The 56,556-nt window shown below is 35.0% G+C and overlaps 2 long non-coding RNA genes across 2 annotated transcripts; both read right to left on the reverse strand.

Moving 5' to 3' along the window:
- Nucleotides 1–49,908: 49,908 nt before the first annotated feature.
- Nucleotides 49,909–50,917, reverse strand: LOC109620050 (uncharacterized). Its single transcript, XR_010711531.1, has 5 exons — nucleotides 50,837–50,917; nucleotides 50,682–50,744; nucleotides 50,530–50,593; nucleotides 50,202–50,291; nucleotides 49,909–49,989 (listed from the first exon to the last, which is right to left on the reverse strand). It is a non-coding gene; the product is annotated as an uncharacterized lncRNA (long non-coding RNA).
- A 942-nt stretch (nucleotides 50,918–51,859) lies between these two features.
- On the reverse strand, nucleotides 51,860–55,764 carry LOC136274131 (uncharacterized). The gene is made up of 3 exons (XR_010712425.1): nucleotides 55,688–55,764; nucleotides 52,011–52,073; nucleotides 51,860–51,921 (listed from the first exon to the last, which is right to left on the reverse strand). It is a non-coding gene; the product is annotated as an uncharacterized lncRNA (long non-coding RNA).
- Nucleotides 55,765–56,556: the final 792 nt, after the last annotated feature.

The following is a 56,556-nucleotide window of genomic DNA, read 5'->3' on the forward strand; positions in this document are numbered from 1 at the left end:
AACGTTTTCCGGTTGTCTTCGTTATTCACTACAAACAACCCTATTCCAATTTCAGAACATGCTCCATGGCCAACATTGGAATTGTGCAGCCTTACACATCTGCCAAAGAAGCTTTTTTCCCTCAAATGTCCTCTAATGCTACGAGGTAAGTTATTGCTTTAAATTGCATGATATTTATCATTTGATATTTATTTTCATTAATTATTTAGTAAATCCCAACAACCACTTTAAGACACATGCGGGCACAGCATTAAAGAAGATGGGGGAATAAGATGGCGCAAATGCCCAATCGGTTTAGTAGTGAAATGCAATTTTAAATTTATTTTCCCCCATTTAAATCTATTCAAATATATTATAATACAACTTTGCAAAAGCACACTTTCTAACTATAGTCAGTTTTTGATATATTTAACAATAAATATGAAAAAATAATATTGTCGGAAATTTTGGTAGTATCGAACCCGTAAAATATCTCAGACATTACTTTTATGAAAAATACATGCATATTGTGAGTGTTTTAAAAATTTATTTATAAGGCTTTTGAAGCGAGCTGTTAGTTTTTTATCTGGGTCAGAGTTCGACCACTTTCTTTATTTATGGTTAAATTGAAATTAATGTTAAAACGGGCTTGGTCCCTGTGGCAGATACCCAGAAAAATAAGAATGCTGTAAATGCCATAAACTCTAATTGGTATAATGAGAGCAAGGGGACACTGGCAGGGCTATTAGAGAAGTTAAACAATATAGAGAAGTTAGAAAAAGCAACACATAGGCAAAGTCAAAGCCCACCTTTTAATGGTACGAATCGGTAAAATAGGCATCGGGAAAATAACCAGAGAAATAATGGTTGGAGATCCCATAATCCTAACTATAGAGGCCCGAATCATGCTAGAAATACATATAGGGAGAATAGCAATTTTTGGAGAAATCAAAACAGTAATGGGAGCCTAACTAGCAATGGGACTAATAAGGGAAAGTCAGGCTCTGGGAGTGAGCATGGAAACTGTTTTATGTCGACTTCAAGGGTCGGAAATCAGCAGATGTAAGGGAGAGACCCACTTCATTAGATATTAATGGGACGAATGCCCAGGAAAATGGAAGTCTAGTTGATAAGGAAATAGTTGTTGAAAATAAAGTCGATTTAGATATTGGAAGTTCTCTGCCCTTGAATAAAGGAGACAATAATGTAGAAAAGGAGGTGGGAGAAAGTTCAATCACAAAGGATGCCCTTATTAATACAAATGAAGTGGTTCTACATAATACTAGTAAAAATGAGTCAGGGATATTTGTTCCCATACAGATAAATGGCAGAAAATGTAGATTCTTAGTAGATTCCGGGTCTGATGTAACCATCAGTAACACGTACTTGTTATAGAGATGTTTTGAGGGGGAAATTCCTTTGTTAGAATCATTTGGGACAAGGTTAGTCTCCGCCACTGGAGATCCGATCCCATGCTGTGGGAAATACGAAGTCCAATTTAAAATGGGAAAAGATGAAATCACCAATAAAGTAATAGCAGCTGATATTAGATACAGTGGTATTTTAGGTCTAAATTTTATGACAGAGCACTGTTAAGAAAATGTGTTTACGGGTTAAGGGACAAGAGATCCCTTGTTTCAGGTTTAGTTGTAGTGATGATGATAGCACTTGTATTTTGCGTTAATGCCGGACGTGAAGGTACCTCCCAATTCAGAATTTATAGCCCAAGGTAGAATATTAGATTCTGATCCCAAGTGGGAAGAGGCTTTGGTAGAGCCAAGTATAGAATTTATGGGCAAACATGAAGTATTAGTGGCTAGGTTATTAGTGAAGCCCACATCTGGGAAAATCCCATTGAAATTCGTGAATAGGTCAGATAGAGAAATTGAACTGCATAAAAATAGTTTGATGGGAGCAATGGAGGAAGTCTCCATATTTAGAGATGATAGTTTAGGTATAGCAGACATTAGGTTAGTAGACACTCCCAATAAATTACCAGAACATTTAGCACCATTGTATATAGAATCCAGTAGAGAGAGAAGATGAGAAAGTACAGTTAAGGGACCTACTTTTAAAATACCAGGGATGTTTTTCAAAGAATTCTGAAGATATGGGACTTACAAATATGGCTGAGCATAATATAGATACTGGGAATAGTAGGCCCATTAAACAAGCTCCTTGAAAAATTCCTTTGGCCAAAGTCCAAAATGTAAATAAAGAGAATAATGATATGTTAGCTAAGCGAGTGATTGAAGAATCAGATAGTCCTTGGAGTTCCCCAATAGTGTTAGTTAATAAGAAAGAAAATTCAATAAGGTTTTGCATTGATTTTAGAAAGCTCAATGAGATCACTACAAAGGATAGTCATTCTATTCCTAGGATAGAGTTAGCTTTAGATGCCCTTTCGGGATCAAAATATTACTCCACAATAGATTTGAAAAGTGGATATTTGCAAGTTAAGGTAGCAGAGGAGGATAAACCCAAAACTACATTTTCTATTCCAGGGGGAGGTCGTTGGAATTTTAATGTGATGCCCTTTGGTTTATGTAATGCGGGTGCAACTTTCAAAAGGCTGATGGAAAAACTACTATCAAATTTATCATGGGAAACCTGTATGGTGTACCTGGATGATATAATCGTGTTAGCCCCCGATTTTTCCCAACACCTTAACAATTTAGAAGAATTGTTTAAGAGACTTAAGAATGCAAACCTTAAAATTAACCCTAAAAAGTGTAAACTTTTACAGAAGGAAGTGGCATATTTAGGGCATGTTATTAATGAAGAAGGAATAAAGATAGACCCAGAGAAAAAGCGGCGGTCATTGATTGGCCCATACTCAAAAATATTCGGGATGTCCGTAATTTTCTGGGAATTTGTTCCTATTAAAGGAAATATGTACATAAGTTTTCAGTAATAGCTAAGCCCTTAAATAAGTTAACTGAAAAATCTCAAACGTTCGTGTGGGATTCATACTGTCAATAGGCGTTTAATAAGCTGATGAGAGCTTTAACTAGTAGCCTTATACTTTCATACCCTAAAAAGGAGGGATAATATGTTATATATAATGGACGGACAAGAGAGAGGCATTTGCTATTATAGTAAACTATTTAACACGTCAAAACGTAGATATTGTGTGACTAGAAGGGAGTTGTTAGCTATAGTTCGGTCCATCAAGCACTTCCACCATTATCTTTATGGACAAGCATTCAAAATAAGGACTGATCACGGTTCATTACGTTGGTTGTTAAATTTTAAGAATCTAGAAGGTCAAATAGCCCCTTGGATTGAAACATTAGCTTCTTACGAATTTGAAATAGAGCATAGGCCAGGTCGTTTACATGGGAACGCTGACGCTTTGTCCCGTAGACCTTGTATAGAAAATGAGTGTACATATTGTGCTAAGGCCGAAACAAAGTATTTACCAGAACAGTTAACACAGAAGTGTTCAGTCGTTGAAACTAGAAACAGTTCTCCCAAAATGTCAAGTGAGCCCGACAAGGGACAAGTTCAGACAATTGATTTTGATATAGGGAAAATGCAGTGTGAAGACCCAGACTTAAAAAATGTTATTAAATGGGTACAAGAAGGGACTCAACCCAATTGGGGAGACATTTCTCATTTGAGTGAAGCATGGTTTGAATATTTAGAATACAGGGACAACATACTTTATTATGTCTATGATGATTGGGAAAAGAAATATTGTACAGTAATCCCAAGGGTTTTAGTGGGAAAAGTTTTGACACTTCTACACAATAACGTTACAGTTGCACATTTGGGAATAAAGACCCTGTCCAAAGGTAGGGACAGATACTTTTGGTATAAAATGAGAGCAGATACAAGACATTGGTGTGTAACTTGGATATTTACGAATCTAGAAAATCCCTTAATAGAAGAATACGAGCCCCACTACAAAAATATGTGGTTGGCGTTCCCTTAGAGAGGGTAGCAATCGATATTATGAGACCATTGCCAAAGTGTAACAAGGGAAATTTATACATATTAGTTATGGGAGATTATTTCACAAAGTGGGTAGATGGTGTACCAATACGTAATCAAAAAGCATCAACAGTGACCCAGAAATTAATTGAAAGGATAATCAGTATCTTTGGAGCCCCAATGCAAATTCTTAGTGATCAGGGAAGATCGTATGAATCTGATATTTTTCGAGAAATATGTAAAATATTCGGGATCGAGAAAACCCGAACCACCCCTATAGACCCCAATCAGATGGATAAGTCGAACGGGCAAATAGAACAATTGAGAACATGTAAGCATCTTTTGTATCCCAGAATCAACAAGAATAGAATTCCTGGGTCCCCGTCGGTCAAGCAGTATACTAATATACTGTATATGAAATGGATGTTCCAGAATTAAATGTGTGGGGAGGTTGGGAGGAACATTTCTTTGCCCCCACCACCCATTTTTTTTTCTATTTTTCCTGTCGCAAATATATCCAAAATACTACAATCTAAAATCAAACAAATACCTATTAACATATATAAGTTTATCTAAAATGTACGAGACAATATCACTGTACAGTTTTTGTTTCAAAATCATATTCAAGTTTCATACTCTGGTTTACATACTGTATAAAATCACATACCTTATTGCAGAGATATACATGTAAGAAAAACATTTGGTATAAATTTTATGAATATCTTAAAATTTGTAGGCATGAAAGCACTTTCAAGGTCAATTTTTGATATAATAATGATAATAATAAGTCCCATAACTCAAACAAAAAGTATCGACCAAGGCTGGTTTAGGAACTTGACCAAGGTATTAGTGGTATAAATATTTGTATAAATTTCATGTAAATCCGTCAAAATTTGTAGGCATGAGAGCGCTTACAAAAAAGTGTGACAGACGGAAACACGGACGGACGGACGCCCGGCATTTCTATGTCCCCGCTCCGCGTTGCGGCTAGGGACAAAAAGATTGGGACGAATATTTACCGTTACTTATGTTAGCATATAAGGTCTGCCAAGCATGAAGCAACAGGTGTAATCCCATGCGAGATGATGCTCGGTTGGCATGTTTCACTCCCTGGTGATTTAGTATTGGGAAAGGCAGAACCTGAAAATTCATTAAATATGTCAGAATATGCAAACAAGTTGACTCAAACTATAGAACGAATACATAATTTTGTCAGGGGCAAAATAGAAATAGCATCAGTAAAAATGTTAAGGGAGTGCAACTCCAAAATAAACTTCAGTGGTTATACTGAAGGAGATGCAGTTTGGTATTATGCCCACAATGTTAGTAAATTGGGATCGCCAAAACTGCAATGTCATTGGGTAGGCCCTTATACAGTTATCAAGAGAATAAATGAAGTCATATATAAAATATAGAAGGCACCTTGGAGACCCAAGGTGGTTCACTATAATTTGCTGAAACCCTACAAGGGAATAAATAGGCCCAGTTTATAAGGGAATAAAACACGCCCAGTTTATAAATGGAATATATAGATTAATCTAATAGTAGAATTAATCAGTTTTAGTATACCAGTACTTTTAATATTAACAGTTATTTTCTCCTATTACTTTGGGATCACTATTATTATGGGACTCAGTTTCCCAACATATATGTTTAATAGGTCCAGCGTTTTAAATGCGGACTATGCACTGAAGAGAGAGAATTCACTCAGCAACACTGTGAACGGCACATGACTGTGGTCCATTCTGGCTTCGTATTTTGATGCACTGCGTGTTCAAGTATATTTGGGCGAAGGGACCAAAAACATGACTTTATAGAGGACAGACACCCTGCAGCGGGTTAAGAAATCAACACAGACCCTGACGAAGGAGGAAGCGATGGAATTTGAAGATTTCTTGCGTCAGATGGCGTCACGTTTTGCCATTCATGAAGGCACTTCCCATTTCCTTCAGTGACCAGCCCTACCTCCCTGGAAAACATAAGGGCAAGAGGACAATATACACAGAGACCCCTCTTTTAAAGAGAGGCAAGGCGCAGAAGGAGCCACTCCAAATATCAAAGCCGCCTTCAACTGAGGTTTAGAAGCCCAAGACTTTAGCAGCCCTCCCTACAAAGACAGACCCCCCAGCCCGCTCCATCAGCAGAGATCAACCCCCTGGAAGATGCCCTCCTGGCCCTCCCAGTTATCGTTACGCCAACCAAGGCAGAAAGCAGAATCAAGCAAGGACCGGGACACCCCAGTTTCAGACAGGTTATTTGGGGACTCCATTAGCGATTCGGAAGAAGATGAGGATACTCTCAGATCGCCAGATATATCCATCCATGAACCTCCTGTCATATCTACCCCCAAAAGATTAGTAACATCTGAGACAGTGAGAGAATACGACGTGGTGGACAAGGCAGCACAAACCGATACTTATATCGCAATTCCGCATGGGAGTCGAAGTAGGAGGACGGTTATTCGTGACATCTAGGGATACGCTGAAGAAACATCCTACATCCAGATTGGCAATGCTGGTGGACAGCAAACCGACCTATATTCAGGATGGACTGCCGGTTCTTTTCATTGATTGCGACACACAGTTCTTTAAAATCATTCTACATTTCTGCCGCGACGGACATCGAAACATTCACAGCCATCTGACACCCGTGTCCTTAGACAAATCTATACTGAAGCAGATCGAATACTACCGCTTGGACTCTCTGACATACATTATTATTTCAAGCCAATTATCTGTTCTCCTCATGGGCCACAAAGAATTCCTGGAAGAGTGAGATTAAAAAAATGGGACTGTGTGGTGTTGTGATTATTTTTTTCATACGGAACTGTGAACACAGTGACTGTTTGAATATTTATTTAAATTTATTGTTGATATATATTAACAATAAGATGTAACTGTTACTTATATCTATATTCATGACACAGCATATGTTATTTATGTCTATGTATGTATAAAATATATCACGAGTATATATATATATATATATATATATATATATATATATATATATATATATATATATATAACTTACCTTGTATATCTGTAAGTGATAGTCCAATTGTCTTTTAGTCTATGTACATTCGGGATGAATGTTTTCTTCCATTGGGGGGGGGGGGGGGGGGGCTGCTATGTTACGAAATTGCGTCAAACGGTTTTATATGTATCACTTACAGCTCCAATGATTATCAATTAATCATTGTTATTTATTATTATGTTTGAATCTGTTGTCATTCTTTCATCCCATATCAATTGTTCATATGCATACTTTGTATCTTTTTCACGATATTGTCATTAAAAGCATGTTTTATCATCGGCCGGGTCCGAATGGTCTCGATCCTCCATTGTATGTTTGCAATCATTTGTCACGTTTTATCATTGAACATACGTATGTCTTCGCTTGCATCATTGTTATAGTATACAAGAGGCCAATTGGCCTTAACGGTCACCTGAGTAGCATATAACCCATACACAAACTTGTCGAGGGTCTCATATATGCATCTAATCAATAAGAAAAATTATAAATTTGTAATGATGACCACCTCCCTGCCTGAAATCTTTCAAAAAGAACTGTGAAACCTATAATTTTAGCGAAAAAATAAAAGATCTGGTCTACAAAATCATGAATTCAGTTTTCCTCTCAGGTGTGTGGGAGTAAAAAAGATAATTTTTTAACATTATATGCATTAACACTTATACATCCATTTTGGCCCTGTCCTAGAGTCAAAACCCATCCTTGAGAGGACATGAAAATTAAAATTTCAGTAGAGGACTTCCTAGTAAATATAATTATTAGTCAGTTTTTTATACAGATGTGTGAGAATAGAGAAGACAATTTTTACAAATTATATGCATTAATACTATATTGCCCCCCCCCCCCCATGTCCTGAACCCCTGGCCCATGAATTTCACAATTTAGGTAGATGAGTTAGTGGACATCATAACCATGTATTCAGTTTTTTGCCAATATGTGTGGAAGCAGAGAAGAAGATGTTTTTAAAGATTTAATACATTTTTACTATATGGCCATATTAGCCCCACCCTAGAACCCGAACCCCTAAACTAGGGGTCATGAATTTCACAATTTTAGTAGAAGGCCTCATGGACATCATCATCATGCATTTAGTTTTTACCAGTATATAGGGTAGTAGAGAAGAAGATTTTAATACATTTTTACTATATGGCCATATTGGCCACACCCTAGAGCCTGAACCCCTAACCCAGGGGTAATGAATTTAACAATTTTGATAGAGGGCCTCATGGATATTATAATCATGCATTTAGTTTTTAACAAATATATATGGGAGTAGAGAAGAAGATTTTGTAAGATTTAATACATTTTTACTATATGGCCATATTGGCCCCACCCTAGAGCCTGAACCCATGACCCAGGATCCATTAAGGTTTCTCCACCTTTGATGTTTTTATGGTTTAATCCATGAAATTGTTGTTTAAATTTGAAGATCAATATGTTAACAATCAAAACAATCTAAAATATTGATAAGTTGCTTCTATATTTTTCATGCTGTAGGAGCTAACACAGGTACACTATCAGAGCAATTATAGCGACAACAACTCTCCAATCAAACATCACATACATTCCATACTTAATTCCAAAAAATAAAACCAAATCTTACTAGAAATTAATCATTATCATTTATTTTATGTTTTAAACAATTTAAAGTCATGTGAACTTGCCAGTATGTATATAATAACAAAAAAAAATGGATTTTGATTCATGTTTTCAACACTGAAAAAATACAGTACACCAAATCAAAATGTCTATAACTTTTTAAATAATGGTTCAAACCCACTCAAAATTGGTACATTTGTAATTCATTATATATCCTTTCTTAATTAAAAAAGAAAATAGTATCTTGCCAGGTAAAACATTTGAAAAATGGTGTCTATACATGGTTGCCATTATACAGTTTTGACAGTTTTTCATTGAATTCAACGATTCCAACTATCTAAATTGTAGAACATAATTGCCATATCACTCCAAATAACTTCAATTGTGTTAACACACAACAAATAATCAAGAAATGTGGGGAAAACCATGAATTATATAACACTATGATCTTATTTATTCATGTAGTACACGTATGTACAGAGTCCGACAAAACTGTTAGGTTTCATCAAACACATTTAATAACACTATAATACATGTATGCACATGAATGTTTACAAACTGAAATACTCAACAACCTTTTAAATAACTTTTGCTGACTTTGTTATTCTTGCAGCTTTGGGATTTTCTGTCAATGGTTCTGTGTATACATTTCGAATACCATTTTCTGGGTCTCTAGTATGAATTTGTCTCAAATGTGACAAACTGAGGCCATTTACAACCAACTTTCGAAGCATTAAAGCTGACAAAACTTTGCATCTTAATAAAGGCTCTAAAGATTCCTTGCATGTGTAATATGACAAATAAAAAATATTTTCACATAATGTTCTATCTGACAGACACAATATTTTGAGTAATACAGCTTTTCTAATGATGTTACATCAGCCATAGCATTATGGGCCTCATATTCCTCTCCTAGTAGAGTCTGCATCCATGTCTCTTGCTTGTAATTGGACAGGTTAACATCTTTCAAAGATTTTTTTGAAATCTTCAGAGTATCTAAAAACCCAGTTATATTACCACTAAATCTGTCAAGGTTACTATCACATCGCTTGGTAATATTTTGGTCCACTGTTGACTTTACTCTATAGTCGTACTGTCATTCGATTGTCCATCACAAGGGTTGAAACCTTAAAAAAAGCATGTTAGTTGTATAAGGCCATATATGAATTAATCTTAATCTTGAGCACAACTTTAATTAGTAATTTACTTTTTCTCCCTCGTCCAAAACAGACTGCAGCATTTCACAAGCCATGGCTGGTTCCATTTACTTGGCCGATCCTTTCCAATTTTTCTTGCAGTTATGCTTTCTTGGTGTTACATTTTTTCCTTGGCGGCGCTGCAGATACGGCATTTCTTACTTTTCAGTGCATATCAAACACATTTACCTGTTTTGTTGCCTATCAGAGTGGCATGACCTGATAAATGAATTTGACTTGATTGTTCATTTGTACACAATGAAATTCATTATATAATTTTTTATTACTGGTAGAATTTATTTTGTTTGCCCTACTCAATGTTGTAAAAAAAACTTTTAGACTGTTATATGCCCTTCCAGTTCCTCGTTTCTGCCAAGCTCCATCAAAGCTTGCAACAATGCCATCCTCATGTGAATCAGTCCTTACATAAAAAAAAGGTCAACTTAACAATGGGATCGACCCTGCTCATAAAAAAATAAATGTAAAGGTAATTTCAATTCTTTGTTTCTACAACTTAATTATGCAACGACATTGTTGTATAAACTTACAAAGCTACTTCATTTGCCAGATTTCTTTTACATGATGCATTTGCCATGATTTCAAGTTTTTGCCCCACTTCTCTCTCTCTTTCTTTCAAGTTTTTATGGCATATTCCAGGAATATTAAGAACAGCAAGTAGGGTATTTATGTGGCTTTCTCAAAACCCCCCATTGATCATTTCTTAGCAAAATGGAAAATATTGCCATTAGTACAACCATCAAACATAACCTTATTAGAATGACTAAAGCCTTACACACAAAGTTTTGACATATGTAAGACACCCCCGATCAAATAATTTATTCATGCTATAGTATGATATATATATACACATCTTTATTACCTATTGATTGCTCAGATTGTGCCAAAAACCTTTGTCAGAGCATGCATATTTTTTTTATGAATAAACAGATATCAGAACAAATATGTATAGCATATATATCTTTCTCTTCCCATACATTTATCGGCTTATTGATAGAAATTCAGAGGCCTGTGAAAATACATAAATATAATTTTACAGTGGTGGCCCTACCTGCAGCTAGTTTTGTATTCGCATCCCAGGCCAACCCTCCTTTTTCTGTTCTGTGGCGGCTTCCTGTAGCAACGTCATTAATTAGCTCACAATTTTTACATTTATATTAAATATGTGCGAAAGTCCAAATTTCTTTTCACTTATGCAACTGTGAAGTTGTAAAGGAAATTGGCAAAGCTTGCAAGCTCTTAGGCCGTCTGCGAGCATGCCCAACTCCACAATTCGTCTCCCCACACGCCAGTCATAAGTATTTTCATCGGGAAAAAATGAATCTTCATCAACTTCATCACTACACACTATAACCTCTTCCTGGATGCCGTAATAGTCGTGGTCAATGTGCACTGGAATATCACAATCCGTGTCACATGTTTCATCCATATGCTTCTGAGCTGGGGGTAAAGGATCACCATTACTACTGGCTAAGCGCGAGTTTAAACCTTTTCTCAAACCTAGTACCTTTTCTCCGTGCCCTTTCTTGGCAAATGTGCCATTTTTCCTTCGCGAGACGTCTTTCTCTTCAGCGGACATTGTAGTCTCGTTCAACCAGACGCTCGGCTGTCTCCGTCAATCTCCGACGAGCAGAGAGTCTGGTAAAGCGTCACGTTAATGTTTGTAACGTCAAAACGAGGCTTACCAAAATTCTGGTATTGAATTTGATTGGTTGAAAGAAACACACCTCCTGTAACATGTAAACAATGACAGAAGCAAACGATTTTGCCGTTTAAACTGAAAGATATATCTACGACTGGAAAGTTTAAAAACGGTTATAAATGGAAAGAATTTATTTGCAGCGTTACCTTACGGGATAGGGTAAAACCAATAATTAATCTATTTTATAGCTGTCATGAGGTTGTAAACAAACATTCATCGCTTCGTCGAACTTAAGTTCAGCCATGTTTAATGAGTCTATGGAAAGCGAGACTATAGTATAAGACTAAATTGACGTAAGTTCCATAATTTTCACGGCAAGAAAATAAAGTACTGTATATATCACACAAATCTTTAACCGGCACACATTGACAACGATTCAAAATGAAACTAAATCAGCGCCCCCTATCGGTAGCAGTTATCAACGTGACGCTTTACCAGACTCTCTGCTCGTCGGAGATTTACGGAGACAGCCGAGCGTCTGGTTGAACGAGACTACGGACATTGTGAAACCATAACCGATTTTAATTTTAGACACTAAAATTAAAGATGATAACGGTAAAAATATTCCGGAATACTGCTCGTGCGATTGTTGAAAATTGATGACGTCACGCGACAATCGAAAGACCTTAATTTCACAATTTAACGTAGCTCGCGGGTTTGCTGACGTCACAATAGGAATCGAAGTAAAGAGTTGACCGTCATAGTAAACTCATAATTATTTTTAAAAATGACAAATGAGATATTTAGAAGTTTAAAAGAAAATATTTTAGAAAGCTTATATGCGGTTTATGACTGTTTATACAAAGATTTATAATATCAAGTGCTGAAATTTTAAAGATGTCACATACATTGTCATATTTTGTTCTATAAAGATAAAGAATGAGTGTGCGTTAGAACTCTACCATTTAAAGTCATGTTTTAAAATAGAATGTATGCATTAGCCTAACTTCGCTTTTTTTTTTTTACAATTATAACTTCCGTAATCTGTACTACCGATTAAATTCTTAAATTTCTTTTGGCTTGAGATAACTGTTTTATTCGATTACTTACTTATAATGTCAGTAGTTGCCTGGCATTTTATTTTTGCATTGATTGACTCAGAGTTTCGTAAAAACAAAAATAGCAATTTTCTGTATCTTTACAGCCTTACATTAATTGCATTTGATAACATTCACAATAATGTCTAATAAGCATTTACATGTTCTAAAATGTGTTAAACAGCTAGTCTTGTCAATAAATGCATTTCAATTTTGGTGTTCTAAGAAGTAAGGAAATGATGACGTCAGGCTAACGTCGTAATGAAAATATAAGGTTTTGAGAAATCTTTTAAATCTTTAAAGTTTTTTTGCCAAAAATTGGCCGAGAACACATACTGATATTTTTTTATGAATTGATTCAAAATTATCTCCTCGGTTTTTGTGTTGAGTATGATTAATTTCGTCTGAATCGTTTAAAAGTTTGGAGCATAGTTTTGTAATGCGTTTCTCGGTTAAAATGTGCATTTTACTATATATTTCATTGAAATGGCGTTGCTTGATTTTTTTAATGACACTGTATTTGAAACACAATAAAATAATTACCGCGCAGACGAATCTTAAATAAATTTTAGAATTAAAAGTATAAAACCTATGGATCACGTGGACAAATTTTCTAGGTAGGTTTTCTCACAAGCAGGTAAACCCGCGAGCTACCTTAAGTAGAGGGCTTCATGGACATCATAATCATGCATTCAGTTTTTAATAAATATATATTGGAGTAGAAAAGACAATTTTCTAAGATTTAATACATTTCTACTATATGGCCATATTGGCCCCACCCTAGAGCCTGAACCTCTGACCCTGGGGTCATGAATTTCACAATTTAGGTAGAGGGCTTCATAGACATTTTATCATGCATTTAGTTTTTAACAAATATATATGGTAGTAGAGAAGAAGATTTTCTAAGATTTAATACATTTTTACTATATGGCCATATTGGCCCCACCCTAGAGCCAGAACCCCTGACCCAGGGGTCATGAATTTCACAATTTAGGTAGAGGGCTTCATGGACATTATAATCATGCATTTAGTTTTTAACAAATATAAATGGGAGTAGAGAAAAAGATTTTCCAAGATATTTTTACTATATGGCCATATTGGCCCCACCTAGAGCCTCTACCAGAGGCCATGAATTTCACAATTTTGGTAGAGGGCTTCATGGACATCATAACCATGCATTCAGTTTTTTCCTCATATGTGTGGAAGTAGAGAAGAAGATTTTAAAAAAATTTGACTTTTTTTTTTGCATATTTGGCCCCGCCAGTTGCACCACAGGGGTGGTAGAGCCATGTATTTCACAATTTAGATTCTTCTTACCATAGAGATGCTTCACACCAAAAAATGGTAACGATTTACCTGGTAGTTTTCAAGAAGTTAAAAATATAAAATTGTTAACGCACGACAACGGACGAAGACCAATTGCAATAGGTCACGACTCAGGTGACCTAAAAAGCTACTTGTCGTATTTTGTAGATTAGATCCCATATTTTAGTAGAAATAACTCATATTCTATTCAAGAACTTCACCGCGTGCACTTTCCCTTGTCTGTTTATACCGGAAGTGGCTTAGGGTCGTTTCGGTTCAGCTATTGGCTAATTGAGGTTTTTTACGGGTACGTAAGGGTATATAACCCCCCCCCCCCCCCCCCCCCCCCCCATCGTTTGCTGATTGACAGACGCATAATTAATAGTCTCCCGGCAAAAAGCCTATATACACATTCCAGGGACGGCAGATGTCCCAGGCCCGTTGGGTAATTATTGTTATTTAAGATATTATATTATAAAGCTGAGATACCCCTTGTGGGAAACCCAATACCTTATGGGAAGCCCATACGTGAAGTGGGGGGGGGGTCATTTGGGATTAATATATAAATATTAGGAAACGAGAGACCCATCATTGGGAAAATGGGAAAGAGAATATTTGTAGGGCTTTAAATAAGTACAAGTAGCTACTTTAATTATTTGTATAGGTAGGATATTTATTTATGGGATGTGGGAGGATTTTTGACAATGGGGGTTTGTGTGATTTTTCCATCATTACATCATCTGACCAATTTATTGTTTCATATGAATAAATTATTGTTATATTGTTAATCCTGACTTGTTCAGTTATTTATTATCCATAAGGTTAACTTACAGGAGTGGAAAACCCACAAGTTTGCTTACTCCCACCCGGGAAGGGAACGCAAGACATGCATAGAATTTTACCAATATTGTGTTGGTTTGATATTTAATTATTGACTTGATTCACTAACAGATCTTGCTGTCTATGGTCATTACGGACGTCTCGGATGGGAAACGTGGTCGTGTTTGGTCATGCAAGCCCTGCGGGTACAGAGGGGAGACGTTAGCTGTTACGAACCACGTGTATCAGCGACACTTATCTCTTGAGGACTACCCGGTTTCCTGTGGTAGAGATCTCTATATCCTTGGTCATAATGGATGCCTCCGCTGGGAAACGTGGTAGAGTGTGGTCCTGTAAGCCCTGTGGGTACAGAGGAGAGAAGCTATCTGTGACCAACCATGTATACCAGCGACATTTATCTCTTGAGGATTACCCTTTCTCCTGTCGGCTGTGCAATTCACCGCTTTTCAGAGGACCAAGTTCGTCAAACATGGAAAATTGTACTTGGTGCACAAGATGCGGGTTGCGGATGGCCCAGAGCCTCCAGTAAGTTCGTATCTTCAGGTTCGAGACAACACCACCATGCTGGAGAAGATGATGGTGGTGCTGTCCGTGGAGGAGTCGTTGAGGCACGTTTACCCATAGTTCCGTATTCTATTTTTATAATGTTAGAGATGCCTTTGGCGGATAAATTTAATTTACTTGTTTATATCGATTATAAAATACTTGTAAGATATTATTTTTGTGTTTAATAATTAACTTTAAATTGTTTTACTTATTTACTGTACTGTAATATTTTCACGTTAATTGATTCGAGACCGAGATTCTTTTACGGGATGGGGATTTACTATGATTGGATAATCTTTTTAACGGGATGAGATTAACGTATCTTATTGGTTATAATTTAATACCCGAACACTGAGAAACGGATGCTCTCTTTTTGCAGCAGATTTTATGATGTAATTAAAACAGCCTTTGTTACAAAATACAAATGTATGGCCATTTTGAGTATATTACCATGCAATTGGACTGACAAACGCCCCGACAACCTTTCAATGAGCAATGGAACTGGCTCTGCTTGGGCTATAGTGGGATATCTGTTTAAGTTACTGCGATAACATCATTATTTTTTGAGCAAGACCTTAAAGGAACATGTCGATAGAATGAAACAAGTTTTAAGAGAGCTTCATGAAGCCAGTTATATGATATGAAGCCAGAAAAATGTAAACTTTACCAAAAGGAGGTGCATTTTTGGGACACACAGTGAACGAAATTATATTTCCAAATATATCTATATTTGTAAGGCAATTGGTACAGCTTAAGTCTGGTTTCCCACTGGTCTTGTGTTCGAATACTGCATGCGGATACTTTTGTTTTCATGATTATCGATGAATTTAAAAAGCTGATTTAACCTATATTAATTATATTTTAGTAAGTAGATCATACCCAATAGTGTCTGCAGGGATCATTGTCCAGCAAGTTCCAGCGTCTGAACTGAGCGAGTCTGCTACAACTCCAAGTACATGTACTAGATTTGATGATCCCTTCACACAAGGTAACTCAGATACTTAATGAACTAAATATTTATTTTCATAAATTGCAAAAACTATGTAACAATTTCTTGTGAGCATAATTTATGATTGATAATTATGTTTCATTTAATTATATTCTGACATTCATAGGAATAACAAGTAACAGCAGCAGCGCGCACACAGACATGAATACTGAGAGTAAGTTTAAAATAACACAATGTAATGAACGAATGTTTAACAGTATTGTATCAAAAGTTTAACTGCCCTGGCCTGAACTGTACAAGAAAGTCACAAATCTGGTACATGTTTTACAATATGTAGAATATTATCCATCCAAAAACATTAACGATAATGGATTTTACTTGATCAGCTTTTGCTGAAAGTAGAAACAGGGTTATGTTGTGGTGGTTTCCTTTTCAACATCCTTAAATTCTTATACGGAGTCCGCGTACTTATGTAAATTTCATTTCAATTCACTTGAGTTCTTTATCTGAAACGCGTTCATGACGCAAAGGTTTATCTTCATTTTCTTTAAAATTTCAATACAAGAACCAAGCGGCCATTTTTATTCATTTAAGTAGAAATCTACGAAAAATTCTTAATTTTGGGTAGCCCATAGGCTGTCGTAAGTTACGACATATTATAGATGTAGCTTAAAGTTAAGAAAATGGATGAAACAGATTCATCGTACCTTAAATGAAATCTTAAATTTAAGAAGCTTAGTAACACTCATCCCTGATCCTAAACATGACAATGCAGATGCTATTTCTAGATGTTTCAACCCACACTACTGTTCATGTGATATGGAGATCTTTAAATGTTTCCCTTGTAAAAAGGGCCTTTCACGAGCTACATTGTCCATTGAAAGGGAACAAAATAATTCCATTTCAACACCTTTAGACACTGCAAAAAGAGAAGTCACTCGTAAAAAGCAAGAGGAATCTTCTCTGTCAGATTGCACTTTGGAAAAGCCAATATTCTTCTACTCTTCACAGGCTTCAAATCGAAGATCCAGATATTTATCCAGTTCTACAACAGAAATTGAAGAATGAGCGACCTTCAAGAAATGAACAAAATACTTATTCAGTTGCCACTAGACATTATTTAGCTCACTATCAAAGATGTATTCTTGTATAATTCTTGCACAACAACATTAGGTAGTACCATTTAACAACTTATCGTTACCAAAGTTATGATGAAGGACATTCTCAACATGTGTCATGATATTTAGGAATTAAGAAAACAATATTTAGACATACAAAGTCTTTACTGGTTTGAATTGAGGGGAGAAATTTGAAAAGCTCCTTTAAGAAGTATGTTCTTTGTTGCGCCATGGGACTTGTTTTAGCCACAAACTACATTGTTTCATTGCCTATGACAATGTGAAAGAATAGATATATTATTGTTTTCATGGATAATTCTACTAAATGGGTTGAGGCTCTTCCAGTTCCAAACTAGACAGCATAAACTACAGCTCGTGCACCAGAGAACCGCCCAAACGGTTTTTTCCACTAGTGAATCCGTGGCAGGTACCCTGGACCGTTCCAAAGTTCCAACGTTGACATGATCATCTTTTTTCTTCCGGACATGTCATGATGTGAATTCCATAAAATAAATGTCCAACTACTTGAAACATATTCTACAACTGAATTTTTCATGTAGAACTGAACAACTTTGTAAAATTATAATATGTTACTTTCTTTTAGACATATTAGTTACTCTTTAAAACCGAAGAACTTTACAAAAAAGAGATGTTTGTGAAACACTTATGCCCCTCTCCCTTGGAAACATCCACAAAGAAAATGAACGTACTAAACTTCAAATAACTGGATTTTTTTCTAAGTCTGTCGAAAATTGCTCTATCATACCCAAAATCAAACTTGACCTAGATATTATCATGATAAATCTGTATACCAAATTTCATTTTAATATGTTCATCCTCTGCGAAGAAAATGAGCGGAAACTGCAAAAAACTAGAATTTTTCTACGTCCAAGGGCCATAACTCTGTCGAAAATTGCTCGATCGTACCCAATATCGAACTTGACCTAGATATTATCATGATAAAGCTGTATACCAAATTTCATTTCAATATGTTCATCCTCTGCGAAGAAAATGAACGGAAACTGTTGTCGAACTTGACCTAGATATTATCATGATAAAGCTGTATACCAAATTTCATTTCAATATGTTCATCCTCTGCGAAGAAAATGAACGGAAACTGTTGGTGGACCGACCGACCGACCGACAGACAGCAGCAAAGCAATATGCCCTCCCTTCATCAAAGGGGGGCATAAAAATCAAATCATATGTTCATAAACTTATGTTTATTCTTAGATAACTAGTCTGAATACTGTATAATGTCAAGATTAAAATGTATTGCTAAAGATTTTTTTTCCCATATTGTTGTACCACATATGAGGTCCGTGTTGCTCTGCTTTGAATTTGAGTTTTGTTTTATGAATTTTTGAGATGGTTCACTGTTTGTTATTGTCATTTTAGATATGCAGAACTTTTGTGTTCAAAATCAAACGTAACAAAATCAGATTGGATAAAAAGCCACACGTTATTCAGGCGGAGTACACATCTATGTTAAAACAACAATTATTATAAATGTCAATAAATCAGTAAAAAATATTCATACAGGTATTTTGTGGATCAAACTTGATCTTCTTTTTTTAGATTACAGATGATATATATCTGGAGTTATTCAAATTTCCCCTAAATACTCCAACGGCAATGTAAATGACATTGAAGACATATATTCAGTTCTACTAAGTGATATAGTGATTAAACAAATTGCAACCTATTCCCGGAAAATTTATGTGGAACAATTATGCAATAGAATCATACACGAAGAATATTCGAAGCAGTTTATCTCAAATTAAATTTGCTGAATTTAATAATGAATTTCTTGATAGCGAATCAATCTCAAAATCCTTAGGCTCATTGAACAAACTGGATAAATATATCACTGGGCGGGTTTCATCTCGTAACGTTGTTCCTGAATTTTTAAAACCTCAACAAAGTTGACAAAAATCATAATGATTTTCAAAAATATATATTAAAAAATTCCATGATATGAAAAACAAACTACACCAAAGCATTTCCTGGAACCACAAATTACTATGAATGAAATAAAGTCTGCCTTTAAATCTCTGAAAAATGGGAAAGCTTCTCTACATATAAGGTATCAAATGATGTTACAAAATGGAGTGTTTTTACAGTTGAATTCTTTTAAAAAGAAAGTTATTTTGTTTTGTTATATAAATCTGGTAATAGGCTTGATCCTAGCATCAATTACCCAGTGACGTAGCTACATGGAAGAAATATAAGCACGTGCTTACAATTTTTTACTGAGTGTCAATTTTTTTTTCTTTCATACCAAATCAGCCAAAGGTTCTGCGTTTTAACGTCATCTTTTATCTTGAAACATCCCAAAGCTTGTTTTTTTAAAGCTATACACGCTATAATTTGCGTCAATTTTGAATAAAGGGGAAAATGTATGTGTTTGATTACCAATAAAAGTTACCTTTATTCTGTTAATTATAATGCTCAATTCGATTACGTAACAAATATATCAAATATTAAACAATAAAAAATATTTATTTTCCTGCCAGGAAAGTAATGCCTCCTCGTGAATATCAATCTATCACGTGATATCGACAGCTAAATTTAGCCTATCATACCAAAGCTGGTGAACATCTTCATTATTGTGATAGTTTCACAAAGGAAAGGATATTTTCAGTAAAGCATAAATTTGTCAGATATACGAGTACAAACAAAAGAAAAAAATACAAGCCTGTGAGTAGATATGAATACTTCCTTTAAAAAAATGACGTAGACCTGTGTTTTTCCCCTATGTGCTATTTATAGATCCTATAAGTGTTAATGCAGAAGTAAGGGTATCGTAAATGGCAAGCGTATTTTACTCATTATACATGTATGTATTTCAAATTAACAACTGTTAAGCATATTAAAAATCAAGTTGGATATTTAATTAGGCAAACAATAACGACCACCTAGTTCTCCGCGGACATGCGCAATGAGGTCGGTTTGCTCTTCCTTCATCAATATTCATGAAAAAGGTATATTTTTCTGGCAGGAAAATAAACAATTAAAAATCTATATCTTTGTAACGAGATGGAATTCACCCTTGTAATTTACAGATTAAGGATAACTTTTATAAGTAGACAAACACATGCGTTTTCACTGTCATTCAAAATTGACGCAAATTATAGCGTGTATAGCTTTAAATTAAGTTACAAAGTTCATGATTTAAATCCATAGTAGGAATTGACATTTCTGCATTTCGTTTCTAAAATCAACTCGTACTAGTAGCCATATTTCTCTTTCAGCACCGCTCTCCCTACAACTCCAATATAAGGCACAGACCTCTTAACAGTTCAAAGTATTTCGCTGTGGAGGTCTCACCTGTGTGGACGTACATCTTGTCTTGCCGTGTTACTCGGTCGCGATAAAATTATCAAGTTTTACTCACTTTTTTCAACTAAAAGAGTGCTAACATCAAACTGTCCAATGCATTATTTACAAACATAATATGCACCTAAAATACAAATGCATAAAAATCCAAAGACACCGAAAGGAACACTACACGTTGGTCACGAGTTTCATGTGTGCAATCGTGTGTATCAAAATGGAAAGGTTTGTATACCAGCAGGCATGTTCACGAAACTTTCCTAAGATATGATCTAAGTGTGTTCCTAAGATATGACTTCGGAAAAAAGTTAGGAACATCCTAAGATCAACTTAGGACACGTCTTAAGATGTAGCTGGAAAGTTACTTAGGAACATCTTAAGTTAGGATATCCTAACCTTCTACAACCATTCTTATTTTTAACATTTATTCATTCAGATCGAATTTGAGAGACTTGTGTAGGGATGAATCGTTATACATTTTGCCAGAGAAAATTGTACGCTTCGGTAGTTAACACAAAAGGCCTAAAACCAGTAATTTTTATGAATACATTTTCATATTTTTACACTTACCTAAATATAAATCAGTTACCAATAACAATTTAGTTTTTTTTTTAAACGACCCCCCCCCAAAGAATATTAAAATAAAAAATATCACAAGCCCCAAAAAATTCAAATAACTGTTCTTTTTTTTTTTAAATGTATCAGGACAGAATTGGCTTACAAGCAGATAATTATGTAAGCAACACGTGTCTATTGTCATTTGATAATTAACATTTGAGAATCTTGTCATATAAACACGCGATTTTCATAGAATTTGAAACGTTACATGGGGCATGGGGAAACACATGTACTCGTACAAACACAACCAGTTTCTCTTTAATCTGCAATATATAGAAAACACGAACATGTTAAGTAAGAAATAAGTTGTAATATATCTCGAAATATATAAATACAAGTCACTCAACATTACACATTTTTTTGAAGATTATTTTTTTCAGAATAAAGTGATAAAAATTAGGAATGATCACGCATGGCTTATATAACCCTTTACTTAAACCCTTTACTTTAACTCTTTAAAAATGTTTTACTTTTTATAGCAAAGGGCATTTAAATAATTATTATAATCAAAACAATGAATGCAAGTCATTTAGTGTACAGTGTAGATAAAAAAAATAAGTAACTAACTTTCATTCGTCAAACAGAGATACTATTAGCGAAAAAAATTCTTAATTTCTCCAATCCCAGGCAGGCATGTAGCAACGGGGAAGAAGTGAGAGTTCGGGGTCCCCCTCCACATCATTTTGTTAAAATGAAGATATATGATAGAATAATTGACTATGCCCCCCCCCCTTCCTCCCGGATTAGGAATTTGATGTTTGTCGGAAATGCTGGAACAGTGGAAAATATTACTTTATTCTACCGGTCTTAAGGAAAGGCTTCACAACATCCAAAGATCTCAAAAAACGTAATTTTATAGCTTTAGGATGGTCTTAGGACATGGTAGGTGATGTCTTAAAGTTAGGACAAAGTTATGGCGCTTCCTAAATTTAGGAGAGCTTCGAGAAACAGACTTAAGACTAAGACGTATCCTAAGATGTACTTAGGACACACCATAGTCCTAAGATACCTCCGTGAACATGCCTGCAGGTATCTGTGTGACGGTGCCAATTTACGAGCGGTGTTCAGCTTTAACTAAATGAGGAGAAATAGTACTGCTTCTTCTAAACACGATTCACGTAGAGGGCAAAGTAAATTATTGCTATTCTTTGCAGAACAATCCAAAAATGATGCTAGACTAGGCTGATCAAGAACAGAAAGATGCTCTTAACGGGCGACGAAAAATAAAGGGAATGTGTGAGACATGGTGGTCAAGTAGGGCTGATGCTTTGAACACATTGAAATCTGCTCATGCTTTAATATTGTTGACACTCATAATGATCCAGCTGAAGACGGTCATAGAAATGCCAAACAACTGAAACTTGCCATTCAAGATTTTGGATTGATGGTTGCACTTGTTGTAAAGGAACATGTCCTACAATATAGCTAGGCTATTTCTAACCTATTACAGATACCTTCTGTCGACATGATAGAGGCTACCTCATGATCACAAGGTAAGACAGTTGATTCAAGTTTTCGACAAATAAGGCAAGATGATACAGTGTAGCAAGAGTTATACAGTGATATACTCAAGCTAGCAGAAAAGCAAGGTGTCCAATTCAGCAAACAAAGGTCGGCAGGAAGGCAAAATCCCGGCAGGCACTTCAGAAATGTATTGGCAAAGATCATTATGTTATCCGTTGGTGGACCATATTGCAAATAAAATTGTAGAACGGATTGTTGTTCCCGAGGAAAGGTTTCTAGCTCAATACCTTATTCCTTTACGGTTGATGTAATGCTGCACCAGCTGCTTCCTGTAGTGGGCCTTGAATGCTTTGATGATACCAGCGTCCAAAGGTTGGATGTGGGCTGTCGTGTTGGGCGGAAGGAAGTAAATTCTTCAGTTGGAGATCTCCCTAGCTGTGGCTTGCAGCGTTATCCACCAGGGCCCGGTTTTTCGAAAGGTTGTTAAATTTAACACAGTGTTTAGGATAACGACTTGTTAAATTCTAATCAAGTGATTAGCTAACGCAGTGGTTAAATTCTGTTGATCAAAAGCAATTTAACGCAATGGTTAGTTAACACTGTGCTAACTGAGTTAACCACTTGGTAACCCATAATGCATTTGTACTTCCTATGTAAACATGGAGGCTTTAGATGTCTGCTCCAACTTAGAATTTAAGTTAGACTATGTTGAATATACTTTAGATTAAAATATCCCCATAGTTTTCGGTCAATCTATTGCACGATAAGCAGAAGAGTACTATAACTCACAGTAATTAAGACAAAGAATTTAATATTAATTGAATTTTTTTTTACCAATTAAGTGTACATAGCTTAAGTGTGTCCCCAATAACTTGTAGAAAACTCCCACTGCTATAGAACCTTAACGCTATTAGTATTTGATGTGTGACTGATATGGCATGGCTTCTTCTTGTTGGCCTCTGAAGATCATTTTCCAACAATTCTGTTAAAAAATTTAGTCCCCGCCTACCAAATCTATACCGTTTCCGCAATTCTTCATCTGACCAGCATTGAAGGGGGTCAGCAGCTGTCGAAAGCTTCCTTTTTTTGTCTTGAGGTGGCTGGAGTGCCAAGCGAACGGCCATTTTTAAATCACTGCGTTAGTAGTTTAACCATTGCGTTCGAAAAACCGGGCCCTGTAGGATCGCTTTCTTCTTCGCACTGCGCATCTGTCAGTCAAAATCTTTAATTTCAACCACTTCTGAACAGTTCTGCTGTAATCCAAAAATGTCTGAAATTTAAAATTACCTGCTGTCTTTTTGTTATTTGAATGATAAATAATTTATCTGTATGATGTTGTAAATTTTCACTTGGACTTGATCAATTTGTAAATTCTTCTTCCTCCAGAACTGTTGCTCTGCATGTTGGCTCTGCAAGTGTATTGTTGATCATTAATATTTTTCTTTAAATATGAATATATTGTCTGTGTATGTTTTCATATTATTATTATTATATAATATCCATATCTTGACTAATTAGAATATATTTATATCTCTTTATAAATGGCTCATTTGTAGAGCTGTTGTGTCCATCGAAATGAATATTGAGCTTTTTTTCAATATGATATATTTCTTCAACAAACATCGGATAATTGGATGAACTTAAAACATTTCAAAGATTTTAAATCATGAGATATATCGTGAGATAATATATTATTAACCTTCTGTTCTGTGGCACTCCTATCAATCATAAAAACATGAAAAAGAATTTTAAAAAATTGATCTTTCTCTCTTGTCATTCATAATATCAACAAAATCTCCTTTGTAGCACTCGCACTAGTCTTTCTTTCCATCACTCACTTCTTTCACAGCAGCAGTCAAAACTTTCTCCCCTGTACTTATTTGAACAGCATTAAACGTTGCCCTTTTTGAAGTTGCATAAATATCACTACTGTTTAAAAGTTCCTAATTAAAATGACATATACTTAAAATAACCATTTCACTAGTTATAATAGAAGCAGTGCTCTTACTTGGTAATTTTTAATTTACACTCATATAAAAAATATCTAAAACAGCTTTAAAACAGGACCAATATGGTTAACACCAATATATCTAAAAAATAATACAGATTTCTTAATTTTAAAGTATAAGGACAACCTTTTGCACATTCTATAAAATCTAAAAATTTTCTATCAAATCTAAAATCTTCACATGTACATAATAATCTTTATATTCTATCATGTCGTCTTTCTCAGCAATTAAATTGTCAATTTTACTATTGAGTTCTTGAATATGGATTTTTAAAGTATTACACTGAAATCCTTTATCCAATTTCTTATCTGTATTTTGTTGTAGTTCCTTCTTCTGAAAAGAAATTCACTTTTTCTTGTGGTTTTCTTACATTTTCTTTGATTCTTAATCTGGTTTCTTTAATTTTGTAGCTTCGATTTTTTTCTTTCTGTTTAATATTTTCTATTTTTCATTGGCCTGGGATATAACAATTTCTTGTTGACTTGTTAATACTTTCTCAGTGTCATTTTCTGATGATACACAATCATGTGTTTCATGATTCTTTCTGGGTTTTTGACAGAATTTAAGAATCTTTCCTCTTATATTGGTCATATAGTGATTTTTAACTGACTGGCTTATTTAGTCTTAGAAATTCTTCGATGATTTTTAATATTATCTAATGTATTAAAGCTGCTTTTATTAATTCGAATTTGATCTGGAGAGAGTTTCACAGATTTCTATATGAATTCCATTGATGGATTAATTATGTTTCTTTATAAAATATTTGAACTACATTTACATTTGTCAAAGACATTGTGAAAAATGTTATAAATGAAGAATTTTATCGGTCGACATCAACGTCTGAGACTGGAGCACAGGCAAACCACCCGTACTATATAATACTGATGACAGTCTGCCTTCAGATGCTGCAGCTTGACTTACAAAACCAACATGATCACCATTAGCCGCAGATCTGAAGATTGTAGGAACTGGCACGACCCATTTAATGCTTCTGAGTTGGATATTGAGTTTGTTTGTGCCAGCACGACGGCTGTTGACATTGGACCTTTAATTCCAAAGCCCAGGTCCGTTTCAGCGGGATAAATGCCAGTGTAACGAACAATATTAACGCAGAGTACTTTTTTCAACTTGAAAATTGAAACCAAATGTCTGTTTTTGACATCATTCTGCACATTTGTCATCACTATCATAAACAGTTGCTGTGTGAATTATTATATTCACTTATACTCGTAACGTCAGAGGTCCAGAGTCAGGACCTCTTTTGTTGTGAAGATGAAAATACAGCATTAACACACATTATAAATATTAGCTTGACTGAAATAAATTTATAAAATTAATTTGAAAAACGTGTTTTTACACATTTTACAGTTTACCGCAGAAATTTCTACTATCATTACTGAACATATAGAGAGAGAAAGTACAGTTATCTTTTCTTGGGCGAAAAGATTGGGTTTCTGCAGCAGACAGCGGTTTTAATGGGATAAAAACGCTTTTTACCGAGTTTATTAGGAGTATTTGAGTGTGAACGTGTTTTTTGACAACATTTGCAACATTGTGTGCGAGGATTTGCGTAACTTTTGTGAAGTAAGTTGTTTTTTGACATTGTTTACAAATCGTGTCCTACTCTCGATTCTTCCCTTGTATATTATTATATATATGTCATAGAGTATAGAGCGGATACGATGCCCCTGTGCTGCAACTGTAGATTTTTTCTTATATGTAAGGTACATTTTCGAGGTAGAAATGACTCAAAAGTAAGGACACGTTTCGTCAAAGACAGTCCCTTAGTGAATTGAAATCTCTGTTGAGAGGCTGTAAAGCAGAGACGATTTGCCAAAAAAAATTTCAAAATAGAGGTGCTTAAAACAGAACTGATTAAGGTGATGCGAAATGCCAAATTTTATGAACAACATCAAAACTCTCTGTATTGCGTGGTAAAGATGAAAAATTCACTTCCAGTTTGAGGGTGTCTGTGGTGAGCTGAAAGATAGAGCACCAATGCTGTACGATGTACTATTAAAAGAGAAACAATTCAAGATTAAATGTAGCTGCATCAGTTTTGCTTTGGAACAGAAACATACACAGGACAAACTCCCTATCCTTTGTGCTGCATCCCTCTTTGTCGTATAAGAACCGATGGACGTTGTCTTTTAAGTGTTTTGTACAAAGAAGATGAACTGGATTTTTGAATGCATGTTTGATAACTTTATTGATTGTTCTCTCTTCACCTTTGCCCACCTTTATGTCCGGAAGATAATCCCAGTTTTGATTTCAGATGAGTCGAATTTGTAATACGAATCGGTGTCTCCATCCCAGTGTAATAGTGTTGGGCCAAGAAAAGTAGGATTTTGAAGTATGTCGCGTTTTATAATTTTCCTTTTTTTGTATGCAATTGTATTTCCGAATCCGAATCATTGTCCAAGGTTGAATGTTCTATCGATGCCATTGACACTGCCTTAAGGGACAATACAATTTGTCTTTAATTCCTCGAACTGTTCATTTGAATGAACAATAACATTTGGTGCTATTATTACTTCCCTAATATTATTTTCCCCGACACATTGTAAGGGTTGCGAGGATTTCATCGGCGATATTTTATAAGTTCTATATTGTTCCGGTCGTTTTGGGTTCTCTCTACAACACTTTGCCTGTTATTTGTTTGCACTTGGTGCATTTACGGAATTGTTCATCATTTGGTTGCTGGTTTTTATTTGCATCTGGTGAATTGTCTTTGTAATATTGTAGCAGCTGTGCTGAGAAATTGTGGATCAGTCCGGGTGTATGCTTCATTGGTTTTCCTTTGATTTGAGTATATCTTGGTATTCCACTAGGGTGATATTTTACTTAGATTGGATCGGTGTAGGTAGTCTTGTAAAAATGTCACTCTTTTCAGGTACTCAGGATCGATTTTCAACTTGGCGTAGTACCGATGCCACATAACGATGGTGCCCACGTGATGTTGTAGACCCAGATATTCCAGAAACTAGGTTTGCATTAGGACTTGCAGATGCAAGTTTGACTGAAACTGGTTATTTGGGGCTTTTTCAAAGAATTGAGTTCTGTCTATTATCACTACAATCACGCTAGCGCCCGTGTCAACTAGGATATGTGTTCGTTTATTGAACAAGTCTTGTTAAATATGTTACGATACTACTTTAATCGATCTTGCATCACCTTATTCTTTAGTATATATCAATATGTTTCTTTTCTGTACCTCATCTCACGTAGCATAATAAATGTTTTGTGAATTAAGTGAAATAATGAACTTGAATGATACGGGTAAATTTCAGGTGGAGAGCTATAATTAGAAGTCATATCTATAATAGTTTAAAAGTTACAACAAAGTAATCATCATACGGTTTAAAGAGTTAATGACACATGTAGCGGTAGCCCTGCGGTATCCATAAAATTATCTCACTATACCATAATTGATACGTATACATTTGTGAATTTAAATAGGCTAACTTTTATAAATTCATGTTCGAATTGAGACGAAGATTATCGTGATTTCATCATGCATTATTTATCATCTATGCTTTATGTTTGTAGCTTTCAATAACATTTCAAGCAATGTCAATATTGATATTCACATTTAATCACTAAACTTGTCAACTTATCAACTTGATTTATAACTTTCAACTTGTATTATTATGAAAATATTAAATAAATGAAAATTTAAAAAAAAATGTGAACTCCTATTTAAAATGATGAATTTCGAAAGTGGCATCTAGTTATTTACTTTATAGGTAATCTACAAATTGTGTTATGTTAAAAATGATTAATGGAGAATTTAAAAAAAGATAAATATTAACTACGCCTTAATTAAGGATCCCACCTCTCTTAGTCGCTCGATCTCTATGAGGAAATCAAATTGTCCAACCTCACACCGGCAGAGAGAACATATGTAATCCTCAGGAATGCTTGATAAAAGTTTGGGAGTTTTTTTGGTCCCCTTTTCATAGTCGCTATATACCATTTTTTGGTAACGGCACAGAACAAGCTGGATTGTTAATAGTTCATTTTGCACACACCGTATGAACACTCGTTCTTCCTGTTGATTGTCTGCCGACAAACCATGATGACAATTTGCAAATACCGAGAGAAAAAATCAAAATAAGAAATAAAATCTTATAACACTTATCTTTTACTTTAAAATCCATTTTAAGTCTAATGTTCTTTCTGAATTACTTCAGTTAAGATTTTACTTGAAAAATAACAATGTGGTTAAAATAAAAATTATTTTGTTATATTAATGTTAGTAAGGGAATGGCTAATTTCTTGCTATTAAATTTATTACAGAATTATTTTTGTCATGAAATATATTGTAAAAATTAATGTTATGGGTAGAATTAGAAATTCATGTTGGATTATTTAGAACCTGCTTTTACAATACCCACCAATATACTTTAATCAACTCAATCATCCACGCACGGTCATTTGATTGGACGAGCATATAATTAATTTATTGTTTTATTAAAAGTAATTGTTATGAATTTTAAAAATCAATGATTAATAAACACTGAAAAAGTTGTTTATTGCAAAATTTTCATTTAAATAAATATAAAATCATTTTAACATTGTTCACATTACTAGTAAGTCCTTTCGGTTCTTTTGGGTAAATCGATGTACCGGGCTTCACGTGATTGATGAGGATATTAAGATTTGTCATATTCCCTGTAAGATGTCGGAAAACCTAGTTAGCCCGCAAAACTTAGTTAAAAGCAAATCGCAGTTAATTTTTCAGGGGCCCCCACGGCCACGAGTAGACACAGAACCCCCGACATGAGGATGTATAAATCATTGTTAAAATTAAAGTTTTAACCCAGTTTTTTTAAAAAATATTTATTGTAATCAATTTATAGTAAAGGAAATAAAACACACAAAAGGTTTTTTTATACCTCTTGTAATATGCCAAGTTTGAGACAAGGATGTCTTTGCAACATCAGTTGGACCTGCCTTAAGATTGGAGGCTTTCATATGGGCTAGAGAATAGAGAAGACCTTCTATATTCGTGTGACCCTGCAGTTGGCACAGGGACATTTGCTGTCCTCTTTTTCAAACAATAGCCCCTTCTTATTACTACTGTTAATCATTCTATATAGTTTTAAAGTTTATTATTTAAAAACAAATATATAAAATAATTGTTTACTAGCTATTTCAAAATGACACGACACGTATAAAACAGTTTTTTCCGAGTTACAGTTTTAAATAAACAGATAAGTTTACTTTAATTTGGATATATCAAATGAAATTAACTATAAGAAAAATATGATGTTATTTTTCCCTTATCTTCTAACAATCTATACATTGTATCATAAGGGGGCGCGATATTTTTTCTGGGATCTATAACACTTGCCTCTTGCAAAACATCCTTAATTACTATCCAAAGCATACACTGTAAATTAAAAGTTATAAATGACTTAGCTAACATTACGATGTAAGTACGCATTATATCATATTGATCAATTCTAGGCATTTTGAATATTTGTTTTGTACATTGTTATATGGATATTGTCACAACCACTGCGATGCTTAAAGTAAATTCTTTATATTACGCAAGTACTACATTCCACGGTCCCGCTGATTTGAGTCAAATGGCGAGAATATAAAATCGCGAACGCGGAACTTTTATCATCATTTTTTATAGTTTTCAACTCACGGAAAGTAATTGCGAAATTTTAGAATCTGCGGAAGGTGCTTCTCGCGATTTTACGCGGATATTAATTCCTCGCGTTTAATTAGGAATCTACAGTATCTATATTTGTGTAAATTTCATTTGTGTGATATCTGTATTTATTAATTGTTTTCGTGTTTCATACAGCCAGAGATCCGCGTCAAGATTTTTGTCTGTTTACTAACAATTAAAGTAACTTAGATTTTTTAAATGTCGTTCAAAACCGAAAATAAGCAATTATATCTTACATATGTGACGTATTTTTCACTGAAGTATTTGTAACCCTTGTTGATTTTTTTGCTCCATTTCTTTTACTACACTTTCGAACCATTTCTTTCTATAAGTTAACCCAAAATTAATTGTTGAAACAACTGACTTACGCTAGCCTCGTTTTTGGTGGGATATGAACATTCATTACGATCTCATTAAGAAAGGAGTATTGACCTTTTGGTAATCCTGGACCGAATGAAGATGTGTTAAGTAAGCTGATGAAACATAAGATTATCAATAATGTTTTGATAGACACTAAATAATTCTCCGTAGACAAGATAGCAGGCGGCTTAAACTGTAGTTTTCACAAAAACATCGTACAATCAACATATATACATGATTGTGAACACACGCGTCAGTATTACGAGTAACAAGACTGTTTTGTATAGATGTTCAAAAATGATTGTAAATGGCTTATTTTTTCTTTTGTCCATCTAGCTGTCTGTCAATTTATCTTATGAACCGCTTAGCAAAGGACTGCGAACGATAGCATTGTCTAGCCGCCTAACTAAAAGTCATTTTTGGAAAACGGAAATGCCCCCCCCCCTCCCCGTGAAACAAAAATTCCTATTGAGGGGTTTTAATCATTGTTATTTAGCATATTTTTACCAAAGGGTTTCTTGTTTCACTAGGAGGAGGGGGGGGGGCATATTTCTACAGACCGAAATACATTACAAAAAAAAGAGTTTTGTTTTGTAAATTTTCGAAAATTAATTAACAGATATGAATTAAAATGAAATTTTACTTTAATTTATATCGTAAATATGTTATTATTAAGTTTTAATGCACATATTCCGAAATATTTGGATGTAAAATGTAGGCGGGAAACAGGCGTTAGCGTTCGCAGTTCTTTTAAATGAACTTAGGCAAAGGGGTTCAAGTTTTTCAAATGAGGGACTGCATCCTATATTGAGGGGAGATAATTAGGAAAATTTCTCCTACAGACACGTTTCACCAGAAAAGTTGAAACGTGAAGGCAGCCTCAGGTGGTGTAGATACAATTTTGTTCAAATTGTCAACTCCGGGGTCTGGTGGGGGCCACAAAATCTTACATAGTAATCATTCTCATAATGTTTTAAATTCTTTTTAAGGTTGCTTACTACACCTTGATATATATTCTCAAATCAGCAGAGTATTACATAATTATGATATATCATAAAGGATAAGAAGTATATAAGTCAAATAGGTAAAAAATGTGCAACTTTAAACATTATTACACTTTCATGTTAAATACTGAAATCTGGTATTGGTCTAGACACAGTTGATAATCCGTTCTATTACCCTCAGCGTTAGCAACACACTTGGCAACGGGGAACACAACGAATTGTTACATGCGCGTAAAATTATGCGCGTACGGTTCGCCGTAGAATTCACGTCATTTCTATAAAAAAGCAGTAAAAATTTCTTTTAAATTAAGACATTCAGTATTATAAAATAAATGGTGCCTTTTTGGGAGGATAACAGTTAAAATTGACACCCCTCGAAAACCATTGTCAACCGACGCGAAATTGACACCCCTCTAAACCATTGTCAACCGACGCGAAGACCCATCGAAAACCATTGTCAACCGCTTCGCGTCGGTTGACAATAGTTTTCAAGGGGTGTCAATTTCAACTGTTACCCTCCCAAACAGGCACCATTTATACACTGATCTACGACGATATACAACCCAATCGAACGATATAAACACTTCAACAAAACATTTAAATCGCCATCTTGTGACATAGTGTCTTAAAAAGTATAATTCTTGGTGTAGTGAAGTAACTTAAAGAAGTAAGGAAGTTTTGTAAATAATATTTTGCAGCAGAAATGCAATAATGACACAATGCAGAGTAAAAATTTGGTGCTAATTAAATAATTTACCTTAGTTGCAAGGGTTAAGCACGTTTCTGAATATCAAGGCAAGACAGAGTCAAAACGAGATATACGAGAGGAGTTTGTTAAAAACAAGAGGCCTATTGGCCTTAACGATCACCTGAGTAGCATATAATATCCCATAGACAAACTTGTAATGGTCTCATTTATGCATCTAATTAATTAGGTTTCATCCGGAGTAATGCATCTAATTAATTAGGTTTCATCCGGAGTAGAAAAATTATAAATTTGTAATGAAGACCACATTTCAAAAAGAACTCAAAAAGAACTGTAAAACCTATAATTTTGGTGAAAAACTAAAAGATCAGGCCCCGAGGTTATAAAACTTTTTCCCAACTCGTACTCCGTACTCCGAGTATGTGCTCCACTGAGTACGGCTCTAAAAACCGAGGTTATAAAAGTTTTGGAGTACGTTCTCCGCTGAGTACTATTTAGAGTATGCTCCAAAAGCCGATCGATGAAAATGTACGTCTCTGGAGAAAGACAGAGAACGGTAATTCATGTAAATAGTCCTGGCATGTAGGCAAACTGTACATGTATTCAGATTAATTATTTATCAACAAAATGTAACACATTATTTACATGTACATATTACCTTCTTCATCTGCAAGCATGGAGATGTGTCTGTATTTATAAGTTATGAATTTTTGAGCAACAAAGACGATAAATCCAGTGTAATTGGTAAAATTATCAACAAATTGTGTTTATGTCAAATCTCTCTCTCTCTCTCTCTCTCTCTCTCTCTCTCTCATGAGACTCATATAGTGATTCATGCATGTGATGATTAAGTATAATTATGTTGTAAGGAACGATATGAATATAAAAGAAAGAAGTAAGAATTTACACGGATATGAAGAGAGTATTTCAACATAGAATTTTGTTCGATATATCTTAAGTTTTCCTGGCTTTTTAACGATTTTGATATTTTACATGTCAGGAAAAGGTCAGAAACGACGCCCATACAAAACTGGAAAGTTACCGCCCCCAAGTGGAAATTTCTTAAGATATTTAGTGAGCAGTTCCTGTATTAGGAAAAACAGGGAAGAGTTTAATTCAAAAATAGGAACATATACTTGGGAAAATCACAAAAATACTGAAAAGATCCGTTTATTTTCACACTCATATGGTATACACTAAGGAAATTATATGGGTATTCCAATTTAATTGCAACATACTATATTTGCCTTTTAAAATTCTTGTGAGAAAAAAAAACATCTAATATCTTGAAGGGGTAGGGGTTAGAATTGCATCAATGAACACATGCCAAAAGCCAAGGACACACGTAAAGTTTCTCATTTCAATATTTTTGGGAATGTGTACGAGAGTTTAAGAAAATTCACTAATTGAAATATTTTTGAAATTTCCAATATGAGGACCACGTTAAACCGAAACAACGTGTTCAATGAAACTGTGTACTAAAGTTGCTGTAACCCTTTTCTCACTTAGTCAAGGCTTGAAAGTGTGTGTTTAGAATTTATACATACACGTACTGAGTCATTTTTAATCTTAAGTAACGTCCATTGATATTTTTGAGCAAGCCTTTTCCTATTCATCTTTAAAATTCGAAATACATGCGTTAATTTTGATGCATTTGACATAAATATTTGGTTACTTTAGATAAAAAAGGAATAACTATATGAATTATCTAAATAGTTCCTTTCTAATAAAATAAAACAATTTAAGAGATGAATATTCCCACAGCTAAGCTATATAGAGAAAAATCTCTCACATGAAAATGCGAAGAAGCTATTTTATCACAAGTAGTACATGTATTTTCAATCGATTGCATAGAATAACAATAATCCTCTTCAAATCTCTCTCTCTCTCTCTCTCTCTCTCTCATAAATTCTAGATTCTATCTTGCGGGTTATGATTAATTTAAGTGTTATCTTTTTTTTAATACATAAACAAGCTTTTAATTAACTGTAAATTACCCGAATTCTCAAGCAGAATTTATACGTCTATCATACTTAATGTTTTTCCATAACTGTGTATCTAAGAATAAAATTTGATGTCATAACACCAATTTTTTTTTTAAATATTCATTTGTAGAAAGATACTAATATAATACTTAATTAAGACTATGGGGTCACCGGGACCCACCATCCTTATATTCGAGCGTTTATAATCAAATGTTAAGCCAAACACTGCATTTCACATTACGTATACTTAGACATGTCTATGCTCTCGATGTTTTAATTCGAAACAAATAATAAATATCGTAAGGTAGGTGATGTTCCATGGTCAAATTTCTTTGATATTTGGAAAATAAAAATCAAATACTGGTAGATGGTTCGGAATGGATACTCTACCTTCCCGCAGTAAAATTAAAAAGAAGTTGCGGCTATATTAGACAAAGAACACATCGATATCTAGATCTCTGCAGCTACATGTAGTATGTATGGTCACCTAAGGAGCCAAATATGTACGTCATAATTTTAAAAATATTGCCAATACAAAACTTGAAAATTCGAAATCTTATCTTTAGGTTTACATCTAATGCCCTTTAACCTGCATTTTAATTACTTACTGCTGATTCTTGATTACTTTCTACATTTCCAAGTAAGATTGCTTTTTGTTAACTTTCAAAATAGGCTTTTATTATCTTTAATGGTCTCGATATTTCGAAATAAAAAGAAATGAACCTTGTTCAAAATTACTCTAAATTTCACAGCGCTTTTGACACTACAGAGAAAAGGCGATTTATAAGCCAATATTTTCCACATGCAGACAGTAACTGTTCTATGAAAATTTAAGATAAACCACAGGAAGTAGGATTCGACCCCCCCCCCCCCCACCCACCCACCCACCCACACACACCAACACCAACTCCTCTTAAAAATTTTTAGTTCCAGGGCAGTGGCGTAGCTAGACCAGAATCGAAGTGCATGCTTAAAATGCCAGTGGGTCCAGGACGAAGCCAGGTGGGGGCCAAGGGGGTGAAGGCCCCGGAAGCTCATGAATTCTGACGATTTTTAACACTAACAATCATCGCAGAAATTGAAAGGAATGCTCACTATTTAAGCATTTTTAGGCACTTAAAAATGTTTTGGTTATAGTTTAGGCATAAAATCACAAAACTTATTAAAAGTTTATTAAAAGAAGAAAAACCTTTGACGCCTGTTTTTGACCCACTCAAAGCTTTTATTCTTAAGTTCATTTTCACCTAGTTTATGCTAATGAATATCTCAATAAAGCTGTGATATTCTATTGGGGGGGGGGGGTGATTTAAAAAAAAAATTAAATGATGTGCTTTATTAGGTACATGCATTGTGTACTGTTATTTAACAATTATGATGCTGTAAGACCACATTGCGTGTCTATATTTGGTACTTAAGACGTCTTTGTTTAGCATTGATTCCGGATAAAGTAGGACCGGGTGACGGAAACCGTTGAAGAGATAACTAAGTATGGACCTTAATACTTGAATTCGTTTTTTTTTTCTTTCTTTATTTTTTTACTGAGTTTCTTCCTTTTTCCCCCAAATGATGTGCATGCTCAGGCATATAAGCATACATGGTAGCTACGCCACTGCAGGGGTAGATCCAGAATTTGAAGTTAGAGGGGGCGTCAGTATAAGACAGGGAGTCTGGAGAGGCCGCTTTGAGGCCTCCAGATGGTCCAGGGCAAAGTCCTGTTGGTGACCCAGGGGGCAAAGCCGGCCCCGGAAGCTCCGGGATTCTAGAGATTTTGTAGGGTAAAAAGGAAGTCTTCAAATAGACGTTTGAGATATTTCTTCTCGTGATTACCGGTATACTTAAAGTAATAAAATTATTTACAATTTTTAAAGGTTTGTAGATTTAAGACCTACAGTCATCAAATTCCTCTGCCTTGTAGAAATCCAAGAAACATATCCTTTTATTTTTTTTCCTTTCGAATGACTGTAAATTAATCAGTTTCAAAATCAAGTTCAATGGGACAATGTAAATTAATGAAGTTTTAATAAAAGATAACTATATATATACCAGCTTATATTATAATAAGAATGGAAGAGTCGTTAAAACACTAGTTAGTATAACCAATTACTTAAAGGTGGGTATATGGGTGACTGGTCATATTTTAACACAAGGACAGCGTTACCAAAATGTTTTTTTTCTGGGGGTTTTTGTTAAACCATCGAACACACGCGTTTTCTTCATATTGCACCATTGAAATCAGTCTAATGTACAGAAATCCCCCAAGTTAAAAAAAAGATAATTAAGACTCGCAAGTTGTACATTTTCCTTGCCAGAAGGAGTATGATTTAACTTTATTTGGACAATTTTTTTTAGGGCTGTGGGGGGCGCCGGATGCGACCTCCTTTACTCCACCACTGATTTACCGCTTATTCTATAAAATGTTTCCCTTTCCAAGTTTTGTGGCATGCAACATAAATGATAGTTGATTAATAAGTAAGTAATAGAAAGTGTTAGACTTTTATGCATCCCCCATTCTTTGTAATGTTTAGAACTAACTTACATTTTCACTATAATCAACAAAGGGACCCAGCAAGTACATCTGATTAAAATTGATTAATAACGATACATGTACATTGATTTCTTTGTTTTAAATGATGGGGTGTATGGGTCGTATTTGACTAAACACAGAATTCTTAAAAAGTCGAGCTATTCAACGGTAGTATTTTGTGCGTAGATTTACATGTATATGTACATTAATTAATGAAGCAAACTATCTAAAAGTTATTTTGATAATCTTGGTTGCAGTTCGCCCTTACTCTTAAATTCATCTCCATTATATTTGGATATGTCATTAATAAAATAGTAAAAACTTTCCATTTTAATTCATATACATGTAAATATGATTAAATTTTAGCGTATAATACAGCAACGTTACAATATGAACAATATTATATGTTTGCACTGCATTTCATTTAGATTAAATGTCTTGAGTACGACTTTGAGAAAGCTCCATAGCTTACTCAGAAAATCGCCGTTTTGTACTCAGCCGGAGTACGAGTATGAGTATGAAAATGTTTTATAACCTCGATACCTTGAGTACGAGTACGGTTTGGAGCACGGAGTACGATTTGGAGTACGAGATCGTACTCAAGAAAGTTTTATAACCTCAGGGCCTGGTCTACAAAATCATGAATTCAGTTTGCCTTTCAGGTGTGTGGGAGTAAAGCATTAACATTTATACATCCATTTTGGCCCTACCCTAGAGTCAAAATCCATACCCCAGGGGATATGTGAAAATTAAAATTTCAGTAGAGGACTTCCTGGTAAACATAATCATTAGTCAGTTTTTGATACAGATGTGTGAAAATAGTGAAGAAAATTTTTAAACATTATATGCATTAACACTATATTGCCATATTGCGCCCTCCCCCTCCCTCATGTCCTGAACCCCTGACCCAGGGGCCATGAATTTCACAATTTAGGTAAAGGAGATTGTAGATATCATAACCATGTATTCAGTTTTTTGCCCACATGTGTGGGTGTAGAGAAGATTTTTTTAAGATTTAAAAACATTTTTACTATATGGCCATTTTAGCCCCACCCTGGAGCCTGAACCCCTGACCGAGGATCATGAATTTCACAATTTTAGTAGAGGCCCTCATGGACATCATAACCATGTATTCAGTTTTTAGCTCACATAGGTGGGAGTAGAGAAGTAGATTTGCTAAGATTTCATACTGTTTTACTATTTGGCCATATTGGCCCCACCCTAGAGCCTGAACCCCTGACCGAGGGATCATGAATTTCACAATTAAGGTAGAGGGCTTCATGGACATCATAACCATGCATTTAGTTTTTAACAAATATATATGGGAGTAGAGAAGATTTTCTAAGATTTAATACATTTTTACTATTTGGCCATATTGGCCTCCCAGGGGTCATGAATTTCACAATTTAGGTAGAGGGCTTCATGGGCATCATAATTATGCATTTAGTTTTTTAAAAATATATATGGTAGTAGAGAAGAAGATTTTCTAAGAATTAATACATTTTTACTATATGGCAATATTGGCCCCACCCTAGAGCCAGAACCTCACATGCATGGGAGTAGAGAAGAAGATTTTTGAAAATTTGCCCTTTTTTTGCATATTTGGCCCCGCCCGTGGCACCCCAGGGGTGGTAGAGCCATGAATTTCACAATTTAGATTTTTCTTACCATAGAGATGCTTCACATCGAAAATGGTAACGATTGGCCTGGTAGTTTTCAAGAAGAAGTTAAAAATGTAAAATTGTTATCGCACGACGACGGACGAAGACCAATTGCAATAGGTCACCTCAGGTGACCTAAAAAGAGAAAGAGAAAAGGCTGCAAGAATACAGGGAAAAGAAACTTGTACTTCTACAAAAGATGGTGGATCAATTAACAGAATGAATCCATAAATCATGGTATGATTTTACATCTATATAGAAATACACATGACACAGAGAAATATATTTCAACTAATATATTGGTACAACTGAATAAGTCATGTTGCAGCAAAAAATTGACACAACTTTGATACAACATTCTGTAGAATTTTAGACGTTGCAGTTAATATGGGTTTGCAATCGCTGGTTTTTTAAGGAAATTCACAGGACAAACCATCTTCTCCATCCCTGTCGTAGGTGTGAGAGACCAAGACCAGATCCAGCGATGTTCTTCGCTAGGCTTGTCTTCATGACACCTTAACCGATCAGCACATATAGGGATCTAATGTTTGACGACTTTTCATCATTGAATATTTCTTGCAGTAAATGACAGTCACTACTGTGTGAGTGCTTCATGAGAGTTTGCCGTGGAGATGATTCTAACATAATGACGTCACCAACCGCATCATGTGCATTATAGTCTGATAGACTAAATTGTCGTGCAAGGTACTCCTGCTTGTAACTCGGAAGCTTTGGAACGTTTTTTCTCATAACACTAATGGGGTCAACAAAAGCGTTTACGGTTTCTATTAATGTTTTCTGTAGGTTACACTTGTTGAGAGCACTGCATAAAACGCTGAAATCGGAAACCCCTCCACCAGCACCACGTCGCTGAACTTCTTCAGCCATTCCAGGAAGTTGTTCTAGGCTTATCTGATGGGGATTGCTGCTACTCTCTGTCCCCTCACGTAAATTGATGATCCATCAAAGACAATACCTAATTTAATTGGACATATTTTATTAATTAGAATCAAAAGGATTAAACACAAGTTCAACTAAACCTAAATGATCTTCTCCCAATTTAACATTTTATAACATATTGCCAATGATACATGCGTGGACAGTCTATAACATGTAATATTTCATTGTAAATGTTAACATTCATTTTAACACACATCATGTTGTGTAACAAAAAAGAACAAAATGTATGCTTACTCCATTTCATTCTCATATGCCAAACCGTTTTATTTATCATACTATCTTCAGCGAAATTTACTATTAGTTCACCAACTCTTTTTTCTATAACCTTTATGAAACAAACACCATTACATGTAGAATATTTTTGATGATAGATGATTTTGATTTCTCTCACAAATTTAGTCTAGACTAAGCATTTAATAAACTTATGACATTTAAACCACTTTCATTTATAGAAGGGAAATTTAAGGTTGTCTCGCGAGCGCTAGCACCTACACAAGTTTTTATTTCACTGGAATATGCATGCTCGACTCCATAGTAGGGGATCTGGGAATACTGTATTACTGTAGATAGACTGTACCATTTGAATTTCGTTTTAACATCTTCACATGGAGTTTTGTGTTTTATTGTAAATATCAAAAAGTAACAGTAGCTTAAAATTAGGTCTTCTATTGCAAAGTTATTAGTCCCCTACCGGTTTCACCGGAGGGGACTATAGCTTTCCTCTGCGTCCGTCAGTCCGTCTGTCTGTCCGTCCGTCTGTCTGTCCCACTTCAGATTTCCACTGTTTTTTTCTTTATGCGTCGGACGAATGATATGAAACTTGCTGAGCAACTTCAAAATATCAAACTACAGATCAAGTTGATACTTTTGTAGCGTCTGGTTGACATATTTTCAAGAAAATTATTTTATTATATTCCAATTTTTTAATGTTCGGGTTCGTTATCGGGCTCGGTTTGTATCAAATAAACGAGGAAAGTATGTTGTCAGTAATAATATCGTGCATTACTTTGACCATTCCTTTTATCGTTTCTAACAAACAAATAAGTTCTGTAAAATAGTATCAAGCATTGTGTTGTAAATTTATTCGACAGGGTTTTTTGTATTATTACAATCGGGTTCGTTATCGGGTTGGTCTGTTGAGACGGTAAGAAATGATATTCTGCATAACAGTGCATTGTTTTCACCTACAAACCGGTAGGGGACGGATATGTTATCCGAGCTTGCTGGAAAGGCCCAAGAAGATACGATTGCTATAAAACAGTACCAATGGTTCTTGAAAATTTTTACCTCGAAATTGAAATTTCAGTAGATACATAATGATTAAGGCACAGTCAACGAGACGTGAAGCCCACTCTTGATTCACAATTCTACATTGAGACCCCAATCCAGCACACCACTGTGCCTTCCTATTGTTCATTAATCGATTCAGAAATTTTAACCAATGTTAAAGAAATCTGCTTCTGTGTGTTATGATGGTACAGCGCTAGCTCACCAATATTTTTAAAAGATAAGCTTGTTAATGCAATAGACAGAAATACACTTACGATTACTCATTTTAATCATTTTGGTCCTTGGGAACAAATAAGGAGAAGGATAGAGTTTTGTAGAACTAAAGAGTCATGAGTTATTCCTGGCCACCTCACCACAATGTTGGTAAAGCAAAAAAATTATGAGATGATTTACGGTTAACCTTTTCAATTCTTTAATTACTAATTGTTACTAGTAATTAAAACTGCCAAAAATTAATTGTGACGGTCAGACCGGTTCGAATGCCGGTGTCAGATATCTCAGTTGGTAGAGCACCTGAATAGAGATTTAGGGGGCCCGGGTTCGCATTCCGTTATTATTTCTCCCATCTCGTTACAGAAAAATTAAATCTAATTCATATTGTTATACCCCCCGCAAACAAAGTTTGGGGGGGGGGGGGTATATAGGAATCACCTAGTCCGTCCGTCTGTCTGTGCAATCGTGTCCCGTCCATATCTTTCTTATGGAGATACATTGGAAGTTCTTACTTCACACAAAGATTGCTTATGACCTAAGGGTGTGTCATGACCTTGACCTTAGGTCATAAGGTCACTGGCAGAAAAAATACAAAATTTGTGTCCGGTCCAGAAACATTAGAATTTTTACTTCACACAAAGATTGCTTATGACCTAAGGGTGTGTCATGGTCTTGACCCAAGGTCATTTGGGCAGGGTCAAGGTCACTGGCAGATAAAATGCAAAATTTGTGTCCGGTTCATATCTTTCTTAACGAGAAACATTGGAAGTTCTTCCTTCACAAAAAGATTGCTTATGACCTAAGGGTGTGTCATGACCTTGACTCAAGGTCATTTGGACAGGGTCAAGGTCACTGGCAGAAAAAAGTGCAAAATTCGTGTCCAGTCCATATCTTTTTTACGGACAAATATTGAAGTTCTTAATTCACATAAATATTGCTTATAACCTTAGGGTGTGTCATGACCTTGAACCAAGGGTCAATTGAGGAAGTTCAAGGTCATTGTTTCAAAAATGTGTGGACATAAATTTCGGAAAAAATCGGGCTCAGTATACCAATAATTCAAAATGTTTAAATATTAAATGGTTGTAAAGGTAAGAATGCAAATGTCCTCATGCTATTTTAAGTTAACTTAAAATAAAATGGAATTAAAGGATAGAAATTGGTTTGTTTACTCATATAAGCATTAACAGTTTTAAAAAATAGAGCAGTTATTATTTATAGAAAATGGACAGTGAAATAGATTCATCCAATATTTTCTATAAAATACATATGCGTAATGATTTTTTTCTCAGCGGGGGGTATCACTAGTGAGCTTGCTCACAAGACCTCTAGTTTAACTTAAACAAAGTCAAATTAATGTAACAGCTATAATGGACATTTAATTAGGAAAGTGAATTTTCATTTAATTTTTTTAATGAAATATTTAATTAAAAAAGTGAATTTCAATTAATTATGTAACGTTTTTAGGGATTTGTAGTTTTAATGGTTACTTTAACAATTACTTTCAATCAACGGTACAATGGTACGCGAGGGTCCAGCGGATAGGAGCAGTCCATGGTACCGTTTATTCTTAGTAAGAGGTGGCTTCACATATTGGTTTCTCCTGTTGGATTTTGCTAGATTAGTATTTCCCAGTTAAGTGTGGACTGGTCTCTGGACTGAGTTACAGAACCTGTTTCTCTGGAAAGTCTGAAACTCTATTGCTTCTTCACCTGCGAAAGTGCCAGTAGACGTTTTGATGAGTTGGAAAGAAAAGCCGGAACAACCATGCTTCTGTTCGGTTCTGGAGAAAACATTGCTGCCTGGGGTACACTTAATTATGCTCAAATCCAGCGTGGACTGATGTAATGTGCCTCTTACAATGGTTGGGGAGTGTAAATTCCTTGTCTCAAATAGTAGATTTATATTTGTTGATCTGAAATTTGACAAAATAAATTTTATGAGCAAGATGCGAAAGTAAAAAAGTAAGAGTAAAATTAAGTAAAAAAGAAAGAGTAAAATTAAAAATGGGACTTGTACTGCTTTTGTCTTTTCAGGATGTCTGTAGAATTCATTTCATAAAAAATATGCGCCCTAAGTTAAATTCTCAGAGAAAATATGTCCTAAGAAATTTACTTCCTTCTGAAAAAACACATTTTGAGGGTTTGAGCTTTGAATTAGACTCTTGCAATCGAATGAATATTTCCTCTAGCCCGACAAGTCCTTCCTTTTAAGTTCAGCCACGTTTAGTTCAACCTTTAGACTTACAGTGCGAATAAGCACTCGGGCACCAACATGGACAGAAGTCTAGCGCACTTTTCTCGAAACGGTGTTTATGCCGTACAGTTCTAGTTTCACTTCACGAAAAACAATCGAATATGCAAAATCTAACCGTTTTTCAAGCTTCTTCGAATGATTGTCATAACTGTTCGATTTTTCTGAAGTTTCGATATCGATACATAAATATGCGTCAATCGACAAAGGCGGGTGTCTGCCAAACATCAAAAAGAAAAGAATGTAGCAGATGCTATCATGTTTGGTCGTATTGTACGCATGAACGAGACTAATTATTTGGATTGTCCAATCCTTGTTCTGTTTGTCGTCTAAAATACTGATCATACGGATAAGCAACTGATTAAATCGCTCGGCCATACCATTTCCCATCAGGATGGTGTGAGTGGTGTGCGACTGCTGCACTCCAACCACCTTGCAGAGCTCTCTGGTGACACGACTGGTGGAATTCATGCCCTGGTCACTATAAAAATAAACAACATTTAGATCAAATCAACATGCGAATATTACTCGACCAGCCCTATTAATAAAACACTTCGAGAATACAATTGATAATTAATAATAGCTCTTAAATATTCAATATACGATCTAAAATCTATACCCTTGTAAAATACATTTATAACAGCCTATGTGATTACACTATTTTCTAAAGAGCTTGGTTTACTATGGAATAACTTAATGACTTTTTATCATGCACTTTAATTTTACCAGTCTCGCATAGTACTTTCTAGTATATTTCGTACTACATTGATGAGAATGTTTTGTCGAATCTGACTTGAATATTTAATGAGACATATACTCAAATCCTTAACAAGAGAACATTTTTTTCCATGACCAACGTTCAAATTTGCACCAAAGCTAGAAAAAGTATCAAATAATTAAATAAGTAATGTGTATAACATTCACAACTCAACATATAAATGAAGTTCAGTAATGAAATAGTTAATTAAAAACAAATTCAAGCAAATTTAAGCACAAAAGTAATTATAAGTCGTTTGCTTATATTTTGTTCTAGGCAATTAATGTTTCATTTAAAGACATTCTTTCTTGATACTGCTATTTGATCACTCTAATCTATATGGAAATCCTCCTGCTTCTTCGAAGAATTCGCATCGTGTATTTCTTTTCCCTCATGAGCTTTTTTTCCTTGCTTGTGTGAGATGGGGCATAAATTCCCACATTCCAAAGCACATTATGACTGTTGTCTAATTAAAAAAAAAATTTGTTATAGATGCATTGTTTTTAGCTTTAAAGTGTCAACTTTCATTCAGGTAGCTATGATCGATAATTTTTACATTGTTCATTTATTTCTTCTTTATACCTTTCCTGCCTATTTACATGAATTATTTCAATCAAAAGTAACGTACATTTCAAAATTACTAATTCCTAAATTTAAGAATACTACTCACAATGCACGTGAACATAAAACAGAGAATATTCAAACTTATCTTATAGTTTTAATGATTTCAATAAGTATGAAATAAATATTAACCTGCTTTAAAATTTGCAACTTCCATTGACAAGGTAACAGATAAGCAAAATATGTTATAAATTTAAAGAAAAATTATCGTGATTAAACTTCATAAGAATTGTAGGACATCAATAATTCTGAAACATATTAGGTTGTTTTTAATAAACATTTTAGGTCACCTGAGGAAACCTATTGCTTTCTGTTTTCGTCCATCGTTGTGCGTTAACAATTTTACATTTTTAACTTCTTTTTAAAATCTACAAAGCGCCACAGGCGGGGTCAAATATGCTAAAATATGCAAAATTTTCAAAAATCTTCTTCTCTACTCCCACGCATGTAAGGAAACAACTGAATGCATGGTGATAAAGTCAACAAAACCTTCCACAAAAATTATAAAATCCATGGCCCCTGGGTTCAGGCTCTAGGGTGGGGCCAATATTGCCATATAGTAAATATGTATAAAATCTAAGAAAATTTTCTTCTTTACTCCCATATATATTTGTAATACTCTACTCCCATGTATCTCTGTTAAAAATTAAATACATGGTTATGATGTCCATGAAGCCCTCTACCAAAATTGTGAGTTTCATGGCCACTGAGTCAGGGAATTCAGGCTCTAGAGTGGGGCCAATATGGCCATTTAGTAAAAATGTATTAAATCTTAGAAATATTTCTTCTTTACTCCCATATATATTTATTATAAACTAAATGTATGCTTATGATGTCCTAAAGTATTCTACCTAAACTGTGACATTCATGACCCCTTGGGACAGGGGTTTAGGCCCTAGGGTGGGGCCAATAAAGCTATATAGTTAAAAACTAATAGGACGGAATATTGACTGATATTCTTTGCAACAGTTGATTGGGAAAATGCCGAGGATGCAGGAACAGATGAGACTGGTTTTGCGTGGTTAACTGGTACAGGCAGTGAAGGCTCAACAGCTGTCTTTGAAGAGAGAGATTCCTGAGCTCCTTTGAGTAAAGGAGATCGAAGTTGACGATCCAAATCAGAGAGAAAATCAAAGTCAGGCATGGAGAAAAGGCCAATATGATCAGGGTGGTCTGTCTCAGTAAGGTAGAGCATGGTTCCTGGAGAAACAGAAGAAAGATCATCAGATGAGGCTGTCTCCGATGCAGCTCTAGGAAGATCTCTCTCGCTGGCACCGACGATCCAAGATGGTGCTGAAGTTTCGGCAGGAAACCACAATATAAAAAAGTCAATCCTGGGTTGATTTGATGATGATAAAGAAATGGCAGGTATAGGGCCTCTCACTCAAACCCTCAGGGGTAGCAGGATTAATCCCATACATATCAACCTCCATGAGGCTGCCGTGCGACACAGAAAAGGATGGAGACTGCAGTGGATAATCGGAAAAGATGGCCCTCCAAGATTCTTGCAAACAGGGGATCAATGAAAATCCGTGGGTTTTTGGTGAACCTGAGACCGTCTATGGGACTTGCGAGGGGATCTTTTGGATGTAATTCTTCTGGGCCTGTACTCTAAATAGTTAGGTTGATTGGCACCAGGATTCCTGAAGGTTTCCTTCTCTCGTACGTTCTATGTCAGTGGTTTTCCTTCATGCCGTCTGCTGATATGCTGCTCCATGAGATATTTCCTTGTTGCTGGTAGAGTATATGTGCATACATACACCAATAAATCACCATGTACCTCCTGAAAGTTACGAGACAACTGTTGTCTAGACGGGAAAGACCTATTACAGAGTCTACAGTCCAGATACATCTGTAAAAAAAATATAGGGACTAATTATATACTTTAAAAATCATTTTCATCAAATCTCGGTATGGCCTGAGAAGATGGTGATTTACAATCCTCTTCCTTTCTGGTGGAACCCTGGAAATATTATAAATAAGGTTAAAGATTTTCTGGATAATGGTTTAAGGCCCCTGCCAGTTCCTTGAAAATTAAGGGTGCATTTTCATTGATTTACGTATGTTCAGAAGGACAAGATCACCAACATTATTTTGGTATTGTTTCACATTGTGATCATACTTTTTCTTTTGTCGGGCTCTGTTCTTTAACATTAGTGACATTGCTTAATCATGCACCTATAACATTGTACATGTACTTCGGAAATCTTGGGTATAACCAGCTTCTCTTCCCAGCATAAGTAAACTATGGGACTCTCCTGTACTCTCATGGGTCGAAGATCTGTAGGCCAATTTCAATAGGGGTAAGTGTAATTTTGAGGAGGTCAGGTTTGTACAATAAGGTACATCTAGTATCAATTTTGGTAATTGCCAAGAAAAAATAGGCTAAATAGTCGCTGAAGAACCCTCTAACACACTGCTGTAAGCTGGTATGTTACCATTTTGGGAAAAATATTTATATCATTCTTTATTTTGATTGGAAGAACGTCACATTAAGGAACAAAAATATCGTTTCATTCTATCTAGTGGTTTTATCGTACATGTAAATGATAATTTAGATAATTAGTAGTAATGAAACCAATATTCCTCTTTTTTCTATTTTTCTATTGTATAATTGTTAGTAAAAACAAAACAGGAATAAAAAAGTAACAACATTTTTATGTATTAAAATATTAAGTCTTTTTTATTACGTTTTGAAAACGTTTGAAAATTAAAATTATTCAATAATTATTATACAGTTGGCGAATTCTTTTTCAGCAATACACTGTAGCACCCTTTCACTTTCCCCCAAACAATTTTTTCAGGCGTCTTTTGAGACTTTGTTTTGGTTTCTTCTGTACAGACTGTGCCAAAAACTAGAAACAGTTAAGAAACAGAAGTCAACATCGGCAATACAACCTAAAAAAAACAGCAATCAGAAATTGAGAGAATTTCGGTTTTTAGCTCACCTGAGCAGCAAAGCTCAAGTGAGCTTTTTTTTATCACATTTTGTCTGTCTGTCTGTCCGTAAACTTTTCACATTTTCAATATCTTCTCCAGAACCACTGGGCCAATTTCAATCAAACTTGGCATAAAGCACCCTTAGGCAAAAGGGATTCAAGGTTGTGAAAATTAAGGACCATGTCCTTTTTCAAGGGGAGATCATTGGGAATTATTTGAAAATTTTGATAAATTTTCAAAAATCTTCTTCTCAAGAACCATTTGGCAGCATCTTATGTTAGAGTAGAATCAAAGTTGTTAAAATCATGACCCTCGGGGGTAGGGTAGGGCCACATTAAGGAATCGAATTTTACATAGGAATATATATTGTGAATCTTTTAAAATCTTCTTCTCATAAACTAAGTAGCCTGAAATGCTGAAACTTATGTGGAAGCATCCTCAGCTAGTGTAGATTCAAAGTTGTGAAAATCATGACCCCAAGGAGTAAGGTGGGGCCACAATGCGCGGTCGAATTTTTACATAGGAATATATATATATAGAAAATGTTTAAAAATCTTCTCAGAAAATAAGTAGCCAGGAAAGCTGAAACTTATGTGGAAGCATTCTTAGCTAGTGTAGATTCAAAGTTGTGAAAATCATGACCCTCGGGGGTAGGATGGGGCTACAAGGAGGGGGTCGAATTTTTACATAGAAATATAAAGAGTACATCTTTAAAAATCTTTTTCACATAAACTAAGTAGGCAGGAAAGATGAAACTTATGTGAGTATCTTCAGCTAGTGTAGAATTAAAGATGTGAAAATCATGGCCCCGGGGGTAGGGTAGGGCCACATTGGGGAATCGAATTTTACATAGGAATATATAGAGTAAATCTTCTTCTCCAAAACTAATTGGCCAGGAAAGCTGAAACTTATGTGGAAGCATCCTCAGCTAGTGTAGATTTAAAGATGTAAAAATTGTGACCCCCGGGGGTAGGGTGGGTCCACAATGGGGGGCCGAATTTTTGAATAGGAATATATAGAGTAAATCTTTAAGAATCTTCTTCTCAAAAATTTATCAGCCAAGAAAAGCTGAAACTTATGTGGAAGAATTAATGTAGAATCAAAGTTGTAAAAATCAGGACCCCTGGGGGCTGGATAGGGTCACAATTTGGGGGGGGGGGGTGTCAACGTTTTATATAGGAAAATATATATATATACATGTAGTAAATCTTTAAAAATCTTCTTCTCAGAAAATAAGTAACCAGGAAAGCTGAAACTTAGGTGGAAGCATGCTCAGCAAATGTAAATTTAAAGTTGTGAAATCATAATCCTTGGGGGATAGATGGGGCCACAAAGGAGGGGTCGATTTTTGACATAGAAATATATAGAGTAAATCTTTAAAAATCTTTTTCTCAGAATCTAAGTAGGCAGGAAGGCTGAAACTAATGTGAAAGCATCCTCAGCTGCTGTAGATTCAAAACTGTGAAAATCATGACCCCTGGGGTAGGGTGAGGTCACAATGGGGGTCGAATTTTTACATAGAATTATATAGAGAAAATCTTTATTATAATATCTCTAAAACTACGTAGCCATGAAAGCTGAAACTTATGTGGAAGCATCCTCATGTAAGGACTGGGTAAATGCAAGTTTGTTCAAATCATGGATGGGGTCACAACGGGGATGGGTGAGGGAGACACATTTTTGACGTACATGTAGTAATATATTGAGACAAATCTTCTGCAAAACCATTTGTCTAGAAAATCTGTAACTTTAATAAAAGCAACTTTAGGTAGTGTAGGTTCAAATTCGTAAACACTAAAATCTTGGGGAGTAGGGTGGTGCCACATTCTGGATACAATTTTACAAAGGAAAACATTTTTAATTTACAAAACTGAAATGCTATTATATATGATTTTACTTATATGCAAACATTTTGCAAATTTGTGATTCTTTAAAGTTGTTAAGACTTTACCCAATTCTTGGGCCTCACAAGGGGTTCGGAGTTTGATGAAGGTATATATTCCATGTATAAACAATTGTCTAGGATCTTGTTGAGAACTGAATGCTCACCATGTGATATAAATATAAAATCATCTAGAAGAGGGACTTCATTATAAACATGTTATCTAATAATATTATTATCTACATGTATTATACTACTTTGTCCAGATATTTTGTATTATATCTCCATTAAACCGATTTTATCATACCTATTGTTGATCAGGTGAGCGATGTGGCCCATGGGCCTCTTGTTTAAAATAACATGAATTTCAATTTAGTTTACCTTGGTGGGTGGAAATGCTCAGCGTTCCTCTTCAGATTTGGAGACCCCTTCCTTATTCTCATTTTGTTGCACAGAATTAGGCTAAGGAGAGTCATACATAGGAATAAGTACTACAATAATTATGGGTTATTAAACGAAGCACAAGGTTTAAAAATATGCTTAGATAATCTTTTAAAAACTCTTTTGCAATTGAAACAACAGTATTAATTTTAATGAAAAAAAAACGAATGGATTTTTATTCAGTTCAATAAAATTGTTAGTTCCTAAACACCTAAATGTATTTTGAAACGTACCATTGGAGGACAGCTGAATGTGTCAATATTAAAGAGAAACAGCTTTCTCGGAACAAAGCATTCCCTGTCTTGTTTCTTCCTGTGGTACATCTGTAAACAGAAAAATGCAATTTTAATTGTCAAACTAAAAATATAAAAACAATCTAATTTATCTAAAACAGCGTTATAAAAACAGTTGGCATAAAATTATATTCGAAGTTTCTCACTTCCTCTATTTTACTCTGATATTTAAAAGTTTAAACACAAATATTATATTGTTACTTGCGGTGGAAAAAAACAAATTAAACTTTATTTTATATATTTTTAAACTAAAGTGTCAAATACTGACCATCAACTCTCGCTGAATCGCTCCCTTTCATATGGCGGATCTCTTCTTTTTCCTTTAATCGTCTCTATTTAAAGAAGGAAGTGTAAACGTTAACGATAGATAATCGATTAATCATATCTCAAATTGTATTCCCTAAAATATCAAATACTGACCATTAACTCCTGCTGATACGCCTCTTTCATTTGTCGGACTTTTACTTTTTCTTTGAATCGTCTCTATTAAAAGATAAAAACGTAAAAGTTAAACGAAAGTAACTAATTAATTTATCATATCTCGAATTTTATTTCTCAGAATATCAAATACTGACCATCAACTCCTGCTGGCACGCTTCTTTCGTTTCACAGATCTTTTCTTTTTCTTTGAATCGTCTCTATCAAAAGAAATTAACGTAAACGTCAATTGGAAGGAAATTAATTAATCATTATTCTAGAATTTTCAGTGCTCAAATTATCAAATACTGACTATCAGATCTCGCCGGCACGCTTCTTTCATTAGGCGCACCTCTTCTTTTTCATTAAAAGAAAGAAACGTAGAAGATAACGATATAGGTAATCGATTAATGAGATATCGAATTTTATTTCTCAAAATATCAAATACTGGCCGGTAACTCTTGCTGATATGATTCTTTCAGTTGATGCATCTCCTCTTTTTCTTTGAATCGTCTCTAGTAAAAAAAAAAAGAAACGTTAACATTGACATGATTAAGCGGAAGGTAATTAATTAAGCATTGAATCATTATTTTTTGAAAGGTGTGGTCTCATAACTGCAACGGTGTGAGCAAACAAATTGAATAACGTGCGCTAGCGCAATGCTTATATTTACGTTTTTTAATATTTATTCTCTTTCCGGAAACATGATTTATTTTTAAAAATCTCTGCTTTATTCAACGAGTAATGTGCAATTAACGGAAGAGCCGTTGAACAGCCGAATCGTGCTGACAAAAATAGTGCACAGAGATTTGATTACTTATAAGAGAATTTTATTTTTCATTCTGTAACTTGATAAATTTACTTTTGGTAAGCTTAGAAATTAATCAATTGAATTTATTTTACTGTTAAAATATGTTTACACCAAAAATATTTATCAGCGTAAATATAATATCAGGTCGTGATCTGGCTTGCAGTCGCAGGGAGAGTCAGTCATGTTCTTCGAGAAATACTAGTACTAAAGGAAGACTGTATTCATACGCACCAGATTTGGTGATTGGGTCTTCTGTGTTTTGCGTAAATATCACTCAAATAAATCAATGCAATTTGATAGGGGGAAAGAAAGTAAATGTAAATATTTAATGATATCTCGAATTGTATTCCTCGAAATATCAAATACTGACCATCAACTCTCGCTGGCACGTTCTTTCATCTGGCGAATCTTTTCTTTTTCTTTGAATTGTCTCTATTAAAAGATAGAAACGTAAAAATTATACGAAAGGTAATTAATTAATCATATCTCGAATTTTATTCCTCGGAATATCAAGTACTGACCGACAACTCTTACTGGCACTCTTTTCTCAGAAGGTTGAGCTTTTGTTTTTCTTTAATTTTTGCCTGTTAAAAGATAACCATATAAACATTTCATAGGAGGGGTAGTGTTTTCATCATGCAATAATACACACACAACTATTTTCCCTTTTTAGCTCACCTGAGCTGAAAGCTCAAGTGAGCTATTCTGATCACATTTTGTCCGTCGTCCGTCTGTCCGTCCGTCTGTAAACTTTTTACATTTTGAACTTCTTCTTTAAAACTGCTTATCCAATTTCAACCAAATTTGGCACAAAGCATCCTTATGGGAGGGCGAATATAAATTGCAAAAATAAAAGTCCGATCTGTATTCAAAGCGGAGAAAACCTTGAAACTGTAGAAAAAGGGGGGTGCATTTTTAAAAATCTTCTTCTCAAGAACTACCGAGGCAAATTCAATGTAGTTTAGCATAAATTATCCTAATATAAATTGCAAAATTAATGGTTAATTTTGTTTCAAATCTAAAATAATAATAAAGGAAAGGCGTGTTTCAATCAGTTTAATAGCTTCGGGCTCGGCATCCGGTAAAATGGGTAGGCAAGACTTGGCCTGGGCAAAACAAAAGATTGGCAGTTATTAATCTGCCAATCTCATTAAAATTTCAGGATATTTGTATTCGCTGTAGATATTGCTGCAAAATAATGCGTATTTGGAATTGACGCGATTGCCGATCTGCCCCGGCATTTATTTTGCCACGGCCCGGGTTTGCATACCCATTTTACCAAGACTCGTATTCCATACTTCTAAAACGAGGTTCTTTGTTTAAAGCAGCCATGACATTATACGAAAAAGGGTCGGTCTGACTATGATGAATTTGCTTGTTGTGCAACAGTTCGCGTATGAAGGGAAATTTTGAAACATGAAAAATATATTGGTGCCGATTTTGTGAAGTAAATTGAGGTTAAATATTTCAATGCGTTGACAGTTTTCACACATGACGTTGATGTTAGCTTGTTCTGATTTTCGTTTCGTTTTCATTATTTATGCTTTGTAACCTGGAAACTGTCGTCTGTATTTCGTGATTTTTACGTATCATATCAAACAGAGACTTCGGTAAATCAAACAGTTACGTTAACTGTTTACCTGCGCAAAATAAGCAAAATCTGATGTAGAAGTACTGAAATACAATTCATTCAATCGGTAATTCGGCATTATCTTTTGTGTAATGGTAGATTAATGCAATAGGTTTTGTTGAGATGCTCGGCATTTTCTCTAGTTTATTCAGTTTAAATAGAGTTTGATATCGCTCACGGAAATATGTAGGTATATACATGTATATATATGATTTATTTCGAAAAAATAAATTATGTTCTTTATTTGTTATACATGTAGTGCATGTTTCTTGTGTTTAATTGTTTAGAATTTCTATTTACTAACCATATTTGAGTGTTAAGCTTCGAATTATAAGCAAGATACAGAGATTTGCTCACAATTCTATGTTTGTACACAGAACTTAAAAGCTAAAGATTAAATCAAAGTACTGATAGTACTGAAAAGCGCTAACCCAGCTTCTCTATGTATATAACAGATGTATGTATAGCATTTCAGCTTCTGTATACGCACTATATTTCCTCATCACTGCATGACAGTCCCTGCAATGATGTATGTAAGCCCCGTACATTAATTTCACAATAGCCCGTAAATTAGATTCACAATAGCCTTTGCAGTTATGTGCATAAACCCCTGAAACTGGTTCCCTAACCAGTTTAAATGATGTATACTTTTGCTTATAGGGGGCGGTTATTCGATGCACCGGAAGTTGAAGTCTAACGACAATAAAGTGCTGAGCTATGCTTAGCACTTTAAAAAAGTAAAAAAGAATGTCAATATTTATTACGAAAATTTTCAAAATCTGTTCTTCCCGAAACCAACTTATTGAATTGTAAACTTAACCTTTTTAGCTCACCTGAGGATGGGGCCACAACGGGGGGGTCGAAGTTTAACAAATGAATATATAGAGAAAATCTTTAGAAATCCTCTTCTCAAAAACTAATCGGCCAGGAAAGCTGAAACTTGTGTGGAAACATCCTCAGGTAGTGTAGATTCAAAGATGTGAAAATCATGACCCCTGGGGGTAGGGTGGGGCCACAATGGAGGGTCGAAGTTTAACATGAATATAAAAAGTAAATCTTTAAAAATCTTCTTCTCAGAAACTAATTGGCCAGGAAAGCTGACACTTGTGTGGATGCATCCTTAGGTAGTGAAGAATCAAATTTGTGAAAATCATGACCCCCCGGGGGTAGGGTGGGGCCACAATGGGGGATCGACGTTTAACATAGGAATTTATACAGTAAATCTTTAAAAATCTTCTTCTCAGAAACTAATTGGCCAGGAAAGCTGACACTTGTATGGATGCATCCTTAGGTAGTGAAGATTCAAATTTGTGAAAATCATGACCCCCGGGGGTAGGGTGGGGCCACAATGGGGGATCGACGTTTTACATAGGAATATATACAGTAAATCTTTAAAAAATCTTCTTCTCAGAAACTAATCACCCAGGAAAGCTTACACTTGTGTGGATTCATCCTCAGGTAGTGTAGATTCAAAGTTGTGAAAATCATGACCCCTGGGGGTAGGTTGGGGCCACAATGGGGGATCGAAGTTTAACATAGGAATATATACAGTAAATCTTTAAAAATCTTCTTCTCAGAAACTAATTCGCCGGCAAAGCTGGAACTTGTGTGGAAGCATCCTCAGGTAGTGTAGATTCAAAGTTGTGAAAATCATGACCCCCGGGGGTAGGGTGGGCCACAATGGGGGATCGAAGTTTAACATAGGAATATATACAGTAAATCTTTACTAACATAGGAATATATACAGTAAATCTTTAAAAATCTTCTTCTCAGAAAGTAATTAGCCAGGAAAGCTAAAACTTGTGTGGAAGCATCCTCAGGTAGTGTAGATTCAAATTTGTGAAAATCACGACCCCTGGGGGTAGGTTTGGGCCACAATGGGAGGTCGATGATTTACATAGGAATAAACAGAGTTATTCTTTAAAAATCTTCTTCTCAGAAACTAATCAGCCAGGAAAGCTGGAACTTGTGTGAAAGCATCCTCAGGTAGTGTAGATTCAAAGTTGTGAAAATAATGATCCCCAGGGGTAGGGTGGGGCCACAATGGGGGGGTCAAAGTTTAACAAAGGAATATATAGGGTAAATCTTTAAAAATCTTCTCAGAAACTAATCAGCCAGATGATTCTTTATAATTGTTAAGACTTTGGCCCCAGGACAATTCTTTGGCCTCACGAGAAGGTTCAGAGTTTAATGTACGTTTATATTCCATATATAAACTATTGTTAGGGATCTTTTTTAGAACTGCAATACTCAACATATGATATGACTATAAAATCATCCTGTTAGAAGGGGCTAATGATTATAAACATAAGAATATCCAGGGGGAAATGGATTTTATTTATACAGGATTTACATGAATTATAGTACATTGTCCAGATAGTTTGTATTATGACTCCATTGAGCTGATTTTATCATGCCTATTGTTCCTCAGGTGAGCGATGTGGCCCATGGGCCTTTTGTTTTCATTATTTTGCAGTTAAAATGTATCGAAATAAACAAAGCGTTTAACAAAGACTTTGTCCTAAACAAATGCATAAAGATTATTACTGTAGAGTGACAAACACTCACCAACAACTCGTCCTGGTAAATCTTCTTAATGCTTCGAAACTTCTCTTTCTCCGAACACTTTTGCTTTTCAATAAAAATATGAAGGAATGGCTTACAAAAATGTACATGTAGATTAGAAGTGTAAAAATATTTCTGGGTTGTCAATTAATATTTGATATGAGCGATAATCTATTAAAAATCACTTAATTCTATTAATCTATAAGATGATACTTTTATTTTTTTATCCCACAGAGAATGTTAGATCTAACAAGACTCGAGGATGCTTTGGTTATCATCAGAAGGTTATAACTCAATTAACTGACTGCTGTAATTCAATCAACTTAAACCAAAAACTGGCAGGGGAAAGAAACCGCACAGATTTCATAATTCAATTTAAAACAATACTCTGTAAGAAATGAATGCATACTCACAACAAGCTCTTCTTGAAGCTTTAGGAGCTTTCCTCTGTGTTCCTCTAGTTCACTCTTTAATATATAAAGAAAAGAAAATAAGTTTAAAACACAGCACTCTATTGAAGTTTTCAAACGTTAACAAAAATTAATAATCAAAAATGAGATAAATATTGCATGCAAAGATTTGGGAGTGGGGGAAGGTGGAGCCCCCCCCCCCCCTCCCCCTGTTTTCTTAAGAGTAAAAAGCACATACATGTACTCGTATTGTCAATTTTACGGAAAGAGGCCTCGGAACCCCCCCCCCCAAAAAAAAAAGCATTTGACCCCCAACCCCTAGGAAAATTTTTAATCCGATACATGCGTTGCACCAGTTACAAATTTCTGACGATGTTGTGGAACATAAATATGATTAATAAATCACCCACCATTATTTTTCGCTGCAAAGAAATTTTATATCATACATTTTCTAGTGGCATG

The sequence above is a fragment of the Magallana gigas genome, chromosome 3, assembly GCF_963853765.1.
Source record: "Magallana gigas chromosome 3, xbMagGiga1.1, whole genome shotgun sequence".
Lineage (NCBI taxonomy): Eukaryota > Metazoa > Mollusca > Bivalvia > Ostreida > Ostreidae > Magallana > Magallana gigas.